We start from the raw sequence: 72,089 nt of genomic DNA, 5'->3' as shown, positions 1-72,089 counted from the left end.
TCAATTTATTTTATCCCAAATAAGCAGAGTATTTTGCGATCGCTCACTCGAAGTTTCTCCCATGACGATCAAGATGTTCCTAGTCGTCAAAACAATCACCAAATGAGAGTTTGCTTGAGGACAGAGACAAGCGATTCCCCAAAGTCATCGTATATATTCCCAACAAGAGTTCGCTTGAGACCAACGCAAGCAAATTCAAATTCTAAATTTCGCCAGTTCGTTTGAGACCGACGCAAGCGGATTCCCAGTTTTCTACCGACGTCTGCGCCGCATTCAATATTTCCTGTTTCTCCGCGGAGTTCGACCAGGTGTCATTCTCCGAGGTTCCTTTCGAGTCCCCGTGACCCCCTAACGTCTTCGACACCAAGTTATCTTCGGACAAAGAATTTTGCCGGCGTCTTGATCCCGCTTCGCCTGGGGTATCTCGGTATGATCTCTTCATATGGTCAAGAGCTTCCTTACGTAGTCTAATGGACTTTAAACGACCCTCCCGATAGTCGACAGACTCTAAAATGTTCCCGACGATAGGTCCTTGGCTCGGACCCCTTGAGCGCCTCGCGTCGCCATAGTCGTCGGAGTTGTAATCTTCGATTGAACTGATGGCTATACTTTGACTTTCGCCTTGTCCAAGCCTCGGTCAAAGTGGGGCTCTGAGACACCTCGTTTCGCACCTCTCGCAAACCACCCGGTGATGATTGGGCCGCATGTTTGGTTCGCGGAACGATTTGTGACAATTCGTAAGATTATCGTCAAGTGATTGCTCAAATATTAATGTCAACCTCTTAGTTGTCATCTACGTCCGATACGGTCGTTTTGGCGAATAATTAGAGTGCATTCGAGTCCGGGTCAAAACCGTCTCCATTTTCTCGATAGTTGTTAAATCCCGAGTCGAATGGTTCTGGAATGTTCCGGATAATTCTATTCCATATTTCTCAAATTTTATCTTTTGGCAAATAATATCCCGTAATATTCAAAAGATAATCGAATCAAATCCGTCCTACCATAACTTAAACACGGAAATCTTTCTTAAACAGAGGAAACCTCCACGGAATAGACGCAAAGAGTCTGCGCCTCTTCCAAGAGACGCAGTGACTGCTGCGCCTCTTCCCAGGCCCTTCTTTGCATGATTTACGTATCTTTTTTATATCTTTCCGAGATTCACTTCCAAAGAGTCTCCGAAACCCTAAACCTCCGCGTGATTAGTATAAATAGGAGCTTTCGTTCCTCATATTTCTCACGCGAGTGTCCGCCCTTCTCTTCTCCCTTTGCATTCTAGACTTCGTTCTTACTAATTGGCGCCTACGTGCTTGAACCTTCGACCACGTAAGCTCGGATCTTTCCGGGTACCAGCCTCTCCGTTGCATGACCGACCAATTTGACCACTACACTCAATCAATCTAATTAATCAATTTGTTAAATCGTTTTCCTCTCACGAGGGCATTCTTTCCTTGCATTCGCGTCGAGCATCACTAATCGATCTTCTTAGTTCGTCTCGTTCCGTCAACATGTAAGTCTGAGGGTGTAATAATTTCTCTTTATTTATTGTTATTTATTTCATCGTATCCTCATTGTAAGATTCACGTCGAAAGTACCTCCTTAAAACCGATTTCTAAAACCATCTTTAAAACCTTTTTATGGGATTTCCGTGAGAGACGACGTCGAGAAAAGACGCGCAACCGCCGCGCCTCTTCGAAGGAGCGCAGACTGCCGCGCCTCTTCGTGAGGCCGCCGCAGCTCTCGCTTCTTTTCTTCTTCCTCCGTCCTCTGTAATTCGTAACAAAAATATTTCTTTTCTTTTGTTCGTCATTTATTTCATTCACATGATAGTTTAATAATTCATATGTATATTATTCATTCGTCATTAACATGTTTTAATTGTCATAAATCCGACTTAAATCCCTTATAATCAATATTTGCGGGTTTCCGTCATTAATATTCAAACCCGGATTTTAGAAGTTCAATCTGTTCATATTGAGTTTCTGGGATTCATTGTTGATATATTTGCATCCCGTTTAGTTATTAATTCGTCATTCATCATGTTATGTGTAATTAATTCGTTAGTTAGTTTGTTTTATTCATTAACATCGTCCCTTCATAATTAATTCGTTTGTGTCCGTCTCATTCATGTTTTAATTTGTTTTTATGACACCATCATATGTAAATAATCCATTAATTACTTTCATCCGAGTCGCTTGTCGTAATCAATCATTAAAATTAACAATTGACATTAACGATTTGCGATTCCGGCTTCACGCCGAACTCACCCTTGGAACAGACGCAAGAATCGCCGCGCCTCTTCCAAAGGGCGCATTATATTCTTGCGCTGTTCGAGTGATTTACGTCTCGAACTCCTTTTCTACCTTGACATAGTTAATTAGTATACGTATTAATTTCACTAATATTCGTATTATCGCTAACTTCTGTTCGTTAATTTATTTCTTTTATTTCTTTTATTCCTTTTTATCAAATTATCCGTTTTAAAGGTATTTTCGACGTAAATCGCCTTTTCCGATGTAATTAATGTAATTTTCATTATTGTAACTTATAATTATTGTTTTGTATCATTTGTTTGCTTTCACATGTAATCAATATTAAATCCCAAATTCGACCAAATTGCATGATAAACTAATTGTCAACCGACTTAGTCTAATTCTTCACATGCTAGGATTAATTCAATGGATGTTGCATTGCATGCATATAGCCGACAGTATATCAAGTACAAATAAACTCCCTAATCATTAGTAGAGGCCGCTATCGAGGCGGGCGGGATTAGGTGTTCGATCAAAAGAGCTTCCTAATACGTACCCTCACCCCTTACTCCAGATCTCCGTGAGCACCCGTGTTCATTGGCATCCACGAGAGTCATTCTAGACATAGAATGCTAAGGGTAACGATTGCTTAGTGTTCATGTCACTACTTTGTGTCTTGACATGACACGAGGTATTCGAACGGTTCCAATTTCCCATAAAAATTGGTGGCGACTCCTTACAAAATGCAAACGCTTTTTTTCCGAGCACCCCCCTCGCCAAGCGCCCCCGTGGGCGGCCCGCTGTCCACAAACTCTAGTCAGCCAATCATTACCGATATGTGTGGACCAGTTGACTGTAAAATATTACATCCCACATGTATTCTTAAAATGAGATTTAAACAAGTGATCATCATGATCGACAGTTGTGATCGCATTATTGTCGGAGGACACATATTCCAACACTAATTGATTCAGTTTATCATTATTTGGGTTTAGGAAGAGATTAAACATACAATTGAATTACGACTACGAGGCTGTGGTCATTGTTTATATCGCTTCCTTTAATCATTATTGCTGTTATTGGATTGAATCTCGCACGCGTGTGTTGAATTATTTGATAATTAGGGTCTCATTATATCACCTATTGAATTATTTGACTACTCTTAAGAAAGAACGTGAATTAATATTTCATATCTATTTACTATAGATACTTGAAGGTAAATTGGTACTCCGTATTTGAGACTTTCAATGATCGATTGACTAATTGGTAGTGGAGATAAGTTGACGCGGGACCTTAACTCATTTGAATTCCCCCCAAAGCTATTATCTTTATTAGTTTCCTTTTGTTTAGTAGTCTTAGGCTATATTCTTTTGGATTGAAATTTTCTGAATCGAATCAATCAAACTTAATGGAGTTGAGTGAAATTTAATCCGAACTTATTTGAACCAACCGAACTTATCTCGAATCGAATCAAATAATAATAAAAAGATTATACTAATAATAATAACACTAGTACCAATAATACCAGTAACAATAATAATAATAATAAATATTATAATAACAATAATACCAATAATAATAATAATAAATATTATAATAATATTATTCATTAATAATAATAATAATATATTAATATAATATAATAATAATAATCTGATAAGATATATAAAAAGTAAAATAGTAATATAATAATAAATATAGTAATAATAATAGTAATATAAATGATAACACTATTAATAATATTAACTAAAAAAATAACTAATATAATAATAATAATAATAATAATAATAATAATAATAATAACAATAATAATAATAATAATAGGTCAAATATAATAACTTATTAATAAAATAATATTAAATATAATAATATGTGATTAATAATATTAATAATAATGAATATATTAATAAAATAATAAATATAATATAATAACTTATTAATATAATAATATTAAATATAATAATATTAATAATAATAATATTAATATTAATAAATATGTTATGAATAATATTAATAATAATAATAAATAAATATGTTAAATATAAGTATAATAATATAAAAAATACAAATTAATTATTAATAAATATATTAGTAATATAATAAATATAAAAATAATATAATAATATAATAATAATAATTACATTCGTAAATAAATTAATATAATAATAATGATATCAATAAGAATATAAAATAATAATAATAATAATAATAATAATAATAATAATAATAATAATAATAATAATAATAATAATAATAATAATAATAATAATAATAATAATAATAATAATAATAATAATAATATTTATGTTAAAATAAACTAAACTGAACTGAATTGAACTGAATGGAGATGAACTGAACTAAACTGAACTGAACTGAACTGAACTTATTAGAATTGAAATTATGTCAAAAAGAAAAGGGCCTTAGTTTACCAAACAAACAAATTCCCTCTAAATCCGTTTCTTTACTATGTATTACTATACATATTAGTTAACTCAGTCTTCCTTGTGGGTTCGATAACTATTTTTAGCAGTGTAGTTAAGTGAGTGATTATAAATTTACTTTGATAAACACACGATTTTAAGCCTGTCAACGGCCTACAACAATATGTTCCCAAGCCCATGATTGAAAAAGAACAAGTGGCCCAAATATTTCACTCTTCCCTTTCTTAAATGCACTTCACAAGTTTCTATACAAAGAAAAAAGTTCCGTAGAGTGAAATACTATAATCATCAATTTCATCCAAGTCACTCAACAACAGTAAGAAAAGGTTACAAACTTCGTTACCGCTTTTGCAGGGAAAAGCACGTATCCGATCAAAAAGAGGATGTAGGCATGAACATGCTTATAGAGCCCATCCTCGTCCACATCTGGTGGTAAACTAGAGAAGTTACTACTTAACCATATTAATTTCAATCCCAACCCTTTTAGTTCAATGGATGACGGTCTAAGTCCCAATAATTTTTCACGCAAAGCGAGCCAATAGTGGTCACCTCTCCCGGTAGTCACTGCTTTACCACCTACCCATAAACCCAATAACACGTTCACATCTTGCAAAGTCACCATGGCTTCACCAATAGGAAAATGAAATGTGTGGGTCTTTCTCTCCACATCTCCACCAAAACCGTTATCGCATCCAGATCGACGTACATAAAACATAACTTGTGCACCCGTAACACCGAGATTCCGTGATGAAATCACGAATCCTAGGATGAACTTAGAACTTTTCTTTCGCCTTAAGTACACCCTATATTTCAACGGACCATACTCTTGCATCACACAGAGTAAGGTTTATTAAACTAATAATGGTCATCAATATGTATCTTAATTACAATTTACAATTTGAAAAATACTTAGCACACATTTCATATAGTCATTTCGGTGATCCGGTTGTAATGTACATATACTTACTGACTTATAAAGCTTTCTGACGTATTTTGAACCTCGGTTAAAAAAAAAATTATCAGCCCGAGATACATATGATCCCTGGTTCCGCACAAAGATGTTAGGAGTACACGGCGTGTACAAGGCCTTGGTACACGGGCCAATCAGCGCTCGCCACGTGTAAAGGTGAGTCAAAGATTCTTTTTTTGTTTGGAGGGAAAGTTGGAGGGAAAAATGGGAGGGATTATTTGGGTTTGGGCGGGATTAGTATTGGGATAACCCCAAGATTAATTAACACTTATTTTAATCTAATCTCCATAATTAACAACACTTATTTTAATCTAATCTTTATAATTAACAACACTTATTTTTAATCTAATCTTTATAATTAACAACACTTATTTTTAATCTAATCTTTTTAATTGACACTTTATCTCTCTTATTATTTTCATTACTTAAATACAGTAACTTATACTAGAACAAAAAAAATACAGTGATTAAACCTTATTTTTTAATACTCGTTGAACATCTACACAAAAAAAAAAATACTCATTCAGCATTTGATTAAATGGCGCTTGATTTTGATCTCAATAACTTGTATGAATAAGGTGAATGTTCACGAGCAGCAGAAACAAAAGGCAACGGTGAAGCAGGATATAATGGCGATGTTGATTTAATGAAAGAGTATGTCGAGTTGTATGGCGACGGTCCAGTGGATGATGATGACACCGTCGTTACTGCTGCTGAGAACGACAACATTGTTGAACCTGTTGTAGGTTTGGCTTACAAGTCATCTGAAGAACTCGCAGCTTTCGCCCATTCATACGCATATAAGAAGGGGTTTTCATGGTACATTCGCACTAATAAACTCTTTAAAAAGTACAAGGAAGACGGTGTTTCAAAAAAAAAGGTTCCTTTAAGAATGAACCGCGGTATCATATGTATGAAAGATTAAGGCTTTGTTGTGGTCATGCTGCTAAAACCAAGGATGCCTGCAATGTTTACATTGAGTCCCGTTATTTCGACGATGAAGACGTAGTGAAGATAACGCAATGCCATTTATAGCACAACCATGAGATGGATCCTAAGAAAAGCCGGTTATTTGTTGGGTTTAGACATATAAATGACTACTTCAAAAGAGGATGATGATCAATGATGTCTTGGTATTTCAATATTAAATAATTACAAGTCGTTGGTCTTGGAGGGGGGAGGTCATGAGAACCTTGGCTTTAAGTTTAGTGATAGTCGAAACGCCATCAATCAAGAACGAAGACGTAGCGTCATAGATGGCGATGCTAAAGAATTGAAGGCATATTTTGAGAAGATGAAAGAGGAGGATCCTAATTATTTCTATGCAATTGAGCTCGATGATTTTGGGGCTCCAATGAATGTTTTTTGGTGTGATTCACGCTGCTTGAGCTATGTTTAAATCGTACGGAGACGTTGTGTCGTACGATACAACTTTCTTGACGAATATGTAAGGCGTTATATCTCAATTTACCTGTGTTAAAATGTTATTTTGATTAATCGTATTTGTTTGTTTTGTTATGTAAGAGTACCGTGCTTCAAGAATTCATAAAATTAAAATTAAAATTACCAATTTAATTGTACTATAGAAATTATTCGATTCTTCGATTTTATTTGTTTGGTTATGTAAGTATAAGTTTTGTAGTATATCATTAATCTGATAGAGTAAATCATGGTGTTACAGGTATCGCATGCCTTTTTCCCCTTTCATAGGGGTGAATCAACATGGGAATTCAATTGCTTTTGCTTGTGCTTTGGTTACGCGTGATTATGAAGAAAGTTTTGAGTGGGTTTTTGCCAAGTTTTTAGAATGCATGGGTAAAGCTCCATCAGTTATATTGACAGAACAGGAAAGAGCAATTGGTAATGCAATTAAAAAAATCTTCCCAAACACTCACCACAGGCTCGCCTTTGGCACATATTGAAAAATCTTGGTAAAAATGGGAAAACATCCACTTTGGAACGATATCTCAAGTGACCTTAATTTAGCGATTCACGACGTTTGGAGGTGCATGATTTTGAGATAGCATGGAAGGAAATGGTTCGTAAATATGGTATTGAAAAATGTTCGTGGGTGATGGAGTCGTATTTGATCAGGGAGAGTTGGGTCCCCGCATATTGGCGTGGGATATTTTGTGCTGGGATGTCGTCGACGCAGAGGAGTGAGCAACAAAACCGGTTTTTCAAAACTTATGTCAATGGGAGGACTACTTTAACTCAGTTTGCCCAGAAAATTGAGGAAGCCTTGAAATTGAAAGTGGAGGAGGAGACCGCGAACAATCACGATTGCACAGAGAAACCGTATAAGATTGAGTGCAACTTACTTGTTGAGCAGGTTTTCCATAAATTGTATACTAAGAAGATATATAAGTTGGTATGTGACGAGGTAATTGGGTTAATTTATACGAACGCTGATCCGGCGAGAAGACTTGGGCATAGTGTGACATTTAACGTTGAAGATAAAAAAGTGGCGCCATTTGGTAAGTGTAAGAAATATTGGGTTGATATTGATGAAGTGTGGGACCGCTCAAGTGCTCATGTAAGTTATTTGAGTTCAAGGGTATACTGTGTCGACATATTATTAGATGCATGGTTATCGAAAGATGTGAAGGTGATCCCGGAGAAGTATATACTTGATCGATGGCGAAAGGACTTGGTTAGAGAATACGAGACAATCAAAACTGGGTACTATAATCCGGAAGTCTCAGCTCATGCGAAGAAGTCGTTGGAGGTAACTATAAGGAACCATTACATTTCCACACTAGCGCTTCGAGAAAATGAAACTTATGCAACATATGATAGATTGACTTCTGAATTAATTAAGGAGTTGGAGGGGATTGTTGGTGTTGAAACTATAGACGCCTATGTCCCTGGCGGTGTTTCTTCTAGGGTATGGGGTCATAGAAGGCTACAGCCTAAGTAATGCAATATTAGATATATGAAGAGGAAGGCGACAGAGGGGAAGGTGGTCTCGGGGACCACTGTTGACAGAAGAAGATCTGGGAGGGTACCAAAAGGCAATAGAACTCCCGATGCTAGAAAGAATAAGAAGGTGAGTAATAGAGTAATTGTTATTCATTGTTGTACTAAATTCTTTACTCGGCTTTTTTGCATAACCCTCTAAATAACATCATAATTTTTGAATTGCGAAAAAAAACTAATGTTCCAAACCCATTCACCGCTAATGAGAGCAATCATTTAAATACTGCATGTAGCGAGTTTGGTGCATCGCAATCTACTCCTACAAGAGACAGTTTGGTGCGTCGAATGTACCCCTACGGGAGCCGGTTTGGTGCGTCGCAATGTACCCTACGCGAGCTGTTTGGTGCGTCACAATGTACCCCTACGCGGAGCCAGTTTGATACGTCGCAATCAACTCCTACAAGGAGCGTATTAGGTGCATCGCAATTACGCTCACGTTATTCTACCCCTAGCAGAAGCACATTTGGTGCATCACAGCCTACTCCTCCTTTGCATGCGATGGAAGGAGATGTTAATCGATCGATGTATGAGTCATCTTACGAATTTTACCGTTAGTCTGTTTGTCATGTAAATTGCATATGAATGAAATTGCATTTTGCATAATGAAGACAATCATCTACTTAATGAAGTCTAATTATATTGACCAAGTTTAATTTCACATACCATAAGTTTAATTGCAGAAACCATGAGTTTATAATTACAAAATTACATACCAATTTAAACTTAGAGCCCTAAAAGATCAACTTAAAAGTAAATAAAGTCATGGACAATATCGCCTCTTATAATCTTCGTCGTAGAAGAGGTTCTCAGTACGCAGTTGCTCTTCAATACGTTTAATGGTCGGGCCTGAGTGGAACCACCAGGTATACCATCCCCTTGTTGCCTTGCTCATAGAATGTTTCCACCAGCCGCACCTGGGTATTATATAACCCACCATCAAGTCCTCATTAGAACCCACTTCGTAAGCGGATAATCTCTCATCTGTCCCTTTGAGGATGACCTTTCCTTTTGGATACACAACTGAATTTGGAACATTCCTAGCCCTTCTAAGAAATCTTTCTTCCTCTAGTTTTGTTATTTCTGCCTCCCAAGGACAATCCGGATTTGAAACCGCTTGTCTTTTATTTGGATGTTGAAACTTCCACCGAAAGGGTCGCACTTCCGTTTTGTTCATATCCATAATTTCTTGAAAAATTCCATGAAGATCAAACATGCATAAAGATTAACGAGATACATGATGTTACTCAAAACTCACAATCATCAATCCTTTAAACCTAAACCTCAATATATGTAGAACATGCATATTTGGGGATTACATATCATATAATCAGAATCATCAAGACATCAATATATGAAGAACAAGCATGCATCTTGGGTGACTAAGCAACAATAATCATTTAAACTTGTACAGAGTATAAATTTAGGGCAAAATTTGTATACAAAGAACAATATTCCATCAAGTACTTCATCTTCTCTCGATGAAGAACAATAATTCTTTAACATATCTTTGTAACATACATACTTGTTAAATTATTAATAAACATATTTAAGTTTAAATGTGAGATCAAACCTACCTTGTTGATAATGATGAAGAAGTAGGCGTGATGTAGACGTTATCGACGGTATGTCTCTTCAACTTCTCTCAGTGCGGTCGGTTTATATGGGGAAGTGGAAAAAGAAATGAATGGGTGCCAATTTGTCGTGGGATATTAAAATAAACGATTTGTATTTATTTTTTTATTTTTTTATTCAAGTACAATATGAACATGATTATAGGATTATCTTTGTGTGACAAATTAAAAAAAAAAAAAAAGAGATAAGATCTTAACAATATTGCGTTATTTTAATAGCTTTATGATACGGATATTATAATATTGCATTATGTGATATGATGATCTAACAACGAACGAAACCTACTTAGATAAATATAAACATTATAACATTAATATATTTTCTTCTGTAAAATGATCTAAAAAGAACGAAACTTACTTAGATAAACATAAACATTATATATTAATATTTTTTGATTATTTCATAAAATAAAAAACAAACAAGACATTTCCTTATTGAATATTGTCCATTTTCATGGGCAATATGGTGGTTGTGGCCAACCACCACTAATTGACATATTATACTTCTTCGTTTCATCACGGCCACCTTCCTTATGGCACCAACGGCCCCATGCTCTGCAAACCAGGGCAGCATTCAGCCTAGTTTCCGTATCGCATCTTGGCAGGATGTAGGACATGATAAGGTCTTTGCACGAACCAACTCTGAATGCCGGTGATGTCTTGTTGTATCCCTTGACCTTATAGTTATTTGGTGTATAGACCCTTGGTTCCCACCTCATTCTTTTGTATGGGTAAACAACTTCCATTTAGGTTTTTTAGGGTTTTTGGGTTGTGTTGATGGAATGGTTGACAGAGAAAAAAATTTATGGGGACACATATATATATATATAGGAGATGAAGATGGTGTCTTTTCATTTTTATACTCCATATTCAATGGTCAGTTTTACGTATATTGTATAGGTTCAATGTACATACGCCGTATGGTCCGTTTACTACGTATATTGTATAGGTTCAATGTACATACTCCATATTCTCTGGTAATTAATTTGAAGATGTGTGCGAAATGGTCCGTTTACTACGTTGTCTTCACGTGGAAATGCAATTCGTTAATTTAAAGTGTATACAAACAAATTTACATAAAATTAAACAAGTCATTTTCTTAATAGACTTCCCGATCGAGTTTCTTAATGATGTAATTGCTCCCGTTATTTTGGTGACCCAACATAAATCCTAACGCTAACTTACGGCACATTTTACCGTCTTTCTCAAGTTCTGTCAAGTTTCCATCAGATGGATATAGTAACTTAAGAAAACGGTGCATGACGTAAGTTCTTTGAATCCCCTCAATTGCCACTCCTTTCTTCTCCTTCGATTTGCCATTTCTTGCACTTGAGCGAAATCCCACCAGCCAAACTTGTTGCTTTCTCCAACGTCCTTTTCTGCAAAAACATATAGAAAATTCCATCTATTAGCGTTGTGCTATTTATGCTTTAGTAGCACATAACATATACGAAACGTTATTAGGACATTAATAACGCTTGCTTACCACGACTTCATGAACATTCGTGTTGTCAATCGAATCATCGGTTGTCTTGTAAAGGCGTACTGACTTTTTACACTTGTTCACCACATACAACATCCAGAGGCCATCAACAAATACAGGTACATGGAACTAGTCAATAAACATGGAAGGTTCAGGCACAAATAAAACCAAATACGAGTGAGGCACCGATAAAACCATCATGCATGCAAATTTATGAAGAAAAGGCACTTACATGGGTTGTCTCACTTAGTTTAAACCCCTTACTTATATCTTTCTTTACTAGGGTGGCCATATTCGGCATGAACTTATGACAGCCTCTACCCTTCACAACCAGATCAAGCATCTCCCCCTACATAAATTGAAGAAACATGTAGTTCTAAGATTGTACATTACAAAGTTAGTTGAATATGTCTCACAATTTACCATAAGTTTTGGACAAAGTATGTAGTGTTGAGTGTCAATCGGATCTTCCATAAATAAAGTATAATTGATTACCCTTGCCAAAGCCTCCATTACCTAGTAAAAAAGTTAATCAAATTCTGATTTAGTAAAAATTAAACAATTAGTTAATGTAATTTAGATGGAAACCTTTTTCAACAACCTCTACACCAATTGGTTCTTCTCCAAGAATAGCTTGACGAACACGACGGACCGACAATTCAACTTCTCCATCATTGAAAATTGAGTCGTCTTTGCACCTAAAAAATAACAATATGGACGATATCAAAGTACACAAACTGTATTATTTTATGAAAGCAACTACGAGAATCCTAAAAATTCCCATGCACTAACCCATACGCAGACTTTGGCGGGATGTAGAACTATACGGCGTAGAAGTTTGTCAACCCTTTCATTGATAAATGTCTTTTGGTCCACATCTTCAACACTGCAGTTATTTGTTTCCTTTTCCGTGACCTTTTTAACTCGCTTACGTCCTACCGTTGTCGGCTTTACCTTCACCTTCTTCAAATCCACATCAACACCCATTTCCTTAGTCACCAGCACCCTTTACCTTCAAGCCACTTTGGTCTGATGCGTGGACATATTGGGTAAGGTTGGCCATAAACGACATTCCGTACAACATCGACCTTCCAAAATGATCCTCTGAATCACCTACCCTATCGCCACTATTGCCTTTTGAATATCACAGTGTTGCCATGCACCCAATCTTGGCTCATCAACTTTCCACCTAAGGCCCTTACCCTCAAAGTTCAACCTAACAAGATAAATAATCTGCAAGTACAACACGTGACGAGACAATGCACGATTATGGAGTGCAACTTTCAGGGAAAATTAACAACCATATCTGAAGCAATTCACATATAATGAGGAATCACTTACTATCAAGACTAATGCACACAAATACCATCACATGTACCTTCACCAAGATATTTCACCATCCACCATAAAATGAACTTAGACCAATTCCATTTCCAACTTTCGAAACGTAATCGTAAACAACCGCTCGTAGCGATTCACGGACTTGCAAAGTTGCTCTTCGTAGTACAGAGAAGGACACCTAATACATAAAAAATGAAATGCCGCAAGAAAAGTACTCTACTTTTGACCTCAGATATACATGCATTGTAGATGAAGTTGTAGGGGACACCACCATAACATTCATAGTGTTTCTTCAATTCCTTAAACTCTAGACGCCTTGAAGACGTTTCTTCAAAGTTGAAGGCGTCATCACCATATGGTAAACCAAGCACCCACCCAATCATTTCCTCATCAACTTTAACAATATAATCATCCCGAATTTTCAGTTCACGGGATCTAGGGTTCCACCTACGACTCAACCATGCCGGAAAAAAACGGTCCAGTGACTTGTTTATTTTGAGGTCAAGGATCGTCTGAAAAATGGACTGCTTTACCCACTGGATTTGATTACTATTTAAGTTGACAATGAGCTCCATTACTTTATGAGGATAAAGGCACATTGGAGGATATTGAAATTAAAGATAAAAAATTGGGGTTTTTATCGAACAAATTGGAATTAATAGGGAGTACTAATAGGGAGTACTAATTAAAATTTAAAATTTAAATATTACCTTTAAGGGGCGGATGATTTGTGAAGCTTCCTTGGCCTTCCACGCTTTCTGGGTTTATCGATGCTTCTATCCTTCGAATGGGTGTCCTTCAAAAGAACCAGTGAGATTAATTTTAGTACATCTCCTGCAATTAATTAGCACAAGGATTTACATGAGTATGAAATTAATTTAAAGACATACAGATTCGATTTCGTCTCGGATTTTGATTCATCCTCTTCATATTCGCCATCAGATTCTCCCTCATTGTTAAGCTTCATGGTGAATACGGTTGTTCAATTAAATCTAAAATATTGAGTAATTAACAAATGTAAAAGTGTAAAGAAAGTATTCAAATACGTTATCGTTGACGTCTTCAGCTGCTTTGGTCGAACATGTTACTTCGTCTTCTACTGTTTTGTCACCCATGTCTATTCCCTTATTGATATCTTGACAACAATCTAGAACATTTCCCCAATATTCTCTGCCTACATCCATTATTTTCGACTTGGAGGGAAGTTAATTTTTTTAATTTTTCGCGAAATAGGGTTTTGAATTCTGGATTTGGGGGTGTTTTCTTTCGATTTTTCATTTCGGCGCCTGAATGAATGTTTTCCCTATTTATTTTCCCTTTAATTTTTTAAGAAATTTTTTCACTTATACCCTTGAAATATTGCAACTATGGAGCATTGGATTTAGTGAAATTGAGGGGCATTATTGTCAACGACATTTTGTTTAAAATATTTATTTCTACCAAATAATTTAATTACGTTAAATAATGTTTAACCATATTACTTTGGACATTCTCCGGTACCAATTTTGTTTAAAAAATGTTTAGGTTTTAGGGTTTAGGGTTTAGGGTTTATGGTTTAGGGATTTAGGGTTTATGTTTAGGGTTTTAGGGTTTATGGTTTAGGGTTTCAGGGTTTAGGGTTTAGGGTTTAGGGTTTAGGGATTAGGGATTAGGGTTTAGGATTACCTACACGGGAATCATATTAAACGAAGAAACATTATGGAGTATGGGGTTGATATACACTACTTTGGATAACGTCCGGTACCAACCTGTATTGTGTTAATCATCCTACATGTGATGTTACAATCCTCAAATATGAAGCATTATGGAGTATGGGATTGATATACACTACTTTGGATAACGTCCGGTACCAACCTGTATTGTGTTAATCATCCTACATGTGATGTTACAATCCTCAAATATGAAGCATTATGGAGTATGGGGTTGATATACACTACTTTGGATAACGTCCGGTACCAACCTGTATTGTGTTAATCATCCTACATGTGATGTTACAATCCTCAAATATGAAGCATTATGGATTATGGGGGTGACATATACACTACTTTGGACAACGTCCGGTACCAACCTGTATTGTGTTAATCATCCTACATGTGATGTTAGAATCCTCAAATATGAAGCATTATGGATTATGGGGGTGACATATACACTACTTTGGACAACGTCCACCAACCTTGTATTGTGTTCATCATCCTACATGTGATGTTAGAATCCTCAAATATGAAGCATTATGGATTATGGGGGTGACATATACACTACTTTGGACAACCTCCTGTACCAACTGCGTAGGGATTACACTTGCAGGAATCATACTAAACGAAGAAACCTAAAGCTCAAGGGTGGCAACATTGTATTAATCATCTACATGTGATGTTACAATTCTCAAATTAGATTGAGCTTATTTATAAATCATTATTTAGTATAATTTATTTTAATATAATTAAAATTATTTATATTAACCATTAAACCATAGAAACCCTAGAAACCGTAGTAAATGACCTATTTATCGTCAGAACTATTTAATAGTTCTATATAATGTAACCTAGTTCCTTTCCCTATTAAATAGTTACATAACACACACTTTATTATCAACTCCTCATATCTACCCCAATATTTAAATCCAAATTAAATATATTATCAGCTACCTTCCAAGATGATGTTCAATGTCGAAACGATGACGAATGTCCAGTAATCCAGATAGACATAATGGATGAAGATAGGAAGTCCTTTAAGGAAAATCACGTAGAGGACCAAAAAAATGCAATGGAATGGCTCTTTAAACGTACCCACACACTTGAAGAAGATGGTGTAAGGAGAAATCAAAGTCGTAACATAATTCTCAATCTGGAAGAGATTGTGAGAGATGGAATCTTTAATAAGTTAGCATTGGGAGATAAGAAGAATATGGCCGATGTTTGCAAATCCTGGGCAAAATGGTTCCTCATTGGAACAAATGGTCCTAGGCTTGACAGAGTTTATGATCAAAGTTTGACATATAAACTCCGGCTAGGAACACAAGTCGTTAGTCGAGGTGATTTAGATGTTAAGAGATCTTTGCCTCTGTCATTATATGAACGGAGAAAACAAAGAAAAGAAGCTTCCATCTTCATCAGAGAGTACAATTACTAAGTTATTTTGATTAATAATTTAATTAAGTTGGAGGACATGCATATTATGGGAACCTATCTAATATCTCTTTCTTATCTGTTGTTGTTAATTTGTTTTGCAGATTTTCTGGGTTGATGTAGAAGTCCCTTATCTCGAAGCAATATAATGGTTTTATTGTCTTCCTTTGTATTTGAAAATCATTATGTATTGTTGACATTATCGTTTATGTAATTTCAAATATCGTTTTAATTTGTGTTCCATTATAGTTTCGATTTTTTAATTTCAATTCATGATGTATTGTTCACATTATCGTTTATGCAATATGAATATCGTTCTATTTTCTGTTCCATTATCGAATTATATAAATTTGACTTAAGTTCAGAAGTACAATTTTTTTATTTTTTTTAAAATTGAAGAAATAATCAAAACAAGTCATCAAGCTTCAAATATTTCAATATCGTTTCGATGTTAATTTTAAAATTTCATGATATTTTTTTTAATCAAAAAAATAAATAACTAAAAAAATATCAATTGACCAATTGAAAAAGACACTGAGTAATGAACAGACATCTTCATAGAAACTGTCTAACAATTAACCATCTGAAACTTTATTTTTTAGTCGCAGAAAGGTTTCTCTATTAACAGGTTGTAATTAATTATAATTAAAAAAAATTGAGTAATCAACAGACATCTTCATAAATACTCTGTCTTGCACAATTATCCATATCAAATGTGATATTTTAGTTCCAAAACGTCTTTTCTTGTAACAGTATTCATTTATTATAATTAAAAATTATAAAGTATTTACTTTTAAACGGTTCATATTAATCCCACTTCCCCGTACACGTCAACCCTCATTGGTCAATAAAAAAATAATTTCTGAAAAGTTCTTACACGCGCCGTCCCTATTAATAGGCTCATTGGTTTACCATTTCCACCAATGGTCCACATTTCCCATTTTACTCATTAATCGTATTAAATTGATTTTTAATTTAAAAAAAAATCCCGCAAGTTAACTTAAAACATGGCGGATAAACGATGCCTCCGTGAGAAGTTTGAAGAAGATAAAAGGAGAGAAAAGGCCATAAGACAAGAACCATGGTATTTAGAAGTGAAAAAGAGAAAAGTGGAACAACGTCAACGGCTTGAGAAAGATTATTTGGATTTCATTAGAAATCCCCCACAAAAAATTAGTCTCGACGGTACGGATAAGAGGTCATCTGCTTACCAAGTTGGTTCTTCTGAGGATTTGATGGTGGGGTATATATTACCCCGGTGCGGATGGAATGCATTTGTCGTGAGCAAAACAACCAGAGCATGGCATCAATGGTGGTTTCGGTCCGCGTGGCTAATGGAGGAGATGGAGGAAAAGACTAGAGAAGAATTGGACTTCTACGGCGTATATGATGGAAAATTATATTGTCCATGAAGTTATCTATTAAGTCCGTAATATTTTGGGATTTCATAATTTAGTTATTATAAGTCTTCAATTTAGTTATTATAAGTCTTCTACGGCGTATATGATGGAAAATTATATTGTCCATGAAGTAATCTATTAAGTCCGTAATAATGCTGTTTATGTAATATTGAGTTTCTAACGTTGTTAATATTTGATGGAATTGAATCATATGTTTAATGCAAAATAGTAGGAACTAGTGAATTCTAATATCTAATGGTTTTTAAATGTAGATACATGTAAAACGTAAACTTCTACAATAAAAATGTATTTGAAATGAATTTATATTAAACCCTACCGATGCTTAAATTTTGTTGATTATACCTCTAAGACGTAAACTTCTACAAATATATTTGTTCCGGGTGTAATTCCGGAGCAGGATTTGTTACCACGTAAGCTTGTAGAATGATGACTTTGCTTGACTCTTCCTTTCGGCCTCTCCTGAAACAATGAACAAACTGAGGGCTCGACTTGGTACCGAACGAACTCGCTCCGACGCTCAAGTCAGTAAACTTAAAGAGATTAAGTCGTGTGTTACTTGGCAAAATATATTGTAGAGAGATAAGGGAGTTTATACCAATTTGTGAGATGTTTAGGTTATTTTTCGGATCCTTTTCTCAATGAGAGAAGTGGAGTATTTATAGACTTTCACCTTTTGTCACGTAGTGGCCAAGTGGCTAGCAGGTGGAAAGAATGTTCTACCCTCGGCCGAGGGACCCATGGCAGGCCGGCTGGCCTGGTTGACTCCATGCCGAGGGGTCTTGGATGTGAGTACGCGGATATGTCTCTCGGCTGACAGGTTGCCTAGCCGAGACCCAAGTGACAGGCCGGCTGGCTGCGTCGGCTAGGCTGTCAGAGATGTTGACTTGCTCTGGATATCTTTGACCTTGCTGAATATGTTGACTCGGTCATCGGGTGCAGAATATGCCCCATCAATTTGCCCCCAGCGTAGTCTATGCCGTGGTATGGACCTTCGATGAGTGTTGAGCGTATTCTGCGCAAGTTGAATTTCTTCCCCGGCTTCTTCTTCCTCGGCTTGGTCTGCTCAGGCCGTACCATATCCCCCCTCCACATGGATGTGTAATGGACATCAAATGTGGAAAAGAAAATGGCGCTGGCTGAGACCGAGGTTGTGAGTGCCGTGTGCTTTTGATTGCCCCCGGCCGGTGCTGACAAGCTCGGTTGAACAGCGGGCCGTTTGGCAAGTAGATACCAAGGATCGTGTTGAAGAAGATATGTCGATTGGCATTCTGTCAAGGAGCGTGTCAAAGAAGATTTGTAACTGTATGTCGATTGACATTCCATGGCTGCATGCTTGACACGTGGCTCGGCATTGATTGGTTGACGCTTCATGGGCTTTGCCCTGATTGGTCCGTTTCATGATCTTTGCTCTATAAATAGAGCAGTTAGCCCCTGATTTTGGCCACCAAAAATTCATCTTCTCAAAAAATTTTCTTCTCTCTAGCTTTCTTCGAAGAAACTTCTCTCTAGTCCTCAAAGCGTTACTCGGCGTAACACTTTTTCCAAGGTAAACAAACAAATTTTTCAACTTTTATTTGATAAGTATTTGTTGTCATGTCTTCTGCTGATGCTGGACCCAATACTTCTGCGCCGGGGGGCGAGCCGTCGCATCCTGATGAGCAGGAGCCACTTGCCGTCACGCCGATAAGGTTCGGGGGTCCCAGGTCTCCTTCTCCTGAAATCGATGAGAGATATATGGAGGGTATTGATGATGATGAGGATGATGATGATGATGATGATGATGAGGCGACCCCTTCTGTCGTAAGGAGGCCGCCTATTTCGGGGCACACGGTGATGCTCGCTCGATCGATCCGACCGTGCACGGACGAACAAGTTCGCCGATTGTTCGGCTCGAACTTTTTGAACACCATTACTCCTTCGGTAGGGAGTATAGAATTGTTATCCCTAAGGAGGGTCGGGCCGTCTGTTGCCCTCCCACGGTCAGTATCGGCGTATACATCGGACACCTGGAGTATGGGCTCCGGTTTCCTCTGAATGAATACGTTGCTGCTATTATTAAAGCGATGAATGTCGCCGTGGCCCAGCTGCATCCGTTGGCCATCAGGACGTTTGTTGGTTTTGTATGGTTGTGTCTTTTCAAAGGGGAGGCTCCAACGATGAACCTCTTCCGCCGGCTCCACCATCTTAAACAAACTACCCTAGGCGGCCAGGGGTGGTACAGCATACAAACCGTTTCCAAGCTGACGTCTTGCAAGGACTGGAGGGGGCGGTGGGTATACGTTGAGGTTCCGGAGGACTACCCGCTGCCCCGGTCCTTCCAAAGACCACCGCGTCAATTTGCGGTGCGAGAGTAAAGGGAGCATGACGATCGTCTCCCGGAATAAGTTTAAGATGGACGCCAGTCCCTCTTAATGAGGACGAAAAACGGCAATGAGGCATTTGAGGCCGAGAAGGATGGGACGCCGAAGGATGGATGCCCCGACGCGATCGTTCTTCGAGGATGAGTCGCTCTGCCACATCGGCCTCATACCGGCCCTCGAACGGGGTGAGTGGGGTCGGTGTGAGGCCCATCTTTGCTTTTTTATGTTTACATTTTTTTGAACTTGTTTTATTTCTTTTGCTTAACTTCTCGCTTCGTTTCTTTTGCGGTAATCGATTTGGCCCGGGATCGTCTCTCTGCTCTCCGAGGTTGGGACTTGACGAGAACGGAGAGTTGTTTACCCGCATCCTAAGGCCCGACACGTGACCGCCGACCGCTCCCAACGAACTCATGGACCAGCGATTGAAGGCACTTTGGATTTGACGGCCGCTCGGCGAGGTTGCCCGATAACGTCTGCGCCGCAAACCAAAGATAATGTCTATGGCGGCGACGGCGTCAACTACGGTTCAGTCTTCAATCCCTGTGGTCCAAAAGCAGCCAGTGGTCATCGATGTTGAGGAGGAGGTCACTGTTGCGGAGGCTCCTCCTTCTTTGAATAAGAGAAAAGAGACCGAGTCTGCCGCCGCTGCTGTTACCGAGGCCGGTAAAGAAAAGGGTCCTCCAACCAAGAAGTCCAAGCCTGGTACGGATCTAACCTGTGGCTCAGATTTAGCTGGTTCATTAGGCGTTCCTGATGACAGGCTCTCTGGCATGTCAATGAATGTTGACATGCATGCTTTGTCCGAATTTTTTGTAGATCAACCGCCGCCGGCTGTCCCTCTCACTGAACGGCAATTGGAGAAGCGGCCAGTGCAGACGGGCAATCAAAATGTCACCGTCGACTCCTCATCTCTGAAGCCTTCCGCCGCTCAGCTTGTGGCGGAAGGCACAAGGTTGTGCAGGAAGCTGGCGAAGTGGAACGAACTAGCCGGCGCTCATATTATGGAGCAAGAAAAGACCATGTCTGAAGCTGCCCCTGTGCTTGAACGGCTTAGGTTCGAGCTTACTGCCTCTAAGCAAGAGGCTGAGAAGGCGAGGAAGGATCTTCAGGCCGCCGAAAATGATTTCCTCGCTGAGCGAAAGCTCAGGGAGGATGCTGAGAAGGCGGTTCTAGCCGAGAGGGCCAAGGTTGAGGCTGTGGAAGCTGATGCCGCTAAGCTGCGGGAGGAGCGGGACAAGCTTCAGGGTGCTTACGACACCGCGGTTGGTAAGAGGGAAGAATGGAAGTCTCTGCATTCGGCTCAGGCGAAGGCGCACAGGAATACAAGGGCTATCCTCGCCCAGAGGGAGAAGGACATTGAGACGCTCCAAACTGTCATCATCCCTAACATGTGCGCCCAATACCGGGACCAGGCCGAAGAAGCTACCAGGGACGTAATTAGAGAGCTCTTTCCTGAAGGCTCCTTCCCGTGGCAAAAATTTGACCAGCTGCTTGATGATAAGGCGGCTGCTGCGAGGCAAAGGTCGGAGGAGGCGAGGCGAAGAAGGCCGCTAAGGAGGCTGCGGAGAAGGCGGCCCATCTTTGAAAAAGGTGAAGGCGGCCGGGAGGAAGGCGAGAGGACAAAGGCGGTGAGATCGCCAAGTCGGCTTCGGTCGCCCACGATGGTGATCTTTGCTACCGCTAGCGATGGCGAGCGAGAAGCGAGCATAGGGAGACGGGCGGTCGTCACGGACTCACCTGGCCCTTCGGATAGCCCGGTGTTCGGGGCCAACTTTTGAGCCTTCTCTCCCTGCCATCCTTTTGGCGCTTCATTGTCTCAATGTGATATTTTTTGTTGTTCCTTCTTCTTTTTTTTGTAAAACTTTGGTACGTTGAGTGTAGGCTATCCTTATTGGGACGGCCGTCGACTTCGTATTGTATCACATGTAAACATGTTTAATAAAGTTTGTTTATTGGCCCTCGGCTTGGCCGGGGCTTTGATCACAATCCTTCATTCAGTTGTCTTCTTTCGTTATTAGTTGAGCGCTTTTTTTTCTTTTCGTTTCTACCTTCGGCTTGGCCGAGACAGTTAGAATGCGTATCTCAACTGTACTTAACGTTTTTAAACATGTTGGCATGTCGGTCGCTTCCTCCTTCACTCTCGGTGCAGCCGAGCGTCGATTGCGCTTCCCAACCGCCGCTGTGAACATGTTAGCGTATCGGTCGTTGTGTCCCCGTCACTCTCGGTCCTGGCCGAGGCAATCGGGGTTCTGACTCGGCAGCGTTAAATATCTGTAGACGTGTTGATCGCTTCCTCTTTCACTCTCGGTCTGGCCGAGGCGTCCGATTTGCGTTTCGCAACCGTACTTATACGTTCCTAAGCATGTTGGTCGTTGTGGCGAGTATCAACTGTTGTTGGCAAGTCGCGTTTCCCTCGTCACTCCCGGCTTTGGCCGAGGCAACCGAGTTTACGTTTTGACTGCTTTCCGTATCTATAGACACATTGATCGCTTCTTCTGCCACTCCCGGATTAGCCGGGGCAGTCAGATTTGCGTCTCAACAGTGCTTATACGCTTTTGTACTTCGGTAGTGACTATGGAGGGGACAAGTATTTTGATGGAAAACTTGGATCACTTTTATAAGGTATAAACACACGTTGGGGTGCCCACAGCGGTCTTGGACACCTCCGCCGCTATATGAAATATTTCCTTAGGTTGTCTGTGTTCCAGTGGCTCATTAGAGGCACTCCCTCTATGTCTGTCAGCCGGTATGTCCCCGGCCTCATTTCTTCAACCACTTTATAGGGTCCTTCCCAGTTGGCCGTCATTTTACCATGGATGTTTCCTTTGTTGGTCGCGGCTGACTTTCTTAGGACTAGATCTCCTACTCTTAAGTCTCTTTTGTGGACCCTACAGTTGTATGCTCTTCTCATTCGGTTTTGGTACACTGCCAAGTTAAGTCGCGCCGTGTCTAGGCTTTCTTCGACCAGGTCTAGGGAGGCTTTCAGGCCTTCCTCATTTTCGACTGGGTTAAAGGTTTGCGTTCGAATGTCGATCACCGCTTCAATTAGCGGGACGGCTTGGACCCATAGACTAGGTGGAATGGACTGTACCCCGTTGCTTCTTTCTCCGTGGTTCTAAGGGACCATAGGACGCCGGGTAGTTCATCAGCCCACCTTCCCTTTAGATCTTCAACCTTCTTTTTCAGCCCGTTTAGGATTGTTTTATTAGCTGCCTCCGCCTGCCCGTTGCTCTGAGGTTGGCAGACAGAGGAGTATGCAAACTTGATACCGAGCTCTTCTAGCCAGTTCATCACCATGTCACTCCAAAACTCTCGGCCGTGGTCAAATACCATGACTTGGGGTAACCCAAAACGAGTTATGATGTTTTCCCAGATTACCTTTCTTACGGCCGCCGTGGTCTTGGCAGGTACCACGACAGCCTCGACCCATTTGGTGAATTAGTCAACGGCGACGATCAGGTACTTCCTTCCTCCGGAGGCCATCGGAAATGGCCCTAATAAATCCATCCCCCACTGTGCAAATGGTAAGGGGCTAAGTACTGGTTGCAGGTCTCGGGAAGGTGCGTGTATCACCGGAGCATGCATCTGACAATTCTTGCACTTCTTGGTCTTAGCTCTGGAATCGTCAAGCATGGTGGGCCAGAAGTAGCCGGCTCGGAGAGCTTTGTGGGCTAGCGTTCTTGCCCCCATGTGATGTCCACAGATGCCTTCGTGAATCTCTGTCGGTATGAGCTCCGCGTCGGCTGGGCCGACACATTTCAAAAGTGGTCTTATCACGGACCTTCTGTATACTTCTCCTTCGAACACCAAGTACCTTGCGGCGATCCTTCTTATCTTCTGGGAGAGACTGCGGTCCTCCGGTAACTCTTTTGTTAGTTTGTATTTCATCATCGGAGTCATCCACGTCGTCTCGGCTTCTATGTCGCCCACCATGCCGACGGTCTCAGTGATGCTTTTAGCATTCCTGATATCTACCAAAGACGGTTCGGTGACATTCTTGATGCTTGAACTGGCAAGTTTTGAGAGAGCGTCGGCTCGGTTGTTCTCGGACACAGGGATGCATTGGATTTGGAAAGATTTCAATTTTGCGATGTCGGCTTTTACCCTTTCCGGGTATCTTACCATCCCATCGTCTCGAGCCTCATACTCTCCTCTGATTTGGTTAGTCACCAATAGTGAGTCCGTCTTCAACACAATGTGTTCCGCTCCCGCACTCTAGCTAGCTCGACTCCGGTTATCACCGCCTCGTATTCGGATTCGTTGTTCGAGGTCGAGAAGGTAAACTTCAAGGCATACTCAAACTCGTTCCCGTTTGGGGTGATGATAAGGATGTCGGCTCTGAGCCGTTAAATCGTGGAGGACCTGTCGGTGTATACTTCCCATACTCCGGATTCGGTTCTTCTTGATATGTGCACTCGGCCAGAAGTCTGCAAGTGCCGCCCTTTATCGAGGGCCTCGGCTTGTATTGAATGCCGAGGCCGGGATAGCTCTCTTGCCCATTTGATGAGCCTGCGGATTTTTCAATTTTTCCAATGCTTTCTCCAATGGCTGGTCGCTTAAGACCGTCACGGGATGTCGTCGAAGTAAGGTTTCGATTTCCTTGCGGAACGACGGCAAAAGAAAGGTCGCTTTTTCGATCGGTGGGTAATTTCTTTCGGCGGCCAGCGGTGTATGGGCGATAAAGTAGATTGGGTGTTGCTTTGCTTGTCTTCTTCTCGACGATTACGACACGACCGTGGCCGAGGTAATCGCTATGTATAGATATAGCGTCTCCCCGGATCGGCACCGGGACAGGGTTGGGAGAGTTAGAAGATGAGCTTTCGATTGCTGAAAAGTCCGTGCTCTGTTCCTCCCCCAGCCGAAGTCTTTATTCCCCTTCAACACTTTGAAGAATGGGGTGCTCTTGTCGGTGGCCGACGAGATGAAACGGCGAGAGCCGCCATCCTCCCGGTCAACATCATAACCTCTTTTCGATTCCTCGGCTCCGTGAGGTCCAGTATTGCTTGGATTTTCTCTGGATTGGCATCAATTCCCCAGCGCCGACAAGCACGCCGAGAACTTACCTGCCGGACACCGAAGTTGCATTTCTTTGGGTTAAGTTTCATCTTGTATTTCCTTAGTGAACAAAATGTTTCGCTCAAATTGGCCAAGTGCTCAGCACCGTCGGACTTGCTTTTTACAATAGCATCGTCGACGTAGGCCTCGATGTTTCGCCCTTTTGATCTTGAAACACTTTGTCCACCACCTAGTGTAAGTTGCGCGGCGTTTTTTCAAACCGAACGGCATCATTTTATACATGTATGTGCCGTGTATGGTGATGAATGCGCACTTAGGCATGTCTTCATCGGCCATGAATACCGATGGTATCCCGAGAAGGCGTCTAGCGAGGCTCGATAGTGTAACTGCCGTTGCGTCAATTAAACTATCTATTCGAGGCAAGGGATAGCAATATTTAGGGCATGCTTTATTAAGATTTGTAAAATCAACACACATCCTCCACCCCCCCCCCCACAACGTGAAATTAACTTAATTTAAAACGTAAATATAACGATTTAGACAATTAATCCACTTGATATGAAAATAAACTCCATTAATGAAAGTTATGCATGCAAAATAGAAGTACAAAGAATTGCGAAAGATACTTGCTAACCCCTCCCCCTCCCCCCCCCCCCCATCCCTCCTCATAACTAAATTAATATTAATCCTTAGATTAAAGCTTGTTAGAAGTGTAGTCTTCTAACAATTATATTTTCAGATCCATATTTCCTTTTCAATCCTCTCGTAAAAACATTTGGCCTTGGTGACGGCGTGTTAACTGTTGGGGTTGCTAACCTTACACGGTTGCTCCTTCTAGCAGTTGGTGTCTCAACAATATCATTCTTGACCGGGTAGAGAATGACATCTTCATCACTTGGCCTTGCAACATCAACGACCCCGTTTATTTCCCTCGTGTACAAACGATCTCTTCTCGGCTTTGACTCGAACATTAGGTTAAACTCCTCCTCGTACATGTTATCTAGTAAGCGATTTGGAGTTATAGGGATTCTAGAAATTGCGTTGGATACTGCAATTTTTCCAGATTCCTTGAGCATTTCCCTCATGAACATCCTTAAAGAAAGAAGATCAGCCATGTGGGCCTTTCTTTCCATCGACATTGTTTTGTATAGAGTAATAAAAGGATTTTTCTTTTACTTGAGTGTTAAGTTGTGTGTATAAAAAATGGAGGGAGGTGATTATTTTATAGTGTAAGCTTTCCCTCCATAATTACCCTAATGTAGTAAAATTTCCCTCCAAAATTACACTTAATGTAGTAAACTTTCCCTCCAAAACACTAAAGGCCAATATAGTAAATTAAAAGTAACATATAACATTAAATCTAAAATATTTGATACAATTTAAAGAAAATTAACCACTATCTTTTTTTTTGGAATATAAGATATACAATATATACATATAAATAACCTTCCTTAAATTTGATTTTCATAAATTTATATTTTAATCTAAAAGGCCATTGAGTTCTGACATTTCTTTAATATTCCAATGTTATTTCATGATGATATTGTTCTTTTTTAAGCTGCAAGTAAATTGTGTTTCTTAAGTTCCCTATGTAATCTTTATTATGTCATCTATTTACGAGGTAATGTGTTTATTAACCTAGTTTTAGGCGTACGTTTTTGGTAGTAGGTTTAATATTTTAGTATACCTAATTTTATTCATCAATAATTTATTTTGTAACAAAATAAAACATGCCATGAGTAGTAAACGAATTAACAATTAATTTGTAAACAAATTAACATAAATCCTTCTCAATTTTAAATGACTTCAACAAAACATAAGTTTAATCCTAATAAAGAAAATTTGACATAACAACCACCAGAAAAAGGAAATAGCTAACAATTGGCCCAGACGGATGGACTATGACTCAATTGTTATCTAAATCTATTTTGAGTAATACACTCAAAAAGGAAAAAGATAACAACTGACCGAGACGGATGGCGTATGACTGAAATGTGGATATTTATCTATTTTGAGTAGTACACCGAAAAAGGAAATAGATAACAATTGACCGAGACGGATGGAGTGTTACTCAAATATTATCTAAATCTATTTTGAGTAATACAAGAAAAAAGGAAATAGATAACAATTGACCGAGACAGATGGAGTATGACTCAAATGTTATCTAAATCTATTTTGAGTAATAGAAGAAAAAAGGAAATAGATAACAATTGACCGAGACGGATGGAGTATTAATCAACTATTATCTAAATCTATTTTGAGTAATACAAGAAAAAAGGAAATAGATAACAATTGACCAAGACGGATGGAGTATGACTCAAATGTTATCTAAATCTATTTTGAGTAATACAAGAAAAAAGGAAATAGATAACAATTGACCGAGACGGATGGAGTATGACTCAAATGTTATCTAAATCTATTTTTAGTAATATAAGAAAAAAGGAAATAGATAACAATTGACCGAGACCGAGACAGATGGAGTATGCCTCAAATGTTATCTAAATCTAGTTTTAGTAATAACATTTCAGTAATGAACCCAAAAACGAAATAGATATCAACTAACAGACAAATTTATAGTATCACTCAATAGTTATATTATGATAATTTTAGTAATATTTGAGTAATACACCCAAAAAGGAAATTTAGATATCAATTGACAGACAAATATGGACTATGACTCAATAGTTATCAAAATCTATTTTTAGTAAATAACATTTCAGTAATACATCCAAAAAGGTAATTTACATATCAATTAACAGAGAAATAGGTACATAAACCTAAGATCGAGACGAAATGAGTAAACCTTTTTTAAAAACAAACCCTAAAATAAACCTACCCTAGTAAAAAACCCTACAAACCCTTTTTAAAACCATACCCTAAAATAAACCCAACTCTAAAACCACCAAAACCAACCCTAAAATAAACGTGACGTAGAAATAATTATACTTAACAAACACTAAATATAACCCCAACCAACCCTAAAACACTAGAAACCCTAAAACAACCAACCCTAAAATAAACCAAACCTAGAAACAAAGCGCCATAAGTTAGACCTACTACTTCGTACAAAAAATAGTTGATCAATTAAGTTGTATAAACGAACATTGTCTAGTAATGTTCACTTAAAATAGATATCATAATATTATATTTGGTATCTTTTCAAATAATTTAGTTTCATGTAACCTTTCATTATCTGCTACATTCTTCAAATAAACAGTTGTGTATTTAAGGCCACAGACCCATTACGGTCACGCATCTTAAATAAATACCTTATGCTTCCAACCTAAAAGACTATCTCAAGTTAAATTAAACATAATTTAACATAAAAAAATATTCAAATATGAGAATTGTTGACTGTCGATTTCATTCAATCAATAGATTGGAAGAGGACAAACAATTGTTCAAAGAAGAATATATCGCCAACAAAAAGCGCTCCATGCAAATGGATTTCGATGTTGACTATAGTGTTGAAAGAAACCGGGGAACGGGTTCACCTATTACCGAAGTCCTCGGCAATGTGGATATTATGAGTACTCATATATTCAATAGGTTGGCCACAGCTGATAACAAAAATGTAGCAGAGGTATGCAAAGCTTGGGCTAAACGGTTTCTTCTTGGAGACCATGAACCATCATTTATAAGAGATTACCGTCTGTCCTTACGCCGAGAGGTGAAGTTTGGTATCCTTACTATAAGAAGAGGGACTAATTTAGTCAAGGAATATTGTCTATGCCACGGGATAAGAGACCCAGTAACAAAAGATTTGTTTCATCTTGACCAAAGGCTTGCCATAATAGAGGATAGGGTTGCAAGAATTTTATCAAGGGTGGATCAAAGAGTTTACTAAATAACTTTCATGGATCCTTTTAATTTCAAGTAGATTCATAGTCTCGTTTCGATTTTAGATGGTCGAATTTGTTATGTTCCTATTTTCAATTCAGTATTAAGTCTTATCTACCAGTTCGATTTTACGTTTCAAATCCTTGCACTCTTTAATTTACCTTCAAATGTGCTAAATTAAAGTATTTAAAAATTATGCCAATTTCAATTATTTATATAATTTCAATCAAAATACAAAGAATGGTACGCCAACAGTCACCAACTTATTTTTTTATATTTAATAGAGCAATGGTGAAGCAACGGTAATTAAAAAGTAATTTTAAATTAAATTTATATTAATTTAATTTAATTTAATTAATTTCTTTGATGTCATGGTAGTAGAACAGTCACCAACTTAATTATAAATAGTGGGGAGCTAACACAAAGTAGCCATTCTAAAACATAACTATTCCTCTCTTTCTAAACTATTTCACATTTTATCTTCTCTCTAAATAAATCAACTAAAATTTTTAGAATGAGAAACCTTAATGAATTGTTAATTGAATCGTTGCTATTTTTAGAAGAACAAGTTTCCAATCTTCGTGAACTCGAGTTCAAAGCAATGAAGGTGGTTGTCGGGGCGATTGAAGCTCGTAACGATTGTTATTTAAGGGGCCTTAAGGAAACAGAAAAGGACGCGGATGATTTCATCAAATACGTGTTGGGTACGTATGAAAAATTTAACAATCTTAGAAAAGGGTTTGAAGAGGATATTGACGCTCTAAAGTTCATTATTAATAAGGATTAGGAGACCTTATTTTATTCCTGTTTGATATTTAGTTATATAATTACGTTGTACTTTTTTTTAAGTTTATCCTGGTATTATTTCTAAATTAGTTAACATTGTTGGGTTTTCTCTACTTCTACCTCTTACATTAGGTGTATCATTCATTTGATTTCTATGCAAGTGGCCATTGTTTGCAAGGTAAATGAAATTGGCAATCACCAACAGTCATAATTTATGAACCAATTTGTCAAAAATAAAAATAAAAACGCAAGTGGCAATTTTTTTTAACTATTCAACGCACGGTTCTCCAAAGGTCATAAATTCAATTATAAATATTTGGTGGTTAACATCATTCTAAAAGAAAACAATTTAAAATAACAATAGTTATCTCTTTCTTCTCACTAAAACTACAAAAGATTTCAAATAGCAAACCTAAGTGGTATGTCAATGGGTTTGATCGTCAATTTGGAAAAAAAACATTCAAACGGTACTTGAACAATAGTTGAGAACGATGAAGATGATTGTTGGTGCGATTGAAACTCGGAACTATTGTTATGTACAGGGCGTTAAGGAGATTGAAAAGGAAGCGGATGATCTCATACAATCTTTGTTTGTTTCTTATGAAAAATGCATCGACCTTAGGAAAGAACTTGAGGATGATCTAAAGGCTTTAAAATCCTTAAATTAGTAAGGATTAAAAGAAGTCCTTAATTAGATATTCATGTATTTAATTTCCAATTAATATCTATGCATGTTTTATTTTTATAATATTATTATGTTGTACTTTTCTTATTTAAGTTTATCTTAATATTACTTCATTTTAGTACTATCATGGTTGAGTTTTCTCTTCTACCCCTTTTATATTTTGTTCGATTTTGAATGTTAACTATGTGACGTCATTTTAATTTCGTACTTGAACAAGAGTTGATAAATAAATATCGGTTTTAAATACTCGAAATTATATTAATTACGTAAGATTTATTAAAATACAATTCATTGTACCGGAAGATTAAAGGACAAGTTGTCATTTCCTATAAACATATTAATTTTAATTCAACTTCCACTTGTTAATTTTAATTTATAATTAAAAATCCTCCTGTGTGGCATATGAAAAGACACGACCCACACTTTATTTATATATATGATACATATATTCAGTAAATCCTAACCACATCTACTACCCAAGTCATTATCTAATTTGATTTGTCTATCAATATTTCAAACCCTAAACCTTTAAAACCTAAACTGAAAACTTCCTTCAAAATAATGGATCGGAACATTACCAAAACATTGATTACAATCGAGTACAACAAATGTTTCATAAATCGCTTAGAGGAAATCGAAAGGAAGAACAACCTATTCCTTGTTAATGTTCGGATCCCACTCAAGGTGGCCAAAGATCGTGGCTTTATGCCGGAGTTGGAGAAGATGCGGCGGATATTGCATCCGCTTTACGAGACCTCAAACTAGCAAAGGAGGTGAAGATCAAAATCATGGAAGAGAATGCCTCCCTAAGAGCCTCTATTTCTCGTTTAAGTTCTATTTAATTTAGTGGGCATGCATGATGTCACTTATATTAAGTATGTAAATTTTAAATGTGGGTTTTTAATATTTTCCATTTGAATCAGTTTTATTATCATTGATTTTCTTTGGTTTCGATATAACATATGAATATCTATTAATAGTTAAAAATGTGGATTGATTTTCCTATTAAGTAGTCCATATAAATTATTTTGATTTGACTAAACACAACACAAAAAGAATTACAATTGATTTGATTTGATTATGTGTGTCGTGTAAGCAAGCAACGAACCGGCAGAAATCTAGCATGCATGCATGTTGATTTGACTTCCAATTGACAGGATTTAAACACATCATCACTAATAAGAAAAATAAAAAAAATTGTCTTTCTCCCCATTATAAAAGGAAAATGGCACTATTTTACATTCATCTACAAAAATAAAACTACCTTTAGATCTCATATATACTTGTAAGGAGGACTCCAAACTTGTTCACAACTCTTGTGTTACTAATTCATTCATCAAGGTATTTAACCATTCATTCCTTTAAATTAAATCGTTTGTATAGTTTACAATTTTTGCATGTATGCGACAATCAATTTAATAAGTCCTCAATCATAATTATATTTTAATTGAATATAAACGGTTTATGTGATATGAAAGGTTGTTATATTTATTTCTTTTTACATAACGCTTTAATTTTTTTAATTGAATATAGACGGTTTTAAACATCACTAATTACAAAAATTAAAAAATTGTTTTTCTCCCCATTATAAAAGGAATATGGCAGTATTTTACATTCATCTACAAAAATAAAACTCCCTTTACAACACAAACCCTAGATCTCATATATACTTGTAAGGAGGACTCCAAACTTGTTCACAACTCTTGTTACTAATTGTTTGATCATTCATCAAGGTATTTTAACCATTCTTTCTTTTTTACTGCTCATTTCATCAAGATATTTAACCATTCTTTCTTTTAAATGAAATCGTTTGTATAAGTTTAAACCGTAAACGATTTTTGCATGTATGTGACAATCAATTTAATAACTCGTCAATCATAACTATTTTTTGATTGAATATAAACGGTTTATGTCCATATTGGCGATGGGATATGAATGGTAGTTGTCATCCAATTTTCCTTTTACATAACGTTTTATTTTTAATTTAATTAACTCGTATGAATTTCAGATGGTTAGACAGTTCATTCCTATATTAGTACAATACACTATCAATCGCAAAATCAAACTCGCTCGGTTGCGAGAGATTGACACTCGATTGGCCGATCTAATAGACCGAGCGGAGGTGATAAGGCAAATGGCAATAAGTAGAGGGATGAAGGACGTGCAGGAAAATATGGAAGCTCTTATACATGAAGTGAAAGCCAATCGTGAACAAGGGGTGATTGAAATCCAGAAAATTGAGTTGGAGCTTCATCAACTTGAACTTCTTGGTTTTTAGTTAGGTTAAATATGGTTTATATAGTACGTATTTTGTAAGGATTAAAAGGTTGGTTTATATTTTCCAATGGATCTATGATTATCAACTACCCATTTTCCTTTTCAAATTCCTGTTATTTTTTTTAATTACTATCTTACGTTCTTCGTTAAAAAAATACCCGTAATTTTACCAATGTGTGATGACTAATTTTAATCCCAAAAAAATCCGGCACATGAGGAGAACACGGCCAAGCGAGTAAGAAACGCCACAACGAGATCTTATGCTGCTACAAATAATTATGCAATTTAACTTGGTAGGACTGACCATTATTCACTTGGGCCATTAATATTCATTTTCCATGTTTCTATGTTAAAAACTAGATCATTAGGAATGTGGCCCCAATAGGGGAAAAGCCAATCAAAATATAGGTCTTATATAACAATTTGAGCTCATTCTATTTATCAACTAACTTACTTGGGCCTTCGGTAACTAGACTCATTATTACTTCCTCAATTGGGCCATTTTCATCGATTACTTTTCGTCGACCCATTTACTTCCTCAATTGGGCCATTTTCATCCATTCTTTCTCGTCGATCCATTTACTTCCTCAATTGAGCCATTTTCATCCATTCATTTACTTGGGATGTCAGTAAGTAGATGTCATTTTCAATTTGCAAAGTTAACACATTACAAATTAAATGTTTTTCTTTTTGCAATTGATTCATTTTAAGTTTTTAAAACCTTACAGTAATAATCAAGCATAACAAACCGAGACCGAAATTATTTTTCATCGACAACGAATAATGGACAACTATCGTCAAAATACAAATTTAGATCAACAATCAATAACAAATTAAAGCTTCTTCTCTTATTTATTTATGTAGTATTATCACAATACAAATTGATAATAATAATACAAATACAATCCATGAATAATACAATAACCGACGAGCTAACTTTTCTGATTTAGTAGCACGTAACTTCTGAGATTTCAATTTAATATTTTCCGATGTCAATTGCCGTAACCTATCCTCCAAAGAGTTGTTTAGATCAATCAACCTGTTCATGTTCCGATCAACCTCCACGCATTCATCCCATACGAAGTAACCACAATCTTCAGTCTAAAGATGCATTAAAAATTAATTAGAGCAATAAACATAGATATTATACTAATTATATTATTTTGAGCTATAAACATAAATATACCTTCCATAAGGGACAACGATAAAAAAACCTTCATTTGTTAGGTCCATTTTTCTTCACGAGTTGACGAATTGGAACCAAGTTATGATAACAATGTGAATCGCAAGAACAAGATTGATTAAAACTCATATTTGAAAGATGATGGTGGTGTCGATACAATTGAAATATAGTATGAGATTTTAATAATTAAATATGATTATTAGATTTGAAAACAAAATATACTTATTTTTTTAAGGAATTATTAGATTTGGGAAAAAAATATATACTGATTTTTTTTATGGATTATTAGATTTGGGAAAAAAAATATACTGATTTTTTTAAGTGAGAGAAACAATTTTTTTTAGTTAGAGAAATGAGGTTAAAATAAATAAGAACATAAAATAAATATAAGAAACAAAAAATAATTAGTATAGAGATTAGTATAAAAAAAATAGATTAATATTGCTAATGATCTTTGGAAAGTGTAGCAACTAATAGGTTGTCTCTTTTTGAATTTGAAATTCAAAATTTTCAAATTTATCCCTCTAAAAACTCATTTGAAAAAGATTTCATATGGTCCCTACCAAACTCCACTTGGCGTGCTCTCACTGGCCTGTGTACCAAGGCCCTTGTACACCCCGTGTACTTGTAGCCTTTTCGGGTTCCGCACTTATCCAACATTTATCGGGCTACTTGCCTACTTCCTTGGCCATTTTTGGTGTTTGAAGCCCACGTATACTTGGTTGCAAGGCAAACAAATTGGCAGAAGAAGAACACTACTCTTTTGACCTTGTTCTCTCTTGTTTGTATCCTCATATGGAACGAAACTCAGGCAAGCTTCAATGCTCATTGTACTCTGCAGAAGAACAACAACAACAAGAAGAAAGCTTCATCAAATCATTCCTAAAACTTTCTATCTTCTCCATTCAACTCTTTCTAATCCAATCTCACAAAATCTCACCTTAAACCCTAAACCCTTAACTAAACCCCAACTCAAAACCCTAATTAGCTCCCAATTCCACAATTCCAAATTCTCCAATCTCCTCCAAAACGTCGTCGCTTCACCTTCTGTCCTCCTCACCGCCGCCCAAAATATCACTTCCCCAACTCGCTCCCATGAACTCACCCTCCACTCCGTCTCCAGTCGCTTTGATCTTCTCCAACTCGCTCACCAACTCACCCATAATGAATTCGACCCCAAATTATGCTGCGTTACCCTCGACCCGCTTCATAACGGGGTAATTAAAAATGGGTATCCGCTTGTTTTGCCTAATTTGAAGCTTAAGGTTGTAATTGAGTCTCTAAGATTGGTTCTTGATGTTATATATGATGGTGGTTTTGCCACATTTTGTTATGGCGGCCGAGAAGGATTAGGCCGGCATACCGCTGTGAGGTACTTGAAGAACTCTGTAGAATCCCCTGCTTGGTGGTTTAGTATTGTATTCAGTGATGAAAATGTTTTTGATTGTAGGCATGTAAAGAGGTTATGCTCCACGATTCGAACTCGAATTGATGATGAGTTGTTTGTTGGGTTGATTGAGAGGTTGTTTGAGTGTAATGTGTTGAGGATTGAATTGGGTAGGGGTGAGTTGGGAAAAGGGTTGCCTCAAGAATGTGGGTTGTGTGGGGTTTTGATTAACATTTACTTGAATAGTTTTGATAAAAAGGTGCAAAAAATCCGGCTTCGTATGAATGATGGAAATCCTGAGGTTGTGGACGGTGTTAGTGACGTTGTAATGTATAAGCCTGTGAAGGTGTATGCTGTTAGGTATTTAGATGAGATACTGATGATCACATCAAGCTCGAAAGTGTTTATTAGGGATTTATTGAATTGGGCTATTAAATATCTAGAAGAGGAATTGGATTTGAATGTGGATCGGTTAAGCAGTTGTATTCATAGTGCAACTTCAGAAAATATTAGTTTTTTAGGGATGGAACTTCAGGCTGTTCCGCCTTCTGTACTGAGGCCTCCTCTCTCGGAAAAGGCCAAGAGGGCGAGGCAGAAGTTTCGTAGACAAAAGGAGGTTAAGGCATTAGAGCTAAAAAATATGAGGGAGAGGAATAGGAAGCAGTTGGGGATGAAAATATTTAGCCATGTTTTTAAGAAATTAAAGAAAAGTGGTGGGTTTCAGTTCGAGTATCAAATCGAGGATGAGGTGAATGAGATTTTTCGAACTTGGGCAGATGAAGTAGTGCAAGAGTTCTTAGGATCACTAGAAGAACGAACAATTTGGCATCGTCTTCTTACAGCTGGTGATTTTCTGTCCCTGAAAAGAATAAGGGATCAACTGCCAAAAGAGCTTGTTGATGCATATGATAAGTTTCAAGCAGAAGTTGACACACATTTGAGCCCTATGAAGGTAAGGAAGGCCTTGGAGGAAGAAGAAAGGAAATTAGAAGAGGACGAGGAGAGGAAGTACACTGAGAGGACAATATCAGATTTGACAAAACTATGTATGAAAGTAATAGCACCTATTGAGCTTGTTAGGAAGGCGGTCAGGCTGATAGGCTTTACCAATGACATGGGTCGTCCTAGGCCCATCAGCCTACTAACCGCTTTAGAAGATGCTGATATAGTTAAGTGGTACGGAGGAGTAGGAAGAAGATGGCTAGAGTACTTTGCTTGTTGTCGGAATTTTGAGATGGTGAAAACAGTTGTTACCTACCATTTGAGGTTCTCCTGTCTGTTGACCTTGGCTGAAAAGCATGACGCCACGAAAAAACAGACAATCAGACATTATACAAAGGATTTGAAAGTTGTGGATTTGGAGGGAAACGAGGAAGTGTATTTTCCTTCGGAAAGGGATGTAAAAAGGATGGGTGATGCTCATCTTGCTGATCCTAAGCCTGTGGATGCTGCATTGACCTTGTGTTTAATTAGATTAGCTTACGACGAACCTTCATATACATGTTGTGCACATTTTTGTGAGAGAAAGGATACTGTTACTTATAGAGTTTCATTGTTGCAGAAGAGGATGAGTGTTGAAAGCAAATGGGTTCCAGGAATGGCTGCGATTCACAACAGTTTGGACAGGAAGTGCTTCCCTTTATGCGGTGAACATATCAGTGAAGTTTACATGGGTAGATTGTCTTTACAGGATATTGACTGCACTTCATTTGTTGATGTCGATTGAATTCAAACTCAAGGATGTAACTTGGTGGTGTATTATGCAAGAATAAGTTGCCTATTGAACTGTTTGCTGTTATATAAGCTGTTATTATAATTTGTTAGCTATGAATGAAATTGTACATTTGAAATGAGATTGTTCATTTGTCTGCCTTCAGCATATAATCTTAATGTTCATTCATAGTTATTTCCCTCGAATTGAAGCACACAGAATATCTTTGGTTTAACATTTTTCAAATCCGGAATAACAAGATCAAAACATTCAAAATCAGACAAATATAGTTTAAGCCATATTCCCTTAATAAAGCATATTAGTATCTCGTTACCAAAAAAAGGACATTATAAGCTTAAATAACTTTAAACAGTGATTCATTTCTTGAATCAGAAAAGTCACCAGCATGATAACAGCATTCTTTATGCCAATACGTGGGTATTCCTCATAAAGTTGTACCGTAAACTTATGCAACCTCCTGATAAATGATAACCAATCCAACATTTCTTCAGCCGAAAAATTAGAGAAATTAACACGCTTGCGAATTACTTGAGGCAAATTCGAGACCATGCCCCAGAAGCTTTGAACATAGCCACCTAACTTGACACACAGAGAAATCAACTTGTTGAACATATTCACAGTAGCTGATTTGCATTTTCCGGGTAATTCCTTAATAAACTTCCATGCTTGATCCATTTTCCTCTTGGCTTCGACAATTGATTGCTTTAGCTTCTCGGACAAGTTGTCGTAAAAGGCCTTGATGCGAGAAAAAATATCAATAGCTTTCTGGTATATAGCTTCAACTCCCCGTTCTATGTAACCATAGATGACTTTCCACAGATTATATGAGACATTGCAAGTGATTCTACAAGACTGGTTTTGCAATACATTGTTCATTTATTTATACTACTACAAGTCATTCTCGGGCATGTCAAAAGTCAAAACAGCATTCATAGTTCAACTGCCAGTATCCTCCTATTCATGCTGTGTTTTCGAGAGTTGTAATGGCTTTTCACTTTCCAAGGATCACTCACTGTGTTGAAACAATCAGTACATTAAATAATTACTGTAATTGTTAGGCCAAATTGACAAATTGGTAAAAAAAGAAAGGGGGTAGTGGACAAATTTGTAAAACAAGTTTTTTTTTTGGACAAATTGGTAAAAAAAATGGAGGATTGGACAAATACACCAAAAAAAATTGTAATCCAATTAATTAGCACAAATTATCATTTAAGACAGGTATGTTGATGCATAACAGTCCGTGGAACCAACAGTTCAGGCATTGCATTATGTGAATTCAGTCGTTGCTACTGTCAGGAAGAAGTCAGCATCTCAGAAAATGGGGAATGACAGGGTGACTCAGCAGTTTAATGACTCAGCAGGAGGATCTTCTAGAAAGAGGAATATCAGCAGTTATGACCTCATTCCAATCATGGGACATGTGCAGCAATGACCAGCTAGTACAAGAGGACAAATTAGGGAATCTAGCCATTATCAATAATTTACAACATTTTAGATGAATTACTCCTCAAGTTATTTCCTTAGATATTTGCCACCATCTAGCCTATATAAGGAGAGTGGATTGTAGCCAGAAATTATCATGAATGAAATTATCAATTCTCTTGAACTCTCAAACATCTATTTTTCCTTTGTTTTACAGTAAATCCTCAAGTGAATTCCTTTTATTTCGCTGCAGGTTTACTCCCAACAACCTATCAGTTCTTTGTAATTGAACAGTTGTTATCAATTGGCTATCAGAGCTCTCAATCCTCGGCATGTGTTCCTTCTTCATCACCACAAAATTAGAGAAAAAATCCAGAGAAAACCAAAAAATATCCCCTCCTTTGCTCTTCTAAAAAACACAAAAAAATTTACTCGTCCAAGGAGCATCAGATATCAGATGGCACCAAGTGGAGATCCAAATGACGTTCAACAACTCAAGGCCCAAATTGCTGAAATGGCAGAGAAGTTATCAAGCCTATCTACTCAAATCAATGAAAAGTTTGGTAATGATACTACTCTTAATCATCACTCTGTCATTAGAACCCCAAAGATTAAATTTCCTGTTTTTAATGGAGACGATGCTGACGGCTGGATGTTTAAATGTGAGCAATATTTCTCTGTGGACACCCTTGATGATATAGCTAAAGTAACTCATGTAGCAATGCATTTAGAGTCTAAGGCTTTAGCATGGCACCAAGGTTTTGTCAAGGCTAGAACATCCATTGTACCCCTGGGTTGGGAGGAGTATAAGTTGGCTGTTAGGGCTAGATTTGGAGACATTTACGAGGACCCCATGTCTGAACTGGTAGTGCTTAAACAGAAGGGTACTGTGCAGAGCTACCACGACCAGTTTGATATCATACTTAGCAAGCTTAACCTTAATCCAAGTTATGCTTTGAGTTGCTTCTTAACTGGGTTGGAGGATGAAATTTCATTAATGGTGCGTATGCTGAAACCCAAGAGCATTCAAGAAGCCTATGGCTTAGCTAAGTTACAGGAAAACTCCCTCAAAGTGAGCAAAAACAAGAACAAGAACAACTCTTACCCTACCTCTTCTTACTTCACCCCCACTAGAAATACACCACAGAAAACTTTCACACCAAAACCATTCTCACTTAACTCACAAATCAACCCAAAACCTCCATACACATCACCCACAAACAGCCATTTTAACCCGTCCAGATTTAAACCTATTAATTACGCAGATATTGAGGCAAAAAAGGCTAAAGGATTATGCTATAAATGTGATGAGAAATTTACCCCTGGACATGTATGTAAGGCTAAGAAGCAATTATACATGTTAGATGAGACCGAAGAAGAGGAGGAGGAGGAGGAAAGTGAATGCCCACAGGAGAACAATGAGGACGCTGGAGAGATTGCACAAATCTTTGCATATGCATTAGTAGGACAAACTCACTGTCAGACTATGAGGGTGCCAGGGCAGGTAGGTAAGAAAATCCTAAGTATCATGGTGGACAGTGGAAGTTCACATAATTTTCTGGATGTTGGAATAGCAGCGAAACTAGGATTACCCCTAAATCTGGTTTCTACATTCAATATTTCTGTAGCTAATGGAGGGAAGCTCTTATGCTCACACAAAATTCCACAACTACAATGGAGGATAAGGGATGCCCAATTTGTGGCAGACTTTTATGCTATTCCTTTAGGAGGCTGTGATGCAGTATTAGGAGTTCAGTGGCTTGGTACCTTAGGACCTATAACTTGGGATTTTATGAACCTCACCATGGAGTTCTTTTATCAAGGAAAAAGAGTGGTCTTGAAGGGAGCCAGCAACGCTAAGATAAAAGAGCCATCTCTCAAATATATGGGAAGGGCATTAGAAGGAAGCTGCCAATTGGCCATTATGCAGCAGCAAGACCCCAATGAAACAGAATTCTTTGCTCTACAGCTTAACTCACCAGATGTGATACCTGAATTGTTGGGTGTACTAGAAGAATACAGTGATGTATTTGAGGAGCCAAAGGGTCTACCCCCCTTTGAGACCTGGTCATAACCACAGAATTATACTCATGAATGATGTTGCACCTGTTAAAATCAGACCTTATAGGTATCCCATGCTCCAAAAAGACATAATTGAAGCTATGACACAAGAGTTACTTGAGAGTGGAGTAATAAGACACAGCACAAGTCCATACGCTTCTCCTGTAGTCTTGGTGAAAAAAAAAAGATGGAACATGGAGGCTCTGTGTAGATTATAGAGAGCTCAACAAACAAACTATAAAAGACAAATTTCCTATACCCATAATTGAAGAACTGCTGGATGAGCTTCATGGATCCAAATATTACACAAAACTGGATCTCAGGTCTGGGTTTCATCAGTTGAGAATGGAACCTGAGGATATTGGAAAAACAGCCTTTAGAACCCATCATGGCCACTTTGAGTATCGAGTCATGCCCTTTGGATTGACTAATGCACCATCCACTTTCCAAAGCCTCATGAACAGAGTCTTTGAGCCATATTTGAGGAAGTTTGTTTTGGTCTTCTTCGATGACATCCTCATATACAGCCCCACCATTGAGGATCATCTTAGACATGTGGCATCAGTCTTGAGGTTGATGAGATGCTATAAGTTGTATGCTAAGCCTAGTAAGTGTTGCTTTGGGGCATTACAATTGGAATATCTGGGCCACATCATTTCCCACCAAGGAGTTGCAACTGAACCTTCGAAAATTTCAGCTGTTAAAGAATGGCCTATCCCAAAGAATATCAAGCAGTTGAGGGGCTTCTTGGGGCTCACAGGGTATTATAGAAGATTTATAAAGGGGTATGGAGTTATTAGTAAGCCACTTACTAATTTACTCAGGAAAAATGCCTTCTGCCCAAGAGGCCTTTGAGAATTTAAAAGAAGCTCTTACATCAGCCCCTGTGCTTGCATTACCAAACTTTGAGCAGCCGTTTGTGGTAGAAACTGATGCATCTGGTGAAGGCTTAGGGGCTGTACTTATGCAAATTCATCACCCAATTGCATACATCATCAAGGCCATTTCACCAAGACACCAATCTCTGTTAGTTTATGAAAAAAGAACTCTTAGCCATAATACAAGCAGTCACTAAATGGAGCCAATACCTGGCCAATAAGCACTTCATCATCAAAACAGATCACCAAAGCCTGAAATATTTGCTTGAACAAAGGATCACCAGTCCATTTCAGCATAAATGGTTAGCTAAATTGATGGGTTATGATTATGAAATAACTTATAAGAAGGGGAAGAAGAATATTGCTGCAGATGCTCTCTCTAGAGTTCATAGTTCTGAGTTGTCACAACTATACATTAGCTCACTTAGCACTGATCTCTACTCATCCATTCAAAGGGCTTGGCAAGAAGACCCTCAATTGGCCAAGATAATAGAAGATCTCACAAATGACCAAAACTCTCACAAACATTACTCCTGGATAGGAGATCAATTAAAAAGAAAGGGGAAATTGGTCATTGGCAATTATGATAATCTCAAAGGAAGGCTTTTATCCATGATGCATGATACACTGCAAGGGGGTCGTTCTGGCATTGAAGGGACCTATCAAAGATTAAGGCATAAATTCTATTGGAAGGGCATGAGGAAGGATATTCAGGAGCATATACAGAGATGCAATATTTGTCAACAATGCAAGTATGATTCATCTGCTTATCCAGGGCAACTCCGGCCTCTACCAATACCTAATGCACCTTGGGTAGAGATAAGCATGGATTTTATTGACGGCCTTCCTAAGTCTATGGGTATGGACTCTATAATGGTGGTAGTGGATAGGCTAAGTAAGTCTGCACATTTCATTCCCCTAAGGCACCCATACAATGCCTCTGAGGTGGCCCAGGCTTACTTTGATTTTGTGTATAAGTTGCATGGAATGCCGGAATCTATAGTGTCGGATAGGGACTCAATTTTTCTGAGCAATTTTTGGCAAGAATTGTTCTCAATTCATGGAGTGACACTAAACCTATCTACTGCTTATCACCCGCAGTCTGATGGACAAACTGAGGTGCTGAATAGGTGTCTAGAATCCTATCTCAGGTGCTTTTGTAACGAAACCCCAACTGACTGGTGCAAATGGCTCCCTTCTGCTGAATATTAGTATAACACCTCCTACCATAGTGCATTGAAAATGACCCCTTTTGAGGCACTCTATGGTCAACCACCTCCCTTAAACCAACCTTATTTGTCTGGGGAGAGTAAGGTGGATGCTGTCGATAGATTGCTGCTGGACAGAGAAGAAGCCATCGCCAATATCAAGCACAATCTACAGCGAGCTCAAAATCGAATGAAACAGCAAGCAGACAAGAAGAGAAGTGATCGGTCGTTTGAGGAAGGAGAATACGTTTATCTCAAATTGCAACCTTATAGACAGAGTTCAGTAGAGTCTAAAGGTAACCAGAAGCTTGCAAAGAAGTACTTTGGCCCTTATAAGATCATTGCTAAGGTGGGATCAGTAACCTACAAACTCGCCTTACTTCCTGGGTCCAAAATACACCCTAGATTTCATGTATCCCTGCTTAAGAAATATTATGGAGACACTCCGCCAATAATCACCATTGATGTTATCACTGAACCAGACCTAAGGAAACCTGAAGTTATCCTTGCTAGAAAGACTGTTAAGAGAGGCAGAATTAAGGTCACTAAGGTTCTTGTTAAATGGACAGATTCAACTATAGAGGATGCATCATGGGAATTTCTCTATGATATGCAGAAGAAATTTCCAGATTTTGATCCTTGGGGTCAAGGATCGATTCAAGGGGAAGGTATTGATGCATTACAGTCCGTGAAACCAACAGTTCAGGCATTGCATTCTGTGAATTCAGTCGTTGCTACTGTCAGGAAGAAGTCAGCATCTCAGAAAATGGGGAATGACAGGGTGACTCAGCAGTTTAATGACTCAACAGGAGGATCTTCTAGAAAGAGGAATATCAGCAGTTATGACCTCATTCCAATCATGGGACATGTGCAGCAATGACCAACTAGTACAAGAGGACAAATTAGGGAATCTAGCCATTATCAATAATTTACAACATTTTAGATGAATTACTCCTCAAGTTATTTCCTTAGGGAATCTAGCCATTATCAATAATTTACAACATTTTAGATGAATTACTCCTCAAGTTATTTCCTTAGATATTTGCCACCATCTAGCCTATATAAGGAGAGTGGATTGTAGTCAGAGATTATCATGAATGAAATTATCAATTCTCTTGAACTCTCAAACATCTATTTTTCCTTTGTTTTACAGTAAATCCTCAAGTGGATTCCTTTTATATCGCTGCAGGTTTACTCCCAACAACCTACCAGTTCTTTGTAATTGAACAGTTGTTATCATATGTCCGTATTAAGTTTAATACGGGTCAAATAGTCTTAACAAAACAAAAGCAAAATGCATGAGAAAAACGCAACAAATTTGTCTTATATGCACACGTGGGATATACTTGACCCGTTTTAATCATAAGAGGGATATAGTTGTTCATGGGTTCGGGGCGAGTAAGTTAGGGTCGAGTCAATTTCGGACCTGGCCTGGCCTGACCCGTTTGCCAGATGTACCGAATAAACCCAACCCGAACTCGACCCGAGACCCAAACTCAAGCTCCGAAACCCGAATTAATCCAACCCACTGTAACCCGTCCTGAATATTTATTGTTGTAAACCGGTTAGAATCCATGAATAACTTGATATTAGTTGACCGGAAAAGGACCTCAACCCGAGATAACCCGACCCGATCTGAAACTAGTAAACCCGAAAGTGACTCGATCTGACCCCTTAAACAACTATATCCGTCTTAATATTAAAACGAGTCGAGTATATCTTATTGCATTTTTCTCATGCATTTTGTTTTTGTTTTATTCCGATTGACCCGTATTAAACTTAATACGGATATACCTGCCTTAAATGATCATTTGTGCTAATTATTTGGAGGAAAAATTACAAATAACCACCACATATTTGCGTCTTTTTACAAATTACCACCACGTATTTGTATTTTTACATATAACCCCCAAACTTCAATATATATTCTCGAATCACCACCGTATTTTTACCCCGAGCATTATTTTTCTTATTTTCCGACTTATTAAGTGACAATTTACACAAAATTCCCAAATTACCCTCATTTACCTATTACACATACTTGCCCAAATCCATTTCATTTTCCCCAATCCCCTATTTACTAAATGAATAGGAATTCTCACATTTTTCCCTCCAAAAAGCATCTTTTTAAATAAGGAAGGTAACTACAATTATGTGCATTTACTAAAAAAGGAAACTAATAATTACATTTTTATTACATTAAATTATTATCTTTTAATTAAAATTAATTTTTCATCAAATTATATTATTTTCACTTCTAACTCCAAACTATAATATCTTAATTAAAATATAAATAAAATTTATATAAAACTATAAATTGTTAAATCTTTTACTGATACTATTATTTAAGAATGACTTAATACATGTTACATACAAAATAAAACTGAGTTCACTGTTATTACTTTGGTGGCAAAAAAAAATTGAGATGACTAAAAAATTGATTTCATTAGCTTTGTGGGTACAAAATATTTTGTTTTTAAATACATTTCACCAAAAACAATCTATTGATTAATTGTCAACAAAGCAAAATACAATAATGAGAAATATGGACAATTAATGAAATATTACTATTTTATAAGTTAATTATTTATAAAAAAAATATTATATATACCGTGCATTTATTGCACGGGGTCTAAACTAGTTTGTTTAATAACCCTAAAATCCTAAATCATAAATTTCCCCCAATTCAAATAATGAAATTCAGATATTCATCTCCCCACTCTAATTTTCAACAAAAATATGAAATCAAATCAAATAAGCAGAAAATATAACCCATTTTCTTTCAAAAGATAATATATCTTGCGATATTACTCTTTATTTCGTTCATTCAAATTTTTTTTTTTCACAATGGTTGACGATAAGTCCGTCAATACTGAAGGAAATCGTACTATCAATCCAATCTATGTTCTCTCGAACCAGGATGGTACGGGGGCACGGATCACTCATGTTGTTTTAACGGGATCCAAAAACTATGCCGAGTGGGCTAAGGGTTTTCGGGTTGCGTTGGGAGCCAAAAGGAAACTCGGGTTCATTGATGGGACCCTCAAGAATAAGCCGTCTAATCCACAGGAGGTGGACGATTGGACTGCTGTTAATTATACGATTATTGCGTGGATTTTCAACACCATCGGTGAAAGTCTACGTCCGTCAATTTCCTATCGAGAGATTGCTTTTGATCTCTGGGAGGATATCCGCTTGCGTTTCTCTGTTGGTAATGACATTAAAATTTTTCAACTTCAGTCGGACATTGCCGAGTGTAAGCAAAAACCTGGTGAGGCTTTAATGGATTATTTTGGACGCATTAAATTGTTATGGGAGGACATCAATGATTATGATGTTCTACCCACATGTAATTGTTGTGCGAGATGCGATGTGCAAAGTATCATTCGTCAGCGCAGAGCAACAGAACAGGTGCGTGGGTTTCTCATGGGACTCGATCCGGTGTATGCCACGGTTCGTTCCAGTATACTGGGTATCACTCCGTTACCCGATATACATGTGGTCTATTCACGCATCGCTCAGGAGGAGCAAGTTCGCTCTGTGGTTCAATCTCGTGAAGAAACTGTCAACCCAATGGCGTGTGCAGTGACTGGAAAACATCAGCAGAAGTTTGATCGTCCTCGGTTTAAATGCACTCGCTGCAACAAAGATGGGCATTCCGTGAGTCGCTGCTGGGAGTTAATCGGTTTTCCAGTTGGCCATCCCAAACACGTACCCAAAACAGGGGACCAGTCGTCTTCCGTTTCCGCTTCATCTTCTAATAATGCCAAGGCTAATGCGGTTTTCGGTGAGACCTCCGTTGTTGCTAATGTTGTACGTTTGAGTGGTAAGTCCTCTTATACATGGATAGTAGATACGGGTGCTTCGACCCATGTGTGTTATAATGAGGCCTTGTTCGAAAATTGTGTCGAAATTACTCCTGTGCATATTGGTTTGCCGACTGGAACACGTCTAACCGCAACGAGGGCAGGGACAATACGAATTAATGACAAATTGTCTTTGTTTGATGTTTTATTAGTTCCGTCTTTTACTTGTAACTTGCTCTCGGTTTCCCAGTTGTTGTCTACACAAAATTTATGCGTAAAATTCTCTAATGAACAATGTTTGATTCAGGACCATGCCTTGACGACGATTGGAGTGGGTGATCTTGTGGACGGACTTTATTACTTGACAATGACGGAACCTCGTGTTAATGCCGTGACAAATAATAAAGAGGCAGCACTGTGGCATCAAAGAATGGGTCATCCGTCATCTAGGGTTATGAAGCATTTTCCTTCTATTTCTAGTTTTTCGTGTGATTTTTCCAGTTGTGACATTTGTTTCCGTGCTAAACAAACTCGTAATTCATTTCCGTTAAGTGACAATAAAGCTGAATGTTTGTTTGATTTGGTACATTGTGATGTTTGGGGTCCTTATCATCCTAATCGTGCCTGCAATTCCCGTTATTTTTTGTCCATTGTTGATGATTATTCGAGAGCTGTGTGGGTTTATTTAATGAAAACCAAAGATGAGGTACCCAAACTTATGCTTAATTTTTTGGCTCTTGTCACTCGTCAATTTAATAAACATGTGAAAATGGTTCGGAGTGATAATGGTACGGAGTTTAGGGGGCTTATTTCTTATTTTCAAGAAAACGGAATTATTTTTCAAACTTCCATGATTAAAACACCCCAACAAAATGCTCGGGTTGAAAGAAAGCATAGACATATATTGAATGTTGCTCGCGCTTTACGATTTCAAAGTTCTCTACCTATTGATTTTTGGGGAGAGTGTGTCTTGACAGCAGCACATTTGATAAACCGTACTCCTACTCGGATTTTAAATAACAAAACCCCTTATGAGTTGTTGTTTGATAAACAACCTGACATGAGTTTAATTCGGGTGTTTGGGTGTTTGTGTTATGCAAAAAATATGCATACCCGTGACAAATTTGACTCCCGTAGTCGCCGTTGCATTTTTATTGGGTACCCTTATGGAAAGAAAGGCTGGCATTTGTACGATCTTGAGACGGGTGATTATTTTCAGTCGCGTGATGTTCATTTTATTGAAGATAAATTTCCGTTTGCTACCCTCGAAAATAACTTGAATAATTACGGTTCGAATGAAGAAAATGTTGTACTAGATGATGTTGATTTTCTTCCGTATACTTCATCTCAAATTGTCCAGCCACTTTCCACTAATAGCTCATCCAATGAAGTTCAGCCGCATAATGAAGTTAATATTCCAATTGCTTCTAATACTACTGAACCATGTCTTACATCTTCGGATGAGGATGCTTCTCCAATTGACACGGTGAATGCCCCTATTGACACGGCCCAAGAAGGCCCCTGTTCTGATGTACCCGATGGTGGTGAAATGGGTAGAGGAAAACGTACCAAGTTTGATAATTCACGGCATAAAGACTTTGTCCGATGGGAGGCAGTTGATGAACATATTAACACTATGGTTCCGTCAAGTCCGTCACCCACTTCCACGTCCGTCAAAGGTACACTCTATCCTATTTCTCATTATGTTCATTATAAGAATTTTTCGTTTGCCCATCAGAAATTTCTTGCAGCTATTACCAATGATACGGAACCTACATCTTTTAAGGAAGCTATTCGTGATCCAAAGTGGAAGCATGCCATGGAAGAAGAGATTGCTGCACTAGAGGCCAATAATACTTGGTCCGTTGTTGATCTTCCACCGGATAAAAATGCACTTGGTTGTATGTGGGTTTACAAAATTAAGCGCAAGTCTGATGGGTCGATTGAGCGATACAAAGCTCGATTGGTTGTTTTTGGTAATCATCAACAAGAGGGGGTTGATTTTGCCGAGACATTCGCTCCTACAGTGAAAATGGTGACGGTTCGCACTTTTCTTACAGTTGCTGCAATTAATAATTGGGAGTTGCACCAAATGGATGTCCAAAATGCCTTCCTTCATGGCGATTTGGATGAAGAGGTATATATGAAACTTCCTCTTGGTTTTGGTCATGGGTTGCGTGGTAAAGTGTGTCGGCTTCATAAATCTTTATATGGTCTCCGTCAGTCACCTCGTTGTTGGTATGCTAAATTAGCTACTGCTTTATGTGATTACGGATTTTCTCATAGTCCTTGCGATCATTCTTTATTTATTTATCGCAAAGATGATGTGGTCATTAATATTCTGGTTTATGTTGACGATTTGGTGATAGCTGGTAATAATAGCGCTGCCATTCAAGATTTTAAGAATTACTTGAGTCAATGTTTTCGTATGAAGGACTTAGGTACGCTAAAATTTTTCTTGGGTCTTGAAGTGGCACGGAATGCAAGTGGAATTTTTCTCTCCCAACGTAAATATACTCTTGATTTATTATCCGAGACAGGACTCCTTGGTTCTAAACCGGCTCCGGTTCCCATGGAAGAAAAGCATGAATTGGCATTGAAAACTGAGCCTTTGTTTTCCGAGCCCACTAAGTATCGACGTTTGGTCGGAAAATTAATTTATCTTACCCTCACTCGTCCTGATATTTCTTATTCAGTTCATATTCTGTCTCAATTTATGCATGCCCCTTCTACTGCCCACTGGGATGCTGTTGTTCGGGTTGTTCGATATCTTAAAGGGAATCCTGGTCAAGGTATTTTATTACGGGCTGACACACAAATGACTCTTGAGGCTTATTGTGATGCAGATTATGATAGTTGTCCTATTTCCCGACGTTCTCTAACCGCCTACTTTGTGTTCCTTGGTGGTTCTCCTATATCTTGGAAGACGAAGAAACAACCCACAGTTTCTCGCTCTTCCGCTGAATCTGAATATCGTGCCATGGCTTGTGCTACTTGTGAGATTCTTTGGTTGAAAAATTTACTTCGGAGCTTGGGGTTCGAACATCAGGATCCCGTGGTCCTTCATTGTGACAATACGGCTGCTATCCACATTTCTAATAATCCCGTTTTTCATGAGCGAACCAAACACATTGAAATTGATTGTCACTTTGTTCGTGATGAAATTCTCCGTGGGATTATTAAACCATCTCATGTCTCGACTACTATCCAACTTGCGGATATTCTCACGAAGGCCCTTGGTCGGTCTAATTTTCATCGGTTGTTAGGCAAGTTGGGCATTGCCAATCCCCATGCTCCAACTTGAGGGGGGGTGTTAGCCAAAATATTAGGATTCTATCCTAATATTGTGTACATCGTATTAGCTGTATATTTAGTTAGTTGGCATATATCTTTTTGATTTGATTGGTTTGTATTTTCCTAGAATAGGGAGATTTGTTAGCAACTAATTCCTAGTTTATAGCCTAGGATGTTTGTATATAATCTTTGACTTCAAAAGTGAATGACACACAAAAATTCCACAAACTCTTTCTTCTTTCTTTATGTTTACTGTCATTCTATTCAACATCCGTCTTACATAAAATTGATGAACAAAAGTTTGGGAGATTCAAAAATATTCCAGATCTTTTGAGCTCTTAGTATTTCCGTACATGGTTATTTTACAATTCTGAAATTTGTTGATAACGGTTAATAGTCGAGGTGAAATATGGAGTAATAGTTAGGCGAGGAACATTCTCCTTGATTCCTCTTGATTTCTGTTAAATTCCTCTTATTATTTTTTGTAAAAATTTTCTTATTATGTCACAAAAATTAACTTCTTCCTTTGTTAAATTAATTCCTCTAGATTTTTCCTTAACGGCTTGAGTAAGAATGCACATACATTTGTTATGTTTGGTCACTACACTAGCAGATGGAAAGAGGCTCAATGGAAGATTCATAGATAATTGGGGAAATTTATGATGTGAATTTGGATGTTATTGAATTGGAAAAAATGAAATGTATTGGATTAATGAGTATGTTGTAATAAGTAAATGAGGGTAAATTGGGAATTTCGCGTAAATCGTCACTTAACAAGTCGGGAAATAAGAAAAACGATGCTCGGGGTAAAAATACGGTGGTGATTCGGGAATATACATTAAAGTTGGGGGGTTATTCGTAAAAACGCAAATACGTGATGGTAATTTGTAAAAACAAGCAAATACTTGGTGGTTATTTGTAATTTTTCCTTATTTGGATAATCATTTCCTTTTTTTTTGGTGTATTTGTCCATCCCTCCATTTTTTTTTACCAATTTGTCCAAAATGACTTTTTTTTACCAAATTGTCTATTTACCCCCTACTTTTTTTTAACCAATTTGTCAATTTGGCCTTATTTGTTACGGAGTATCAGGGCCGGCCCGGAGCACGTTAATTAAGTCGTCTCAATCATTTATTTACCTTTTAATTAAAATATCCCACAAATAATAAAAAAAAAGACAAACAAACAAATGATGAGTACTAAATTAGAAAACTGAACACAAAATCAAATCTGACAAAGAACCACTACAAATCAATCAAACAAAAAAAAAACAATAGATCAATTTGACATTAATTCCAACTAATTATAATAAAATACATTATTAGTGGAGTAAAGTTAATTAAGTTAGTGAAGAGGGAGCATGATTGAAAGCATCACACCTACGCCTAATCTCACCATGTTTACCAAGCTTAACACCAACAAGGCTCAATTTCTGCATAGCCTTAGCAAAGTCGTCAAAGAACACCCTCTGATGCTTGGCATACAGCTCCACAAAAGGTCTAGTTCGGGGATCGGCGTAAAGCAATCGATCAGACTTGAGAATTCCGAGTCCCTTAGGAAGATTTTGGAAATACACATTGTCAAATTTATTGGGTGTGATAATGTCGTTAAAAACGGACAATGTCGGGTTTCGTTTGTAGTCGGAACAGGCATGTGCGAGTCCCCTCGCGAACCGCGGGTTATAAGTGGGATCAACATTGATCCCGGATACGAACTCCTTGCAATGGGAGAAGCCGATAGTATGCGCCCCACTAAGGGCGACCATCTCTCGGGTGGTAAACCCGAGAGAGGAGAAAATGGATAGGATCTGAGGAAGCGACATGTCGGGTTTAGGAAGACGGGAGAGGGTAAGGTTTGGGTTTGAGATAAGACCGTCTTTGCGGCCGAGGAGGACAGGAAAGAAGGGTCCTCCGACGAAGGAGAGGAGGTTACGTGCGGCAACAACGAGGATGTCTGAACAGGAAACAATACCGGGACAGTGGAGTTCGAGGGTAGCCTTAGCGCGGACGACGACATCGAAACCGTCACCAGGGAGGGAGAGGTTGATGTCAGCATCTCGCTCAGCAGGGTGGAAAGGGGTGGAGGTGATGAGAGTGGAGGCGTCGCAGCCAGTGACGAGACAATCGTGGAAAAGAAGACGAAGAGCGGCGGCGGCGGTGGTAGGGTGTTTGATTTGTTTGTCGGTAGTGGTTTGTTCCATGATGTCGTAGAAGTGTGGACATGATTTAGAGTAGTAGGTAGAGGAAAGGTGGGTGTGAGCGTGACAGAGGCAGATAGGGAAGATGATGATGAGGAGGAGAACAAGGATGGTGAAGATGTAGGACGGTGAAGAAGATGACATTTTTGAATCCAGATCTCCAATTTGTTTTTAGCTGGACTGGGGAGTTGGGAGTGGAGACTGGAGACTGTTAGAAAGTGTGAGATGGGGAATGATTTAAGGAAGATTTTTTTGTTGTTTTCATGGATTTGTTTTCTTGTATTCTAAATCAATTTAAAATGTCAACTACGGAGTAATATGGTATACCCGTGAATCACGGGGTTTATTTATAATTACGTGTTTAAATTATTACTTTCAGACCATCCCCAATCAAGGTCACCGACTGAGTCGTGACCTTGTTGAGTCACCTTAATGACACCTTAAATTAGGATTAAGGGGATAATTTTGGTGATCTTGAATTACTCAGAGTCAATTGGTGACCTTGAGTTGAGTTGGTGACCTTGTTGGTGACCCGATAGGTGGCATTCTCTTATTGGCTAGAAACAAAAAAAAAAGGACAACCATCAAAACAAAAGGAGGTGACCTTTGGTTGAGTATGGTGACCCGATAGGTGACACTCTCTCATTGGCTGTAAAGTGGAAAATGATTGGGTTGGTGACCTAGGTCGTGACCTTTTGCTTGGGAGGGTGAAAGTGGGTCAAGATAATTAAGGTGTGATTAAGAGGAAAAATATTGCTGACCCGATTAACTCGACCTTCTGCTTGGGGATGGTCTCAATGTTAGATCATTTTAAATTATTATTTTCAAGTTAAATGACGTCATAGATGAGATTATTCTCAGTTAAACACGAGGATAGATTAATCTGAGAAGAGGGGGTATAAGATGGATTATTCTCATGAAATAACCTTTTTTTTTTTTTTATTATGGGAGTTAAGTGGTATCTAATAGTTTTCATTTTTTTTTGGCACAAGAGTTTATAGATGAGTGACATGTGGTTTAATGATATGCATTATCTAACCTTTTAATTATATTATATATAATATAAATAGATTTCTCTCATTTTCTTCAACTTTATATAAATAGTATATATATATTGAGCAGGACGGAGAAAATACTAAATTAGAAACTTGTAAGCATGGTAAAAGAGTGGCAGGTCTACGTAGTAGATTAATTCACTATTTAAAAATTCACAAATAATTATAGTGAAGATGGGGTCACATCTCATAAGTCAGAAAAGACTACTACTAATGATTTAATTTTAGAAAATATACTACTTCCTCCATTTCATTAAAAATAATTCTCCTCACATAATTTGAAAAATTTAAACAATTTAATGAAACAGGAGAAGTATATCATTTAGAAATAAGCGGAGTAATAGTTGTGGTTTTTCAATACCTTTATGATTACATTGTTCTCTAATCTATCTTTGAATGGGAATGAACTCACTAATTGGAGGGCCTTCAATATGTTAAACAGCTGGTCACTTTTGTAACAAAAGATATGTGATCATTTTGTGATAAAAAATAATCATTCATAGCAAATTCTTATTTATTAATTAATGATTTTATTTTATAATAAAATGGTTACATTTCCATGTCACAACAAGGTGTCACAAAAAGAAATTTGCGTACGCTAAACATGACAATTGGATAATTAAATAATGTGTTCTGTTCTGTGCAACAATCCTATTGAAAACAAAGATCATTTCTTTTACGAATGTCCCTTGATTGGGTCTGTTATCCAAAACCTGAACATGATTAGTTTCAACGAGTTTTTATCAAATTATGATAATATTAAAAGTCAAAGTTTTCTAACGAAACTTAATTATCTCAAAGATTTAATTCCAAAAGATGATTTCATTAAGATGATTTTAATTTGGTGGAATGCATAGAAATTATATTATCTTTAATAATGTTAATGCAAACTTATTACTTTATGTAATAATAGCACTAAGATATGGAATGTGACTAGATTTAAGGATCTCAACAATCCCGAAATAGAAGAGTCAGCTAGAAACAACTTTAGTAAGGAAGAAATTTGGTGGGAAAAACCTAGAAACGGTTTTCTAAAGCTAAATTTTGACGGATCGAGAATAGAAGGTAATAAAGCTTCTTTAGGATATTTTATAAGAGATCACAATGGTAAAGTCGTTTTGTTAGGAGCAAAAAAGTGCGGATCCAATAGTATCCTTGTTGCAGAAACTCTCGCTTTAAAAGAAGGTATTTTAGCAGCTAAATACTTAGGAATCTCAAAGTTAATTGTGGAGGGTGATAACTTATGTGTTATTAACTCAATACGAGGTACTTGGCAAATTCATTGGGAAATTTCTAGTATTATCAAGGATGTGAAATTAGACCTTTATTTTTTTGATGAAGTGATAATTAAACATTGTTTTCGTGAAGCCAACAAGGTTGCTGACTTCATGGTTTCTATTGGACATTCATGTCCAATTCTTTCGAGGTGGTTTGATAGCCGGTGATTTCAACTTAACTCTCTCATTCGAAAGAATGAGATAGGTTGGTCCTACCCTAGAGGATCAACCTAGTTTTCTTATATAATCAAAAAAAAAAAAAAAAACGTGCAAACAAGTAGAGGAGAAGAAATTGAGCTACACTATTAAATCGACTAATCGGAAATAAATACAAGTGCTACTTTATGAAAATGGTCATTCGTACAATCTAGTGCTCAAATACTTGAAATCCACCTTGGGTTGGATATTGGTAGGGATGTCAATGGGGCGGGGTGAGTGCGGATGAGGGGTAACCCGCACCCGTATCCGCGAACTATAATGCGTACCCATACCCGGCTCGTAACCCGCAATGGGTTGAACTTTTCAAACCCATCCCCGCCCCGCGGGGACCCGTTGACCCGCGAAATTACCTATCTCTCCACAAAACAATTTTTAAAAATATAAATCTTGAATATAAAACATACAAGTCTTGTACTCTTGTACATCTTATACAAATAAGTTTCCGCAAAATGGTCTAACATTTAATTAACTAATACACAAGTTTTTTAAACCACAAAATTGTTTGAGGATTAACGTTTTTTTTTTTTTTTTTGGGTTTAAGTTGTTGGGTATTTGGGTGGGTAAGAACTAATAAGTAAATTGAATTTTACTAGGTTTATGAAAAAAATGGTTTAATCTTTTTATCTAAGTTATAAATTTTATTTTTATATAGTACAAATATGTGTAGGTTTATGAGTAAGGCGGGTATAAGCGGAGCGGGGACATGCAAGGCGGGGCGGTATGGGGCGGGGTGGGTATGGGGCGGGTCTGATGCGAAATGGCAGCGGAATAAGACCTGATTTGAACAGTTTTATGGACTGTCTGGAAGTAATTACGAATATACCGTTTTTATGTGTTTTTTTTATATGTAAATGAAACAAGAAATAAAGGATATTTGCTTCGAATTATGTGAATAAATCGAACCAATAGGATTACTCGGTGTTAGACCTATAACACGAGTAATGGGTGAGAATACTCAAGACCTATTGAATATTACTCGGGCTAAAGCTTGATCGCGTCAAACTCTAACGATTTTTGGATCGAACGCATCGATCATGAATTACAAACTTGTAAAACATTAGGGTTTTCTTTTTTTATTCAAAATCTTGTGTGTTTCTACAAGAGATTAGGATGGCTATATATAGCCTTACAAAATAGTAAAGGAAAAGCTAAAAGACTAGCTATTAAGAATAGTTATTATGACACATAATGATAGCCATAATGAACCAATTAAGATAGCTAATAAAGTTAATTTAATTGCTCAATTAAGCCCCTATTTATTCCTAAATTAATTATGTTGTTGAACTATGTTGACCGATTAAACGAGCGTGATCATCACATGAATCACTCCAACGAATTCAACGAAAGCTCGAGATACATTTAATCATCCCGAGATTCAACATCCCCAAATAATCATCGGGAATGCATTAAACTGATCTCCGACTTTCAATGAATTCGTCTTTCCATCGACTCGTATCCGTACTCGTATCATCCGCCCTTTCTTCAAAAAGAATCGTCCCGATTCTTGAACCTATGATATGGGTTATCAAAAGCCGATCAACCCTCGAACTACCTTGCTCGAGTTTAACCTTTGAATTCCAATCGCAATCGGAAAATCAACCAACATCTTGACTTTGACACGCCTTAAGACCGTTTGGGACCAATATTTTTTTTTTTTTTTCGGATGAACAGTACCACACCTGTGAACAGTAATTTTTTTTTTTCCGCTTGAAGTAAAATCACTAGAAACTCGCCCCCGAAATACAAAACCGATTAACCCTCGAACTACCTGTTCAAGTTTAACCTTTGAACTCCAATCGCAATCGGAAATTCAACTAAAAAGTTAGCTTTGACACGTGTAGGACCGTCTAGATTTAGGAAAATCAAGAGCCGAACCTCTGATACCATATGATGCGAAATTGCAGCGGAATAAGACCGGATTTGAACAATTTTATGGACTGTCTGGAAGTAATTACGAATATACCGTTTTTATGTGTTTTTTTATATGTAAATGAAACAAGAAATAAAGGATATTTACTTCGAATTATGTGAATAAATCGAACCAATGGGATATTTACTCGGTGCTAGACCTATAACACGAGTAATGGGTGAGACTACTCAAGACCTATTTAATATTATTCGGGCTAAAGCTTGATCGCGTCAAACTCAAATGGTGCGAAATAAATCTCAACAGAAATGGATTCGCAGGAAATGAACAGATTGAACAGTCGGACGAACTGTTCGTTTTAACGATTCTAGGTTTAATTAACGGATTTGGAGATTTTTATGTGTTTTTTTGTTTGATTTGTAAATACCAAAAACAATAAAAGGGATAAGCAGACACCAAGTTAGACCTATAACTTGATGAACGAGATTGGCTAACCAATACCTATGGGTTCCAATCGAGTAACAATTAGGAAACGCGTCCTAATTAATCACTAGTTTTGGATTATCGCACCAATCCGAGTTTCACAACAAACGTTTCCACGTTCAATTGAGAGACAAAAAGTGTTGTTTTGTTTTTAGTTCAATATCATGCGTGATTACAATATGAAATGCAAAGCTATTTATAAACTAGTATATGCCCCTTTGGGTTGCTTACCCTACGGTCGTTAGGACCTTTAATTCCCCCCTTTAATTACTAATTAAGAGTTTTAATGCCTAATTAATATAATACTAATTACCTATAATAAACTCTAATGAAGACTACATTAAATGCTAATAATAATAATATCTAATTAGGATGCTTTAGGATTCTTCGACGCCATAGCTTCGACCCATGCTTTCTTGTGTACCATCGACGCATGACATCGACACAACCTTCGAAGCTTGAAGACGAACTCGACCATCGACACTTAAGGAGACTGTTACGAAATAGTCCATATTTGAGTTCACACGTCCCATATTCGAACCCCATTAGACCTTTTATTAACTGGAATAAGAAATACTAAGCTACTTAATTAATTCTAACCCGTCTTGATTCTTCATGATGCGTGGTTGTTAATTTATCGTTTTGCCACTCGCATCATCTCCTCCTTCTTGAGAAGGAATTGCCCTCAATTCCGTCGCCTTTTCTTTTTGCGGGCTACTTGCCTGAATCGCTTGTTAGGGCGAGTATGTAGCTCATAACGCCACCCCACATCAACCCTTACAAACTTCGACGTTGCGGTGTCGGATGTGTCCCTCATGTTGATGACATTGCTTCCGACCGACTCCTTTTTGCTTACCAACGACGCTCTGGCAGCCTTGCCCTTGTTCCTCCGAGTACGGGTTTAACCCAACCCATGGTGGGTTCATTTCGACCTCATGATGTATGGGTCGACTAGGCTGCACTCCGTTCACAACTGGCCCTAATTCGTCAAATGGGTCGTTATTTATAACCCGTTTGAGGACGAATTTGAGGCTACTCTTCTCCTTGCGTTGTAATTGATAGGAGAATTTCCCCTTGTCTTCCTCGACATTTGGAGCCACCAGGGATTGCTGTAACTCGCCAATTGTGGGACGCTGGCTAGGCTCCTTGTCGTGGCCTGGTTGTGTCGTGGCCTCACTCGGTGTAAGGTGTGAATGGTCGAGATTGATGCTAGGGAAAAGCCACCCTCCTCGACACTCTTCTTGGCCTGATTGTAGCTTGGACAAGACAATACCACCATCGTCATTGTATTTATCAAAAATTGGTGGAAGGTTAATGTAAAAGAATGAATCGTTCCAAACGGAATTGTACCCAACAGGACCGTCTAGGATTTGGAAATCCGAGAGCCGAAGCTCTGATACCAAATGATGCGAAATGGTAGCGGAATAAGACCTGATTTGAACAGTTTTATGGACTGTCTGGAAGTAATTACGAATATACCGTTTTTATGTGTTTTTTGATATGTAAATGAAACAAGAAATAAAGGATATTTGCTTCGAATTATGTGAATAAATCGAACCAGTGGGATATTTACTCGGTGCTAGACCTATAACACGAGTAATGGGTGAGAATACTCAAGACCTATTGAATATTACTCGGGCTAAAGCTTGATCGCGTCAAACTCCAACGATTTTTGGATCGAACGCATCGATCATGAATTACAAACTTGTAAAACATTAGGGTTTTCTTTTTTTATTCAAAATCTTGTGTGTTTCTACAGGAGATTAGGATGGCTATATATAGCCTTACAAAATAGTAAAGGGAAAGCTAAAAGACTAGCTATTAAGAATAGTTATTATGACACATAATGATAGCCATAATGAACCAATTAAGATAGCTAATAAAGTTAATTTAATTGCTCAATTAAGCCCCTATTTATTCCTAAATTAATCATGTTGTTGAACCATATTGACCGATTAAACGAGCGTGATCATCACATGAATCAGTCCAACGAATTCAACGAAAGCTCGAGATACATTTAATCATCCCGAGATTCAACATCCCCAAATAATCACCGGGAATGCATTAAACTGATCTCCGACTTTCAATGAATTCGTCCTTCCATCGACTCGTATCCGTAATCGTATCAGGGTCTCACGTGATACCCACACCCGCCCTATGACCTGCGACGAATGACACTTTTGAAACCCATCCCCACCCACAACCCATCAAATTATTATCCGCACCCGCCCCGAGTGGGGCGGGTGTGGGGCGAGACCCGCCAAAACCCACCCCACTGACATCCCTAGATATTGGGGAGGAATCAATAGGCTGTACTACCCTCCTATATTGATCTTTTGGACCTAATTATGCATTGAATTACGAAGTAACGGTTAACCAAAGGGTGGAGAAACTGAAAATCATTAAATATGAAATCATTAAATTTGATATGAAAGATGAAGAGTCTCTTTAAAAGTAAAGGGATGGAATAGTACGGAGTAATAAATTGGGGGATCGGGAAGATGGAAAGCCGATTAAACAAACGTAAGCACATTTTTTTTTTAATTTTTTTCCCTTAACATATCAAATACTTTGTGTAGTCACACGTGGGTTTGGGATTACGCTTCGTTAGCCTTTTAATAGTATTTATAGATATGTCATTTTGGATATTACATCTCTTCAAACTAAAATTTAGATATAAAATTACTCCCTATTTCGGTATTATTTGTTACCATTTAAATGGCAATACTCCGTATTATTTGTTACGGGCCAGCCCGGAGCACGAGCAACCTGTGAATTCTAGGGGACCAATAGAAAGGAAAACAAATGACCGAGACGGAGGGAGTATTTGTTATGTTGTTCCCCTTTAAAATACCATCTCTTTAATTACACAATGGTTGAAACTTGAAACTTATATAACCTACAAGAATGAGTTTTGGAATTTTAAACAACGCTTATGGTTGAGTGTTGATAGCGTCAAATAGAGTCGAGTCAATTAAGTGTTGTTAGGTAATCTAAGTGGCCAAATGGAGTGGTTTGTCATTGAAATAAGGAAGTTTTGGTTTGATTGCTTGCTTGAGTTGGCTATGATTTATAGGATACAAAGGCGCGAAGTCAACTTAAAAAGTCAACCAAGGTCAAAGCCGAGCGGTCAACAAGTCAAGGTCGAGACAAGCTTCCAAAGTCCCGACCGAAGCTTAAAGGAACGGGATAGATTCATCGTTTAGAACCCTTTACCAACGGAACCAAGACAAAGGGGGATCAAGGTGACGACAAGCAAATGAGAAAAAATCATCAGGCCCCAACCGCAGCCTGCGGTCCAGGCCGGAGCCTGCGGTTTGTTCTGTCTTGCGAAATTTAAGAACCGTGTTTTGTGGAAGTTGAAGGCCCATCTCGGTCCTTAACCTAGAAAGGAATGCAGCCATATATATACCCCATGTTTTGAACTCTCCTATTATCATCTAATCTCCTAATTATTGGCAAATCACAAAAGACTTGTATGAGAAGAATATTTAGTATTTGGGTAAAAGTTGTAAGCTTTTGTTGGATTTTCATGTCAATCTTTCCACAACTCTTGGATTCATCCATGGTTATGGAAGGCTAGACCTTTTTCTTGGTGTAATTTGGTGAGACACTACTCTCCTTAAGTTTATAAGAACCTCTTAATCTTTCCTCAATAATTATTACATGTTTTCTTGATTTCATTGTTTATGTTGGATGTTACTATGTTAGGAGTCATGAATCTTGCATGTTAATCATCTTACTATTGCAATCCTTGTAGCAAGCTTGCATCTTTATGAAGTTAGATTAAAGTTTGTATCTTTGTGAGTGGAACTTGTATGTTGCTCCTTGGGATAGTTGGATTAAGCCTCCTAAATGATTAATCTTGGTACTTTTGTTTGGCTTTTGTTCTTAATGCTCTTTTATGCAAACCTTGTTGTGGTTTTCAATTGGGTGACCATATTAGTAGGACCAACTACTCTAGCTTAGGAGTAAGTAGTCATTATCTTACATTAGTAGTTGAGTAATTGTTGAGGGAAGGAAAAGAGAGGATCTTTATGCTTAGGAAGTAGTTGTTGAGCCTTGTTACACCAAGTCCTCTTTAATATTGAATTTTCTTACTCACCAAGTGTTTGTCATATTGCTTGTTAGAAAAAGATTGCAATTTTACTTTGTTTTCATGTTACCAATCAACTCAAAACCCCCCCTTTATCTATGTTCATCTATTGTTTGTCATTGTTGATAACCATTGTTTGTTTATACACTTGTCATTAGTATTCAATAGTTTACAATTCAAGTAATTAGCTTAAAAGACCTTCTCTTGGGATCGACCCTTACTTGCACTATATTGCTTTATCAATTGGAGTAATCTAGAGTATAGTTTGGTTTATAAATTGTTAATTTGGTAGCTTAATTCTAGTATTTAGCGACCTAGTATTTGGCTTGCCAAGTGTTTTCTTTTTTTTTTCACAAAAAGCGTGAGAATACCTGTTTACTGATTTCAGCCAAAAGAAACTAGTAAAATCAATGGATATGCAATAGGTCTTGGTATAGACGGATGAGACGAACAGACGGGTAAAGACCTCTAATAAAATGGGTAGGGAGGACAAGGTGGAGGCATCCCCATGTGCTTCCCACTTTATGGCAAATGAGTATTTTTTGAGGGAAAATGGTATCCGTCTATACGTATAGACAGATAGTGTCCGTCTATAATGAAAATTTGTGATGGATATGAGGTGATACTCATGGTACGAGTTCAAAAACTAGTCAGCATTAATATTCTCATTGTTTATTTATGACTACTTTTACCCCTCGTCAAACAGAATAAGATCAATCTAGAGAGATTAACACATTTAAGTACATTCAGAAGTCGATTTAACATCACATTATCACAAACAACAACTAAGCTCACACATTAGACATGAGCTAAATATAATGATACATCTACATTTGATATAATAATGGTAATAACAAGAAAGCTTATATGGGAAAATAAATGATCAGGAATTCAATTTGACAACTCTTTGATCCAATAAATAGTTTATACTCGCTTTGCGTTTGTGCCTTAATAGTTATTAAGAAAAAAAATGCACAACTTCATATTATTTCAACATGTATGTATAATCTTATTTTTGCAAGCTACCATTATTGCTTTCTATATATCAGTAGTAAAGTTATAACTCCTGCCTTTTTTTGTCCAAGTAGTAGTACCACCTCTGGAACTTGAGCACAGCCCACACCAAATGCCTTAACCGAAGCTCCGGCCACAACACTGCTGGACAATACAATAGGCAACTTTGTGTCTGCCAAAGAAGAAAATTACTCAGTCGAGTTGCACCCGAACTCCTGATCACTATATCAGGCTCTGGTGCTATTGACATATACAAATTACTCCTGATTGCAATTTTACTTTGTTTTCATGTTACCAATCAACTCAACACCCCCCCCCCCCCTTATCTATGTTCATCTATTGTTTGTCATTGTTGATAACCATTGTTTGTTTATACACTTGTCATTAGTATTCAATAGTTTACAATTCAAGTAATTAGCTTAAAAGACCTTCTCTTGGGATCGACCCTTACTTGCACTATATTGCTTTATCAATTGGAGTAATCTAGAATATAGTTTGGTTTATAAATTGTTAATTTGGTAGCTTAATTCTAGTATTTAGCGACCTAGTATTTGGCTTGCCAAATTTTGGCGCCAAAATTTGATAGGCCAAATACTAGGTCGCTAATCAAGTTTTTGTTGTTAGACCTTCTCTTGGGTTCGACCATTGCTTATGCTATACTACTATTCTTAATTGCATAGTGTAGAGTTGAGTTTGGTTTTAGAAATTGTTAATTTGATAGTGTTGGAAATCTATACCTCATTATACAACATATTCTTATATGTTTCAAATTTATTTAGTCATAAAATAAATTCTAGATCTTATGCATGCAAACTAAAATAAATAAGTGAAGAAATCATTTTCTCACCATATGAATTTCGGTCAAATGGGCACCAACAAGATCTCCTTCTTGTTAGTTCTTGAGCTTTCCAATACTGGATGAACATACATGACCTCAAAATAGAGTCCCTCCAATTAGTAGCACCCAAAACTATTCCTTAATCCCACAAACTAATATAAACTAGATATTTGTAATGTGGTATACCTTAAAATTGATTACTAATACTCATATATTACATTAATAATTTTAGTAATCTTTTAGAACAAATTTGGATCAAAAACTCATCTTTTTGATGAAGATTAAAGAGAGAGAAGAGAGGAAAAATACATGAACTTTTTGCATGTCATATTAGAATGAATAATAATATGTGAGAAAACTCTCTTATTGTTCTCTCAAAAACCGGTGGCCTCATGCTTGCATAGACCATAATTATTTTTCTTTTTGTCTTCAACAGACAAATAGGTGTAAGTCTTTTGCATTGTCATGTCACTATCATGCAATTTGGACAAATGAATAAGACAAATGGAAAAAGACAAAACATCTCACAATGCCCACCAATTTCGGTTTATGTAGTGTAATATGGAGTCCATTTTATTTTTGTCAATTGTACAATTGTATGTCATGAGACATGTGACATGTCTTATGTCATGTTTTAATTTAAAATGCATATTTAACAAATTAAATATCATTTACAAATTAAATAAATCACATTTAACAATTGACTAGTAATATAAAATTACTTTCTCATAAAATGGTCATTTAATTACTAGTTAGTATAATTCACAATATCTTGTAATTATAACTAACTTATCATTCTCATCTCGCGTGTTTCGCAAACACCGATTAATTTTAGTAATATAACTTCTTAAATTACTAAATAAAATCTCATTTAATCACATTAGAATAAGATGTCATTTTTCTCTCTTATGATAATTTGTTCAATTTTAAGGAATTAATTAATCTGTATCGGTATACAATTAATTAACCTTTTCAATTAAGGGAATCGTCCTTTAGGTGTGACCTCAAGGATCAACTGGTCACCACCATCGCACGACAAAGAATGTCAAACTCTAGCCAGCCAATCATTACCGATATGTGTGGACCAGTTGACTATATATATAATGTATCATCCCTTCCGTATTCTTGTAATGAGATTTAATAATGATATTTAAATCATGTGATTGCACTGTTGTTGAGGACACATTTCCCAACAATCTCCCACTTGTCCTCGACAAGTGTGCGTCACCAATTCTCTTATCCTATTACTATCTCCCACTCAATGCAAGGTGTCTTTCGGGTCGTACTTGCAAGTGATCATATCGAGAGTGATTTCCTCGATCTGGAGAATAACTGATTGACCGGATTTATCTATCATAGATACCTTCCGAGCGTGGCCACGCATTTCCAGTTCATTAATCCTCGAGTGGCCCTGAGATATTGTTTTAACCCTGACAAGGGGGTGGACAATTCCTATCGCACTTATTCCCTTCGACTAGCCACAACCATCATAACCCAAAATATGCCCATTTGACCCCATTTACGAAGGTCGTAGTAACACAAATCAAAGTTAATCTGAAACTGTGCCATCTTAGGCGAACAGTCTTTAGTCAAAAGAATCGACTCATTAGAATACTATAGTAGCTCTCGCCACGACCAAGCTTTATGAATTTGCCAGAACTCTATAAGCAGTCACTGCCCGACAAAAGTGTTCCTAACAGTCTGCCTATGTGATCGACTAGTCATCTCACATGACTCTATGGCACTTGAACTTGCTATCAATCGCATCACACTCTAGTCACTTCGAGACGTCACCTCATACAAGTGACTATGGGCGAATACAATGTTAATCCGTGTTCACTTTAACGGGGTTCAATGTTGTCTCTACAACCTAATGTGATTATCACATATGAATAGTCAATACCTGATTACTATTTCATGTTCTATAATCTAATTTGATCTTGTATGTAGTTGTTCATTTCAATTCAATTGAAATGACACGACTCATCATGTTAAGCCTATGAGAAGGCTTTGGTTAGTAGGTTTTATCAACTTCTTGTACCTTACTCAACCTTACTACATACTCGTTTTCCTTTGTAATGTATACATTTGCATTATAAAACTTTCTGAGTACGTGTCGAGATCCAATCAAGACATAGGCCCTCTAGCCTTAGAATAGCTCCCACTGTTTTCACAGTGTGCGGGACTCATCCTTCTTGCACCTCTCATGATTGCAAGTGTACTCAATTTCCGTTGTAAACATTTCTCATTGTTCTTTATTGCCTAGAACGATTCTAGAAAATCTACTTCTTAATTAACATAGCCACAATGGTATCTTAACCATCCTAATGTGTTTTGATTATGGTTTTGTCAGAAACCATGTGCAATCTCAATTGTCAATTATCACTTGTGTAACACCCTTACACAAAATTGCATCATAAACACTTTGCTTTACTTCCTTAATGCTTCTGCAAGTACTTAAGAGTAATCTTTATGGCTTACTTGGTAAAGATTACTTAAATTCGATTTTGAGAACAACTCATCATACTCAAAGTATATGAAGTGTTATACATCATTACTCATTTAATTGATCCGGCAGCGGAAGCAAATGAAATCAATCAAATATGTTCAATTTAATTGAACTAGTTATGAATCTTATTAACATAAGACTTCTTATTGACGCTAATATCATGTGGATTTATCTTCATAAAACCGGATATTCAAGATGTATTATAATACTCCAAAAGTCTTAAATCACTCGCAATGATCAATATGTCATCCACATATAAGACTAATAAAAATTTCCGTAACTCCCACTAAACTCCATGTATAAACACAACTTCTCGACTTATCGAGAAAAGTTTTATAACATGATCAAAACATTGATTCTAACTCATTGATATCCTACTTAAGACCATCTCTTAAGTTGCACATTATCTTAGGATTGCAAGAATCTATAAAACTCATGACATGTATTGAATACATTCCTTCTTTTGAAGAAGTGGGTTTTAGATTCACATGCTGTATGCGTATCCTCATAATGAAACACAATCCCTAAGAAGATCCAAATAGACTTAAGCATTTCAATTAGTGCAAAACCCTTTGCAACCAATCTTGCTTTGAAATCTCTCTTTATTAGTGCAAAACCCTTTGTCACTAATTAAGCCCTTTTGTTTCGAATTTTCATGGCTCTAAGCCTTGTATTGAGTTGTGACTTAAACACTCTTATGTAAGTCATATGTTCATTACTTTCCAGAAGTAATCAACTTGAATCAAACGATTTCTTTTGTAAGTTATAAGCTCTTTACTTTCTTAAAAGTAGCATGAATTCATCATTTTTAACAAGTGACGATTTTAACCTCCTAGGTTTTGAAGAAACAATGTCTTACACAAAACGTCTCATGTAGCCAAGAAAGACCAGTTTCTTGCGACATAACATTCTCATAACATTCTCTGTGGCATTCTTTGTGGCTCTTGAATAATTTCTCCCACTCTGTCTTCTAGAAATAAACTTGTATTTTAGAAAGACAGCTTCACGAGCCGCAAACCCGTCGTACTCGTGATAATTGAAAAGGGAAAAATGAGCATTTGTTTCTTGTGAAAATTTACAAACATGGTACCCTTACCATTTCATATCTCATATGATTCGATTTAGTGGAAAAATAATTTAGACAAAAATGATAAAATCCCCAAAAGGATCAAGTAACTCAAAGTAACTTGATTGAAGTCCAAACCATATCGAATAGCGTTTGATTTCTTATCCAACCACACATTATTTCATAATGCGTGCTAAGAGAGATTAACTTGTGATACTATATCACATTTCCTTTGGCTTATATCAAAGTCTTCACTTTGATAATCCCATCACGACTAAATCGTGATTCCTTGAACTCTTTAAACTTCTTCAAAGATTTTTCTATTTACCTTATTAAGTGAACATATTAGTGTCAACTTAAATCGTTGGTAAAAGAAAATGATCAACCTATTTTGAATCGATGATTTACAACCTCGATCTCCTTTTCAACCAAAAGGTACGAGACAACTTGCTTTGAATACAAGATACGCATATACCAGTAACAATCTAATGGTTTCAAGAGTACTCGATAACTCTTTGCGTTCATTATTCCGGAATTTAAGGTTTAATCTTGGGTTACCAATTTGAGTCTTGCATCATCTTCATGATATATCATTCTAGTTTGGTTTAGAATATTATCACCTTGATAATGGGCTAGCCATTCATCAAATTGTGGTGTATAGGGTCACAAAAGTGAAAACCTCTTTTGTATCTTAATAAGTTTATATTCTTATTTAGAGTTTATGCACTTAATAGTCACAATTAAGTACAACTTTAAATCCAAAAACTAGATTGAGTACACAATTACTCTATCTCTCGACATTATTGTTTCTAGTCCTCATATTCTAATCATCTTATGTGTCGAATACAATGATGAAAACCTCCACTGGTTTCTAATATTGATGAAGTGGTACTAGCAAAATTTATGTTTAATCAAATAAACATTTAAAGAAGAAGGTCGCATAAGATGTCCCACAACTAACTTGTTGATTCTTCAATAATTTAGGGTAGTTTCCTTTCTCGTGTCCAACATTTAAGACAATGGAAACTTTATCGGTCGGGATTAATAGGTTTAGTATCGTCATTCTCAACAACTTTATCTTTAACATTACCTTGTATCAATTCCATTATAATCTTTACTTCTTGAACCTCATTCTCATCTTAACGGTTTAAGAGAATGCTCCCACTCATTTCAATGAGTCTTTGCTTTGAGAAGCAAAATTGAATTCATGAAGATTACTCTTCATTTGTCCGTTTTAGTCTTAAAAATTTCATTGAAGTGGTTGCGATATTTTGGTCAATTACGAATTCCAACAAATCTAATTACCAAAACAATTTATCGCTTTAAGGTACTTAATTCAATTAAGTATATGAAAAACAATCCATTGTAAGTAGATGTGTTAGTCAAGAATCAAAAATCTGTTTGATAATGAATAACTTATATCTATACTCTTTACAAGAGATCCTTAACAATGGTTCATTTGAGGTTTTAGAAGCAAATTCATATTTGTCTTTAGTTACGATATTTTAATGGAGATTTGAATCAAAAAACGAAATGATATCGTATATGAATTGTGGTAAAGAAATAGAACAATACGTCAACGGAATAATGAAAACAAAACATTTATCGTTATAATAATACTTGTAAACAAGTATAGCATTTACATAGTGACCTCTACCCAACTATGATAAATGATTCCAAGATCCAAATTCATATTAACTTGGGCACGGTGTGGCCGATACATCCCTTATCAATATAACTCGGTGGATTAACTCTTTAATCGATTCTACTTTTAGAACTCTTGGTCGATAAAATTACATTAACATTTTGTTAGAAATATAGATCTCTTTATTTAACATATTCATATATGTTCTAATTAATTTAGTCATAAAATTAATAACAAATGTTATGCATGCAAACAATAATAAAATTAGAGAAGAAATCGTTTTCTCACCATATAAATTTCGGTCATCATATGGGTACCAACAAGATCTCCTTCTTGTTAGTTCTTGAGCTTTCCAATAATGGATGAACATTCAAAATCTCAAAGTAGAGATTCTCCTCTTGATTGCACCCAAGACTATCCCTTATCCCCATTAAATAATATTAACTAGATATTAGTTTAGTAGTTTACCTTAAAATTGATTACTAACACTCATATATTACATTAATAATTTTAGTAATCTTTTTAGAACAATTTGAATAAAAAACTCATCTTTTTGATGAAGAAGAGGATGAATATATGAGAGAGGGAGAGTATGCATAAGAAATGAATGGTGGTGTAAGAATGATAAATAATAACCAACAACCCCTCCACACAAAGGGAGTGTCACGGTTGGTAGTGCCAAAAATGGCATAATCTCTTTTCCTTTTGCTTTTCTCAATATTATAGGTGTGTAAGAATAGGTAGAGTAAGTTTTATTAATTTATTCTTATCACATAAAATAATCACCCACTAAAACTTACCACCCACAATATTTAGTCCACTTCTATAAAATGGACTACCATTTTATTTTTGTCAATTTGTCATTTGTCACACAATATGTCACATGTAGTATGCTACATGTTATTAATTAATTTTAATGCATATTTATCACATAAATATCATTTTATGAATTAATTAAATTACATCCACTAATTTGACTAGTGATACTTGATCACATAAATAAAATGGGTCATGTAATTATAATTCATAATATCTTGTAATTATAATTAACCATTCATTCTTATTTCTATTGTTTCTCAAACAATAAATAATTTTAGTAACAAAGCATTTTATTACTAAAATAAATCTTATTTAATCCCATTACAATAAGATATTTATTCTCTCTCACAAATCGAATTGTTCAATTTTAAGGAATTGATCAACTTGCATCGTCATACAATTAATCAACTTTATAGATAAAGGCATTATCCTTTAGATGTGACCTTAAGGGATCAACTGACCACCACCGTCCCACGACAGTAACATTAAACTCTAGCAAGCCAATCGTTACCGATTAATATTGATCAGTTGACTATATAATTGAATCATCCCTTACGTATTCTTCATATGAGATTTAATAATGATATTTAAATCATGTGATCGCACTATTGTTGAGGACACATTTCCCAACAATCTCCCACTTGTCCTCGACAAGTGTGCGTCACCAATTCTCTTGTCCTATTACTATCTCCCACTCAATAATGCAAGGTGTCTTTCGGGTCGGACTTGCAAGTGATCTTATCGAGAGTGGTTTCCTCGATCTGAAGAATAACTGATTGACCGGAATTTATCCACCATGGATACCTTCCGAGCGTGGCCACGCATTTCCAATTCATTACTCCTCGAGTGGCCCTGAGATATTGTTTTAACCCTGACAAGGGGGTGGACAATTCCTATCGCACTTATTCCCTTCGACTAGCCACAACCATCATAACCCAAAATATGCCCATTTGACCCCATTTACGAAGGTCGTAGTAACACAAATCAAAGTTAATCTGAAACTGTGCCATCTTAGGTGAACAGTCTTTAGTCAAAAGAATCGACTCATTAGAATACTATAGTAGCTCTCGCCACGACCAGGCTATATAAATTTGCCAGAACTCTATAAGCGGTCACTGCCCGACAGAGTGTTCCTAACAGTCTGCCTATGTGATCGACTAGTCATCTCACATGACTCTATGGCACTTGAACTTGCCATCAATCGCATCACACTCTAGTCACTTCGAGACGTCACCTCATACAAGTGACTATGGGCGAATACAATGCTAATCCGTGTTCACTTTAACGGGGTTCAATGTTGTCTCTACAACCCGTTTGGATGTAACAAAGTATAAAAGGAGTTTTTTAAAGTAAAAACTCGAACGACAAATGCGATTATCACATATGAATAGTCAATGCCTGATTACTATTTCATGTTCTATAATCTAATTTGATCTTGTATGTAGTTGTTCATTTCAATTCAATTGAAATGACATGACTCATCATGTTGAGCCTATGAGAAAGCTTTGGTTAGTAGGTTTTATCAACTTCTTGTACTTTACTCAACCTTACTACATACTCGTTTTACTTTGTAATGTATACATTTGCGTTACAAAACTTTATGAGTACGTGTCGAGATCCAATCAAGACATAGACCTTCTAGCCTTAGAATAGCTCCCACTGTTTTCACAGTGTTCGGGACTCATCCTTCTTGCACATCCCATGATTGCAAGTGTACTCAATTTCCGTTGTAAATATTTCTCATTGTTCTTTATTGCCTAGAACGATTCTAGAAAATCTATTTCTTAAATAACATAACCACAATGGTATCTTAACCATCCTGATGTGTTTTGATTATGGTTTTGTCGGAAACCATACGCAATCTCAATTGTCAATTGTCATTTGTGTAACACCCTTACACAAAAATTGCATCATAAACACTTTGCATTATATCCTTAATGCTTTTGCAAGCACTTAAGAGTAATCTTTATGGCTTACTTGGTAAAGATTACTTAAATTCGATTTTGAAAACAATTCATCATACTCAAAGTATATGAAGTGTTATACATCATTACTCATTTAATTGATCCGGCAACGGAAGCAAATGAAATCAATCAAATATGTTCAATTTAATTGAACTAGTCATGAATCTTATCAACGTAAAACTTCTTATTGACGCTAATATCATGTGGATTTATCTTCATAAATCCGGATATTAAAGATGTATTATAATACTCCAAAAGTCTTAAATCATTCTCAATGATCAATATGTCATCCACATATAAGACTAATTAAAATTTCCGTAACTCCCACTAAACTTCATGTATAACCACAACTTCTCGACTTATCGAGAAATGTTTTCATGATCAAAATGTTGATTCCAACTCATTGATGTCCTACTTAAGACCCTTTCTTAAGTTCCACATTATCTTAGGATTGCAAGAATCTTCAAAACTTAAGACATGTATTGAATACATTCCTTCTAATTGAAGAATTGGGTTTTAGATTCACTCGCTATGTATTTCATAATAATGAAACACAATTCCTAAGAAGATCCAAATAGACTTTAAGCATTTCAATTAGTGCAAAACCCTTTGCAACCAATCAAGCTTTGAAATTTCTCTTTATTAGTGCAAAATCTTTTGTCACTAATCAAGCCTTTTGTTTCGGATTTTCATGGCTATAAGCCTTGTATTGAGTTGTGACTATAAACACTCTCATGTAAGTCATATGTTCATTACTTTCTAGAAGTAATCAACTTGAATCAAACGATTTCTTTGTAAGTTGTAAGCTCTTTACTTTAAGCTCTTTACTTTCTTAAAAGTAACACTAATTCATCATCTTCAACAAGTGATGGCTTTAACCTCCTAGGTTTTGAAGAAACAACGCCTTACACAAAACGTCTCATGTAGTCAAGAAAGACCAGTTTCTTGTGACATAACTTTCTTTGTGGCATTCTTTGTGGCTCTTGAATAATTTCTCCCACTCTGTCTTCTAGAAATAAACTTGTATTTTAGAAAGACAGCTTTACGAGCCGCAAACCCGTCGTTCTCGTGATAATTGAAAGGGAAAAATGAGCATTTGTTTCTTGTGAAAACTTACAAATATGGTAGATTACCATTTCATATCTCATATGATTTAGTGGAAAATAATTTAGACAAAATGATAAATTCCCCAAAAGGATCAAGTAACTCAAAGTAACTTGATTGAAGTCCAAACCATATCGAATAGCGTTTGATTTCTTATCCAACCACACATTATTCCATAATGCGTGCTAAGAGAGATTAACTTGTGATACTATATCACATTTCCTTTGGCTTATAATCCCATCACGACTAAATCGTGATTCCTTGAACTCTTTAAACTTCTTCAAAGATTTCTCTATTTACCTTATTAAGTGAACACATTAGCGTCAACTTAAATCGTTGGTAAAAGAAAATGATCAACCTA

General features: G+C 37.1%; 4 protein-coding genes across 4 annotated transcripts; 3 read left to right on the top strand and 1 right to left on the bottom strand.

The window, feature by feature from the left end:
* Positions 1–7,695: 7,695 nt before the first annotated feature.
* On the top strand, positions 7,696–8,580 carry LOC141602280 (protein FAR1-RELATED SEQUENCE 5-like). Its single transcript, XM_074422584.1, has one exon. The coding sequence runs from the start codon at positions 7,696–7,698 to the stop codon at positions 8,578–8,580; it is 885 nt and encodes a 294-aa protein (XP_074278685.1).
* A 25,898-nt stretch (positions 8,581–34,478) lies between these two features.
* LOC141600447 (nuclear intron maturase 3, mitochondrial-like) lies at positions 34,479–37,052 on the top strand. The gene has a single exon (XM_074420682.1). It carries the CDS (start codon positions 34,609–34,611, stop codon positions 36,898–36,900), a length of 2,292 nt encoding a protein of 763 aa, XP_074276783.1. The 5' UTR covers positions 34,479–34,608; the 3' UTR covers positions 36,901–37,052.
* An 8,224-nt stretch (positions 37,053–45,276) lies between these two features.
* On the top strand, positions 45,277–46,838 carry LOC141598521 (uncharacterized). The gene is made up of 2 exons (XM_074418200.1): positions 45,277–46,301; positions 46,589–46,838. Exons 1-2 carry the CDS (start codon positions 45,323–45,325, stop codon positions 46,618–46,620), a joined length of 1,011 nt encoding a protein of 336 aa, XP_074274301.1. The 5' UTR covers positions 45,277–45,322; the 3' UTR covers positions 46,621–46,838.
* A 3,917-nt stretch (positions 46,839–50,755) lies between these two features.
* On the bottom strand, positions 50,756–52,067 carry LOC141600446 (peroxidase 31-like). The gene has a single exon (XM_074420681.1). It carries the CDS (start codon positions 51,914–51,916, stop codon positions 50,915–50,917), a length of 1,002 nt encoding a protein of 333 aa, XP_074276782.1. The 5' UTR covers positions 51,917–52,067; the 3' UTR covers positions 50,756–50,914.
* Positions 52,068–72,089: the final 20,022 nt, after the last annotated feature.

The sequence above is a fragment of the Silene latifolia genome, chromosome 9 (genome assembly GCF_048544455.1).
Source record: "Silene latifolia isolate original U9 population chromosome 9, ASM4854445v1, whole genome shotgun sequence".
In the NCBI taxonomy this organism is placed as follows: domain Eukaryota; kingdom Viridiplantae; phylum Streptophyta; class Magnoliopsida; order Caryophyllales; family Caryophyllaceae; genus Silene; species Silene latifolia.
This window is presented reverse-complemented; position numbering and strand designations above follow the sequence as displayed.

What these genes read in the sequence shown, in the direction of transcription:
- LOC141602280 (XM_074422584.1), top strand. Translation starts at nt 7,696, where the DNA reads ATGGTTCGTAAATATGGTATTGAAAAATGTTCGTGGGTGATGGAGTCG.
- LOC141600447 (XM_074420682.1), top strand. Translation starts at nt 34,609, where the DNA reads ATGCTCATTGTACTCTGCAGAAGAACAACAACAACAAGAAGAAAGCTT.
- LOC141598521 (XM_074418200.1), top strand. Translation starts at nt 45,323, where the DNA reads ATGGTTGACGATAAGTCCGTCAATACTGAAGGAAATCGTACTATCAAT. An exon ending in TAATGTTGTACGTTTGAGTG is followed by an intron (nt 46,302 to 46,588) that starts GTAAGTCCTCTT and finishes TGTTTGATTCAG; the next exon opens with GACCATGCCTTGACGACGAT.
- LOC141600446 (XM_074420681.1), bottom strand. Translation starts at nt 51,916, where the DNA reads ATGTCATCTTCTTCACCGTCCTACATCTTCACCATCCTTGTTCTCCTC.